The 69,015-nt window shown below is 42.7% G+C and overlaps 1 protein-coding gene across 1 annotated transcript; it reads right to left on the bottom strand.

The window, feature by feature from the left end:
* Window positions 1-5,722: 5,722 nt before the first annotated feature.
* Window positions 5,723-45,933, bottom strand: LOC126335065 (mucin-4-like). Its single transcript, XM_049997947.1, has 6 exons — window positions 45,559-45,933; window positions 38,730-39,067; window positions 28,757-29,724; window positions 21,207-21,475; window positions 10,456-10,785; window positions 5,723-6,791 (listed from the first exon to the last, which is right to left on the bottom strand). Exons 1-6 carry the CDS (start codon window positions 45,778-45,780, stop codon window positions 6,630-6,632), a joined length of 2,289 nt encoding a protein of 762 aa, XP_049853904.1. The 5' UTR covers window positions 45,781-45,933; the 3' UTR covers window positions 5,723-6,629.
* Between the last annotated feature and the right edge of the window lie 23,082 nt (window positions 45,934-69,015).

Below are 69,015 nucleotides of genomic sequence, written 5' to 3' on the forward strand. Positions count from 1 at the left end.
AGCAATAGTTTTGAGGTTATTTTTGTACACCTTACCTTTAATATAGCCCCACAAAAAGGAGTTACATGTGTTCAGATCTGGTGAATGTGGCAGGCAATAAAAACCCATGCCACTGACATCTGGGTACCACTGAGTCAGAATATGGTCTCCAAAGTGCTCTTCCAGGACATCAAACACTCTCCTGCTTCGAGGAGTCGAGCTGTCTTGCATGAACCACATCTTGTAGAAATAAGGGTCACTTTCGACAATGGGGATTAAACCAGCTTCCAAAAGCTTTCACAAACCATTCGATAGGCACTATGCCATGTAGGAACATCACACCAATTGTTCCGTGACAGGGCATTTCACACCACACAGTCACCCGCAAGTAGTAAAACAAGGACATCAGCACATTTTGTTAGTGCGGGCTGCCTACATTAGGGGGCAGGTATGCACTCAGGGGCAAACCTATTGTTCTCCTTTGATTGACAAGTCCTTAACCTATTGTTCTGCTATAAGGATCCTTCCTTTTGATTGACAGGTCCTTACCCTTTTGTTCCCCTGCAACTTCCCCTCTCCATACACCTCCCCCTCAAGCCTCAGAAAACCTTTGCAACTCGCTGTTGCAGGTACACTTTCAGGGCTGAGTTCTTGGAATAACCTCTCACTCTTATCAATTTGATTGACTACTTAATTAAATTGATCAATTGTTTACCTCTCCCCCTCTACTATACCCACTTCCTTATCACTCTCCCTCTCAGAAATTGGTATGAAAAAGCCTCTGTTGGTCATTGGGAGGGAATTTGATTTAGTGTATAGAATATTGTTTAAACAATTTAGACAATGTATAGAATATTGTTTTGTTATTTATGGCAGTGTATGGAATATAGTTTATTTATGTAGTTAAGGAATTTGTCTGGAAATCGATTGCTGTGTATGGAATATTGTTCAGACAATTTAGATGATGTGTGGAATATTGTTCATTTAAACAATTTAGGTGATTCATGGCATTTAATGAAATATAGTCTATTTATTTATTAAAAGGGTTTTTCAGGAAATCTATCACTACCTCAGCCTCCCCTCAGCCCCCTCCCCTCATTTACCTGGAAATTGGCGGCTCTGTGGTGGAGAGTAAGTATCTCATGAAGGGGAAATTAAAGGGTATATTGCTTTTTTTTTATCAAAAAAATCCGTTTTTGGGGGCTTGGATTTCACTTGCTCATAATTCTCCGCTGTTTGGAAAGATGCAGGTCCTGTGAGAAGTAATTACATCGATCACATTTCTTTTTTATTTCCATTGCAGAAGGAACACCACCATGAAATAATCACATAATTACAAAGTTAAAAATCTGTCGATCGTGAATCATTAACTACCTGCCACCCCCTGTCCACTGGACCACACAGAACGCTACTACACACGTCCGCAGGAGACGGGGGGCACCGGCGGCCCGGCGAAATCACGATGCGGCTGTCAGCTGCCAAGACATAAACAAGTGTCAGATTGGGTCCTGCAAGCATTAGGTAGTGGCATGCCTTTCGTACTTGACACTTGAGAAATTCCTGTCTAAATGTGTGTTCACCTACGCACCGTTGCTGGTACGATGATGCATGTCCTTTGTACCTTACAGTCCAGCTAAATGTTTGCATAGCGGATCACTCTCAGCGAACAGTTCCAATGCACACACACTCCCATGCCAGACAGATGAATACAGGGTCGTGAGCTATTGCTCCAAGGCAACTGCCGATGGCAACCAGACGGTAAAGTTGCGTGTATTTTCGTGTATACGGTTATAGTTCTTCGAGTGTTATACTGACATCAAATGTCAATGTAAGTAAGAGCTAAGTCACCCTCTGGGGGCGCGCTCTGAAGTGTACTGTTGCTGGCGTGATACCTCTCCACCTGTGAATACTGATGTCATAGGTCGCGCTACAGAAATCTGTTCCAAAGCTTCCCAGAACAGCACAGGGTACACTGTTCCTTCCAATCCTAATGGGACATGTGAGCTGCATCTAGCCATGCGTGCATGCACGTTCACCCACCCAGCATGGCTGATACATTGCCACGAAATGTTCGGGTAGTGACTCAATTTAAAAGGGTCTAAATTTTATACAATCGTCACATGGCTATCTATGTAAGTAAGAGCCAAGCCGACCTCTCGCAAAATGTAAAGTTTTGCAGATGTAGTTAACGATCGCTTTTTTAGGAGCCTTCGTGATGTCTCAGCTTGTCTGCATGGAAATTCTCGTACTAACAAGACCTGTTCACGAAAATAGCTCAGAGTACCACCGAATGCATTCTTCCTGAATATCGACGTCCTGCTTTCAACATATATCTCAGAAATGGTAAACTTTCTCCCCACTAAAACCCCTCATGTCTGTGCAAGCTTACAAAAATACTATTCATCAAAAGCATTCTTCTTGTTTGGAAAGAGAGCACTGTCTGAGCACTGTCTAAGCACAGAAAATCAGAACAATTATGCAAACAAGCATTGTCCTACACAAGAGAAAAATGGGTGGAATCTTTGGTGTCCACAGCTATTGGTTTGGAGATGTCCTAATGCCACAGTGGCAGATGAGTTACAACATTCCCACCAGAGATGGATGGTCTGTTTGAACTTGTCTTTGAACACTTGCTTTCTCTGAACTTTCCATACATACCTTGCCTCCATCTTGTTCGAATCAGTTTGCAGATGCTCCAACATCCCAGCACAAAGGGTGTCATGTGAATGAATGCAGCATTATCATTGGATCCAAATTACTGATGGTGCCATTGTGGAAACACTGTACCCATTTCTTTCTGCAGACAAGACTTTCAGAGGCAAAACACTATTTTGTACAGATCACAATATTGCACTGACTATTAACCCTGAAAAGTTGACTACAGATCGTCAAATACAGAAAGACACTCAGTTACACTGCTCTGCCACTGAGGACAGAAGCTTGAATATTTGAGCATGAAACCGATCTCCAACCCCACAATATACCACTGCGTACCATGTCAATGTAGTAAATATACAGTTCGTATTCTGCGCCAAACAAAATCGCTCCTTTTGTGTCGTGCATATAGCTAGCGACCGCCAGACACTTGTACATACCATTTACGCGATACTTCTCGATATCAAGCACATAGCAACGTCGCTTGTTTAGCAGTACCACTCACACAACATAATTCCAAAGACAGACTGGAGATTATTTCTCTAGAAATCCGAAACTTTAGCGAGGTGGAGCGTGCTGTAAACCACTGAGTAACTAGAAACTTATCCCATCTGCAAAGACCTTTATGTGAAAACTCAAAGAGGAAAGTGATATTTCAACTATCGAATACCGATATTGGTGATTTAACAGATTCCTAATATTCCCTATAATGTACAACTAAGGTGTTTCTCACGTCTAGAGAACCAGCATACGTGTCTTCCATCTGTCTTTCACCTGCTAGATGCGCACACCACAATCGATGTTCTCTCAACTAAATAAAGACTGAAAATGTGAAGGGAGGGAGGGAGGGAGTAATTGTCCAGCGCAAAGACACAGGTCCCTATTGAATCTTCTCAGATTTCGACGCGATCACGAAAGCTATACAACACATACTAAGCGTTAATTCGCTATTCGGCAGTCTAGAGGACGAAACAGTTAAGTCAGCTACATTCCTGCATCCCAACAGGCCTCTCCATTCAGACAGCTCCTACCGTTATCCGGAAACGTGAATCATTCCCGCCACAGATCACCGCCGGCGTGCCACGCACCCCTAGACAGAATTATCCTGGGAAACCAGACACACACATTTGATCGCTATACCTACAAGTAACTGTTATGATCGCTGTCTCAATTGGATGACATTCAACAATGTACGAATTTCTATTCAGTGCAGTAGCTTGCTAAGTCTAACAAATAATGTTACAGTGCAGATATTGTGAAGTTTGTTTTGTAAGAACCAAATGGAAACTTGTTTGACGTGAGAAAAAAGTTATGCGAATGAAACTAACATGCATTTTTGCGTCAAAATATCGACGTTTTGTAGGCGAGCTGACATGCATGTAAAATAGAAATGAAATGTGAGATTGTAATATCTGCATTCTATGAACAAGTGCACCGAGAAATCATTTCCCTAAGAAGATGCAGAAGGGATGTGTGTACATTTTTGTTCTTGTGTACTTTCTGGAAGTTTTACATCTTTGAATATCTACACATTATGTCTGGCTATAAAGCCGTTAAAACAAAGCTTTCAAGATATTATGCAAAGACCTGCACAAATTTTGAAGAAGTTTATTCCGAATTAAAAAAGTTAATATCAGCTTTGACTGCATTTTGATTTGCCTGTGTATAAAATTATATAGAATTGTTCTTCATACAGTTTGAGTTCTGATATTACCCTTACTCCATTTTCATATATATGTCTGCTACCCCTTTAAATACCTTACACAGTATCACTATTGCAAAAAATGAGACTGCGCAATACACATCGTTTTGTTAGTTTTTATGGCTTTTTGTGCATACATTTAGATTGTTTAGTTTTGGAGAGTTGGCAACGCTGGTAAGAACGGATGGTGACTCGTGGCAGATGAATTCAAGTCTACCGTCTCTATGGCCGTTGTTAAGTAACTGTTTAAACAGTGATAACCGTTTTCATCTCTGTTTACCATGGACAATAATAAACGTGTCACCGTTTCTCGTTCGAAATTACTACTCGACACATTACTCTTAAAACAATGACGAGATTAATAGCATGTGGATGCTATACGTGTATAATTTTGATTGTGAACAGTGTGGACAGTGTAGTGCATCTGGGGACTGTCAGGTTGAATTGGAAACGCAGTGATGCTTTTTCTCGCCATGAACTGATATTCAGAACGTTAATACTGAATGTACGGTGTGGCGAAATCCCAAGTGATTGATGTGAGCGTATCGTGAAATGTTCAGAGTCGCGGACGAAATAGAAACCGTAAATTCAAAACTGACTTAATGCTTAATAAGTATTATGACTTTGGGATTCGTCACGTGTTAACTGAATGAAGTGTGTCCTCGCTACGTCGCCGCTTGTAGATACGCTGAGGGGACTCTACGAACAACGCGTGCTCCTCCTGCATTCTCAACTAGCAGCTACGATCAGCTTGACCATGGTAATTAGTGGACTGCACGCTCATAGAACCTGCCGACAGCACCGATTAAGTCACATACATGTATACCACAAGAAGTTCAATCTACGCGAAATTTGACAAAAGCGTTTCAAAATCTCTTACAGTCACTATCTTCCAAGTAAATGATACTTTACTGTGAACGGCATTCTCCACTATCTTTCCGAATTAAAAATTAAAATCAATTTCGTTCATTGCATTAATTTACAGATGTTTATTTGAACGTATGGTATCTTCCTATAGTGTTTTCACCATTATTAGCAGAGATAGCTAGTCCTCGTTCATTATTTCTCCATTTCGTCACCGGACATTTGTGGTTTTTCTGCATTTACATGTTACCTTGTCTTACTGCCAATTTTCATGTAATTACTGCCTTAAGTAGAAAAGATGCGTGCGTTGTGCAGTGTTAAGCTAGCAGATACCAATAAATCATTACAGGTCCATGCACGAGCTTTCACACATTTTAACAGTCTCATTCTAGAAATTTAAGTGCCTTATGTATTCTGTTTAGTTGATTACGTAATATTAAGAAAATTCCAACAATTAAGTATTTTTACTTGCGAGGTTGACAAATTTATGGGACAAAGTAATACAAAGCAAAATAACACAAATTACAATTTCGGAATGAGACGATTTATTGTCTTAAAACACATGCTTATACAGAGCCACAAGGTAAATACTCTGTAGTTTTTAGATGGAATGTAGTTTAATCGCCTCATTTAAGCGCTCTTGCCAAGGCACGTACGTCTAAATGCATGCACACAATTTTTCACAACTGGTCTTTACCCGTCCTGTGTCTTCTGCACCAAAGAGTCCCAAACATTCACTGCAGAACAGGGTTCCTATATATCATTTTGATCAGTAAAAGTAAAATTCCATAAGGATTATTTACATGTGCTGTAACGGCTCTTAAGTACAAAAATAATTATGTCACTGATTACACGACAAATCTCATTAGTTTTCTATTTTTCAGTAATTACATTGCAACTGAAATACTTATGGCTGTGTCATAGAAAATGAATTTGAAATTGCTTTATATTCTGTGATATAATAAAACTGGGTTTTCTAAATATCGCAAGAAGTGAACAATGCTAATTTACAAAGCGAAAGTAATGTATGTTAACTTCAGTTCTTGGCACAAAGTCCTGGAACATGCCTTTGCGTTCGCATTTTAAAACAGTTGAATTGTGGTTTTTGGACCACGTACTGAGATTTTTGTGGTTCGCAGATCCTTTGTGCACCAAATATCCTGGTATCTTTGTGTAGCGACAGTAGATTTATCGCACTTCATGTTGAATTTAGTAAAAGTGCTCTGTGTTGTCTGACATACAAATGACTACATGCAGTGGGGCGGTAATGCTAAAAACTTTTTGTACTTGAATGTAAATAAAATACTATGCTTAATTATAAATGTTGCGTCGCGTGATAAAAATTCGTAAAAAATGGTGCAGTGTTAGAGAAGAGTAGAAGACGTATCGTGACGTGGCTGGCGGCGGTCGTGCTCGTGGCCGTGGTCTGCTACTGGCGGCGCGGGATGCAGATGAAGCAGGAGCAGAGCACTCGGAAGAACCGACCACACGAGTGTTCGCTGGCGTCCCGCCTATCCCGCCGAGGTGGAGGGGAGAAGGCCGGTTGCAGGTGCAGACCTCCAGCTAGGTCCAAGCCTGAACCGCCTCCAAACTTCACATTGGACAAAAAGAAAAGTATCATGGATTTCAGTTCAGTGTTCCACAAAACTGTTGAAAGATGATGCCCTTATACAGCAGCGTTTGGGAGAAACATTTTTGATACCTAGATACTTTATAACAGTACTCTAAACAGGGCATCTCCAAGAAAGAAGGAATTCTACATCTCACAACTGGTCACTAATTAGTGAAGAATCTGCATCTACTTTGACACTACAAACCACATTTTCAGTGTGGAACAGACAGTAGAGTACTTATGTTAGCACAATCGCTACCCCGCCAAATCTCTCCTCCCCCCGCCAAATCTCTCCTCCCCCCGCCTCGGTATATTTTTACAATTTTGTTTTTGTGATATGTAACTGAAGTCGATCCAAACAATTACTGCACCTTTCATGCGACGCCGAGTGTCAAAGCTTCGGATTGTTTCTCGCCACAGACAAAATTATTTTTACAACAGTCTTAACAGTCCATTCGATACAGTAATCCCAGATTAATAATCTGCTATATTCGTCTTATTGATGTGTGTTAATAGGGACCGTAAAATACTACGAGTAACTAGTATTTCAGCAGCGAATGGGTAATATTTCCCGGTACTTTCGGCTACCGACGTGCTGTAGTACTACCCAGTCACTGCTGGAGTATCTGCTACTCTTCAGGTTGTGCTGCCCCTCGTAACCCATCGGTGAAACCAATATCGCACTACAGTAACTTTGGCACCTAAAATTCCGTTTTAAGAATCGTTTTAGTTTGCAACAGGAAAGAAATCTACGGTTTCCTTAACACTGTGCGTCTCCTGAGAGACGTTTTGGCTAGTTCCAGCTACACATTGCAAATATTTTCCTAACACCAGAGTAAATAAGTGATTACAGTCAGGAGGTATCCCGTAGATGAACTGCAAAAATCACAAATGTACATGATTTGGTGATCTAATTTGTAGGACCGAATATTCATCAGTTGAAATGGCGTGGGCAAAAAGATATTAAGAAATTACAATTACATGTTGTGCTCCGAATCCCGTCATCAATTTGTAACGTAAAGTTTGTCTGGGAACTAACTACCGTAGCCTGTAAATCAAATACGATAAAATTATTAGGAAAATTTAAAACATCACACTTTACATTACTTCTCTACAAATCACCGTCCAGATTCAAGTGTTATTCATATCTTCTAACGAGTTGACATTCACTCTGCGTGAATCGTTTCAGTGTAGCGAGCCTGAACATTTTCTTCGCTGAAATCAAATGGCTCGAAGTCTTGTCACTTTTACAAGTGCATAAGGAGGTGGAAATAAGTTAAGCCAAATCTACAGGTCAGATGTTCAGTGAGGTCCCAGTTTAACTGAGGCAACAGTTCCTTTTTTTGGCGTCAGAGTGTGGCAGAATATTATCTTATATACCACCTGTACTTTGCAAACCTCGTTAGTTTCGAACTACGCTACAGTTTTCTTATTGTCTCATTTAGTCCAGTGCATTTCATTCTTATCACTTGTGGCACCGCTAACCACAGACCTTTGTCAACGTTACTTATGCTGCTGTTTCCATGTATCCAGTGGCAGAACCTTTGATTGCTGTAAGAACCAAAGTTTATATCAGACCTGGAAGAATAGGCAGATAGACTAATACTTCAGGCGATTTCTCATGAATGGTAGATAAATAGGCGCACACACACTAATTATATATATATATATATATATATATATATATATATATATATATATATATATATATATATATATATATATATTTGTCCTTTAAGACTCAAACAACCGCAGTGGCTGCTTCATACCGAGAGCTGCACCAAGAAACATCTCTTGTTGGTTGTAGAAGTTAGCATCACACCACATTTTTCAGCCATCTGCTGAATGTACTGCATATCCAAGTTACCAGCTTGCCACGGGGAGATGGGAGAAGTGAGTCCCATTCGCGGTTGCTGAGTGGTCACAGAGAGCAGAGGACAGTTGCTACACTGTGTATCCAGCTTTCAAACAGAGCATACTTCTCTTGGGAGGCAGACCGTCTGGCTCTGCACTCTAAGGCAGGACAGCAGCAGAATTTTACGTTAACTGCCACCTCTCCTATTCGACTGCACTATCCTGCAACTTCCTCCCCAGAGCAAGCCACATGTAGCCCATATAATCAATATACGTTTTATTATTGCAAAATCGTCTACTACTTTATTATTATAATTACATTATTTTTATTATTACTATATTATTTTTTATTGTTACTATGATTAGAAACAGTCTTTCTGGACTTCCACTGAGTCCTGATTGCTCTACATCATGTACGGATCCATTCAAGTTATCAGTGCACTTAATCCATGTACCACACTATACTTCAAAATTTATCATACTTTACATAAAAAATGCAAGCAAAAGTCTTTTAGCATAAAAAATCATAACCTTCCCAGCAGACAATTTTAGTTTGTTGTGCCAAACGCTATAGCTCTCTATAATAAAACAACTGTTTATAAAGTGTGTAGTTACATCGTAACGAGAAACAAGTTTCATAGACACAGTAATCTAAGTTTCGCAGTATTCAGTTTTTGGAACCCAGCGAGCGCGAAACTCAGTGGAAACATTCTAAGGCATATGTCAGAATTCGTCAGATATTCGAAGTATCTTTATATGCCTCGTTTGATCAAGTCGTACTATATCATTGCTGACTACAGATGGTAGGCCACTTCTGTTTCGACGAGGGTTAATCCTCCTTTCGTTTCTTGATACGCTTCATCTTCACTCATCACATTCAGTTCATACACGTAAGGTATGAAATTTGTTGCCAGAAACTATTTTAGAATGGACCTCATCTGGCGGTATTTATAATTTCTAGGAAAAAATACAGGAGAACAAGAAGCTATGTGCAGAATGAAATTTTCACTCTGCCACCGAGTGTGCGCTGATATGAAACTTCCTGACTGATTAAAACTGTGTGTCGGACTGGTAGTGATTCGGGACATTTGCCTTTCGCGGGAAAGTTCTCTACCTACTCAGGTACCCAAGCACGATTCACGACCCGTCCCCAACAGATCCCGAGTTCAAGCCTCGGCTCGGCACACAGTTTTAATCTGCCAGGAAGTTTCAAGAAGCTGTGACTTTCTGGCTGTCGTCTCAAAAAGTTCTGTGAGAGTCAGTGTAGTAAATGTAAACTAAAGATGGAGAGGGGGAGGAAAGGTACGAAATCACTGCTGTCAGCTGCATCAGGACATTTCGCGAAATCAGTAGTCACGACTGAAAACTTGTACTAGAACAGGATTCAAACGCGGGATCTCCTGCTTACTAGGCAGGTGCGTTAACCACAGCTGCATCCAGGAGAACACTATCTCAACTGCGCGCATTATCTCAGCACGCCTCCCGGCCGCCCCACGCTCCCACCGAGCGCCACCTATCCGCTGACCATGTCCATTTCTTCCATGTTCGCTTTCAGATCCCCACAGGAGGTCGGACGTATTTGTGCATGAGCCCAGTTAGGCCAATCAAATTATATGAACATGTCCAAAAGAACAGCACCACACGTCCATATAGTCATTGTAGCGCCTGCTCCACTATCTACTTCCCATGTGACTGGATACGGATAGCCCACTGATCAAGTGTTCAGTACCCCTGTGTAAGAGATCCACGAGCGAGTTACGACTGGTGCTGCTGCCGCCGCCGACAGTACCTGTGTAGCGACGCAGGGTCGCCGGCCAGACCAAGCGGAGTCCCCGAGCGCGGCGACGTACTGCGCCCTGCGCTCCATCTGGCGCTGGGCCTCGCGCAGCTCCACGTCCACGTGGCTCAGCGTGTCCCGGAAGCGGCTCAGCAGCGCCTCCTTGGCGTCTAGCGCGGCCGCGGGCACCGCCTCCGTCTCCGGCCGGCCCCTCACCTCCAGCCAGAGGCGGTTGGCGTGGCGCAGCAGCGCGCTGCGGAAGATGCCGTGTTGGCGCTGCACCTCCTCCAGTACCTCGCGCGCCGTCGAGTACGGCGTGATCGGCCGCCGACCCACTGACGGCTGCCGGCATAAAGGAAGAAACGCTCTAGTTATTGGAATAGTCTACGTACGTGTGCTGTGCAAATGCCATATGCAAGGCGCAAAAAGTAAAGTGTGTGAAATCTTATGGGACTCAACTGCTAAGATTATCAGTCCCTAAGCTTACACATTACTAAACTTAAATTATCCTAAGGACACACACACACACACACACACACACACACACACACACACACACACACACACACGGACTAACTTCCGACACACACACACACACACGGACTAACTTCCGCCGGGACCAACCGCACAATCCATGACTGCAGCGCCTAAGACCTCTCGCCTAATTCCGCGCGGCGAAAGGTGCACAAAGCCACTATGACGTCTGATTAAGAGTGCACAAAGATTTCCACTCTTCGCCATAAAGAAACAGTCTGTGCACGTGTTGTCTACTTAAGGGACACAGTGTTAGTTTGACAGCATTGGAACGCTTATTGACAAGATAGGCAGAACGATTAGGCAATATTCCTTCAGAATTAATACAGTTATTAGGTGATGCGGCTAACAAAATATCGTTCTCTTCAGTGTATAGTGTGGATCCACATATTCCTGAAGACAGCAAGTACAGGAAGATGATCAGTAGACCGTGCATCCAAGTTATGACCACAATGACATACAAAAGGATGGAACACTAAATTTAAATTGATTGAGAGGGATTATGGGACGAAACTACGATGTCTTCAGTCCGGCGATACCGAAGTTAGTCACGGGAGGGTAGTAAAATTATAAAATAATGAAGATTAAACACTCATTGAAAGGTACAGAAGTTGAGACCAAATCTAAAAACTAGAAAAAAGGGGGCAGTCTTTCCATGGGGTGCTAGACCTAGAACACTGGGGAAGAGGTCCCAGCCACAACCGTCCTGCCCCTGCGCGAATACTAAAGTAGAACGTTATACCTGGAAATAAGCACGTCCACGGAGGAAACCGAGGACTAGCTCAACCATCCTCGAACCGCCTGCTAATATTAAATTTAAGCAATCGGGAAACTATACTTAGCACAAAGGGTGAAATGAAGGGCACAAAATGTGGGCTACCACCAGTCTCGCCCCACAGCCACATCGTTGTGGTGGGTCGTTACATAGGACACAATGGGTGAGCCTGGTATGACCAATGCATAGATGGCATGAAACAGTGGACTCCTGCCTAGAGAAGTGGAAGAAAGATCGTCAAACTGCAGTAGACTCTTTCGTTGAGCGGAGTTTATTAAAATGAGCAGTAGCACACCAGATGTCATTCAATTTTTGGGCAAAGAGAGATCGGACGTAGATCCGCAAATTCACAGATGGATTCATAAAAGGAAATTGGGGTAAGTATTTGCTTCTCTAGCCGAACTGTCAGCTAGTTCATTCCCTGGGATGCCCAAATGACTTGCCACCCAGAGAAAGGATACATAACAGAAAGCATAGCCAAGGGCAGAGAAATAGTAGAGACTGAAGGGTGACGAGAAGAGCATCGGTCGATAGCCTGCAGGCTGCTCATGGACTCGGAACAAATTTAAACACACTGTAGGGAAGCCTGAGAAACAAAAACGAGGGCTGTGAATGGCTAAAAGCTCTGCTGTAAACACACTGCATGATCCCAGTAATAAATTATGTTCTAAGCCAGTAGGAGACATGAAAGTGTATACCACCTTATCGATTGTCTTAGAACCATTAGTGTAAAAGATGGTAGCACACTGGAAACCTACAAGGATGGCACATACAAGACACCAGAAAACCCATAGGGGCGCCAGAGATCTTAGGACCCTGGAAGGGTCTTTGATGCAAGAGGGGTAAGGGAGGAAAGAGACAGGATGCAAGCAAGTGCATGGAGAGATCATAACAGAGGGAGTGAGACATGCCAACCGGCAATCCCACCATGGGCAGGTGTCAGAAAGGAGACATCACTCGTTGGGAGAGAGCACAGGGTTCACCGGACGCTCAAGGAATTGACAAATGGTGACTGCGTGAGAAACCAGGAGTTTGCTTCGCCCTGCACCCCCAAGATGTTTGGGCCAGTGGGTCGAGAGCATTAAGCTTCCACATCCATGTAGTATTTACGTGGCGAATATGGAGCAGCCATGACAGCTTGTTATCAAAATAAAGGCTCAAGAAACGGAACTGTACTACAACATCGAGGAGCTGTTCGCTTAAAAGTTCTGGATCGGAGTGTACTGTGGGTCGACGACAAAAATTCTTAACTCGTGTTTTGGAGGGAGAAAACGAAGTCCTCTGAGGCGGCCCACGCAGAGGCTTATCAGATGGAGCCTTAGAGTGGTCCTGGACGACGACTGTAACGTACTTGGTCCACCATGGCACTGGTCAACGACGGGGGGGGGGGGGGGGGGGGGACATGTGGATAGGGTGACACAGCAGTGCCCGCAGGATGAAGAATAGTGGCTGGGACGCCTTTCCCGACTGCATCAATGGAATAGAAATGGAGATGTGCACAACAGACATACAGGAACGGCCAAACTTTCAGGAAACGTTCCTCACACACAAATAAAGAAAAGATGTTATGTGGACATGTGTCCGGAAACAATTTCCATGTTAGAGCTCATTTTAGTTTCGTCAGTATGTACTTTACTTCCTCGATTCACTGCCAGTTGGCCCAGTTGAAGGAAGGTAAGGTTGACTTCGGTGCTTGTGCTGACATGCTATTCATTGCTCTACAGTACTAGCATCAAGTACATCAGTACGTAGCATCAACAGGTTAGTGTTCATCACAAATGTGGTTTTGCAGTCAATGCAATGTTTACAAATGTGGAGTTGGCAGACGCCCATTTGATGTATGGATTAGCACGGCGCAATAGCTGTGGCGCGGTACGTTTGTATCTAGACAAATTTCCAGAACGAAGGTGACCCGACAGGAAGACGTTCGAAGCAATTGATCGGCGTCTTAGGGAGCACGGAACATTCCAGCCTATGACACGCGACTGGGGAAGACCTAGAACGATAAGGACACCTGCAATGGACGAGGCAATTCTTCGTGCAGTTGACGATAACCCTACTGTCAGCGTCACAGAAGTTGGTGCTGTACAAGGTAACATAGACCACGCCACTGTATGGAGAGTGCTACGGGAGAACCAGTTGTTTCCGTACTGTGTACAGCGTGTGCAGGCACTATTAGCAGCTGATTGGCCTCCACGGGTACACGTCTGCGAATGGTTTGTGGGACGGCGTATGGAATTTATTGTTATTGAAATGTTCCTATGATTTATTTAGTGCTGTTTGCCGTTCTCAGCACTGGCGCTTTAACTACAATATTGGCAACGAGAAAGTGATTAGCAAAACGAAGCCTGTAATTAGAATTCCTAGTGCCCACTTCAAATGAGAAATACACTTACAGCTACAGCTTATATCTCTGAGGAATTAGGAGATTGTCTGGGATTCATAATCAAAACCTATTCTTTCTAAAATGTTCACTATATTCTGAAAGGCACAAACCAAAAAGAATCCACACAATCCAACTATCAGAGCAGTTCAGAGTCTAATATGCTGATGGAACTATAAACGTTCAAATTAAATGTCCAAGTGAATGCTCGCCATAATTTGATGATAATGTTTATCAAATGCCACGCTAAATAATGGTAGAAAGTCTGTCCCGCGGCGGCACGTGAAAATACGACATACGCAAACTGAAGATAGATCATTAAAGTCATCCCAGAATTAACACTTCACTCGAAAAAGATTTCATGGTTATGGGTATCCCGAGTAACTTATTACGGCATCCGAGGCTGTTTATAGCAATGACACCGACGCGACGCTACTCCCGGCACAGATGGTGCGCTAATCAGCGTCTGGAGAGAACTGGGGGGCCTCCTTTCCTCGCGCAGCGTTCTTATATATAAAGCCGCGGTGCGGACGGCTAAGGGAACGCCTATTAAATTCGCTGTCCCGACTATCCGCTGGGCTAGTAATGCACCACTTTAAGTTATTAAATAAATCATTGCTTCCATTGCCGATGGCCAATGAAGCTCTCAGTTTAAATGTGCAATCAGCACACAGGTAAGTAGTCATAATAAAAGTCTGGCGTGACTAAGTCCAATATTTTGGGCGAGAGAATTACACTACACGCAGTAGACAAGCTCTGAACTTGCCCTTTGGAGATACGCTATTGCTACAGCTTTATAGTTCTGTTGAAACTTCTCACATCTTTATGATTGTAGCGTATCTCCCTTCTACTTAAATTTAAACATCCTAGCCTTATTTATTCGCCTACTTTATCTTGCTTCCTTAATTTTTAAGACAAAAAGCAGAATATCATAAATTTCAACTAAAATTTTAATTTATGAGATCCAGAATACTGTTTCTACTAAATTATGCAAAAGGAATCTAAATATAAATTTTTAAGTTTCTAGCTCTTTTCTGTTGCTTCAATGATTTTTACATAAAAACGACCAAATTTCGAAAGTGGTTAAAATTATTGAACTGATATTTAAGACAATGATATAGCATTACTCCTGACATGCTAGCAATGTTTCAGGTTATCTACTTGATTTCTAAAGTATTGCGCAACATTTATGACGTCAGAGCTACTTACAGCTGACTGGCTGGCACACAATGAAAGACTGATGTAAATTTTATACGGCGTGAGTAGGCTGCTTCCCTACAGGTTCATCAAACAATGTTCAATCCTCATTTCAGTGCAAATTTTCTCTTTACGGATGAGGCTTCATTCCAACGTGATCAAATTGTAAATTTTCACAATCAACATGTGTGGGCTGACGAGAATCCGCACGCAATTGTGCAATCACGTCTTCAACACAGATTTTCTGTGAACGTTTGGGCAGGCATTGTTGGTGATGTCTTGATTGGGTCCCATGTTCTTCCACCTACGCTAAATGGAGTACGTTATGATTTCATACGGGATACTCTACCTGTGCTGCTAGAACATGTGCCTTTACAAGTACGACACAACGTGTTGTTCATGCACGATGGAGCTCCTGCACATTTCAGTCTAAGTGTTCGTACGTTTCTCAACAACAGATTCGGTGACCGAGGGATTGGTAGAGGCGGACCAATTCCATGGCCTCCACGCTCTCCTGACCTCAACCCTCTTGACTTTCATTTATGGGGGCATTTGAAAGCTCTTGTCTACGAAACCCCGGTACCAAATGTAGAGATTCTTCGTGCTAGTATTGTGGATGGCTGTGATACAATACGCCATTCTCCAGGGCTGCATCAGCTCATCAGGGATTCCATGCGACGGAGGGTGGATGCATGTATCCTCGCTAACGGAAGACATTTTTTTCCTGTAACAATGTGTTTGAAGTCACGCTGGTACGTTCTGTTGCTGTGTGTTTCCATTCCACGATTAATGTGATTTGAAGAGAAATAAGAAAATGAGCTCTAACATGGAAAGTAAGCGTTTCCAGACACATGCCCACATAACATGTTTTCTTTCTTTGAGTGTGAGGAATGTTTCCTGAAAGTGTGGCCGTACTTTTGGTAACACCCTGTAGAAGGGCTAATTGGCCCTGCAGAATGCCCATCGTAGGGGCTGTCTGCCTGGCAGCAACAGGAGAATAATCACCAAAAGTGGTCACTGTCACAGAGTTCATCATGGGCTGATAAATGTAGGGAACCCACGAGAGCAGAGTAGGAGATCGTGATACCGACAGCAGTGAGGATGCCGTAAGTGGCACTGAAGTGAGAAGGGGAACCATAATTGAGGAGACACTAACCAAGGTCTATAATAAGTTGGTGAAATAGGAGACCCTACTCGAAGTGACACTCCCTCACACTGGGTGGTGGGGGTTGAAGTCCCCAAGGAGGAGAAACGGCAGTTGCTGGATTAAAGCAGACTGTGCAAAATAATTAAGTTACCGACCTAGAGGGAGGTAGACATTGCAAATGGTGATTGCCAGACTCATTTGCACTAACCACTATTGCTCCCAGGTTGGTATATAGAGGAATCCAGTCACTGATAACGTCAGAGTAAATTAACGTGCAGGCCCCACCTTCGGGCCGGCACATTTCCGTCATAATGCCCGATAACCACAAAATGTTGGAGAGTGGGCATCACTGAAATGTGTTTTTGAACACAGAGGAGGAGACAAGTTGCCTTTCTGTAGGTGACGACAGTATCTGTTGCAATTCCACACGATGATCGTGGGGTGAGAGTCAAAGTTAGATGGTTCTGAGCACTATTGGACTTCTGAGGTCATCAGTCCCCTAGACTTAGAACTACTTAGAACTACTTAAATCTTACTAACGTAATGACATCAGAAACATCCATGCCCGAGGCAGGATTCGAACCTGCGACCATAGCAGTCTCGCGGTTCCAGACTAGCGACTAGATCTTCACGGCCACTCTGGCCGGCGCTCCAAGTTCGACATAAAGAAGCCAAGAAGGATCGTGTCACTGTCAGTAACTGTCACCACCGATGATGGGGTGACAGTCATAAATACGATGTCAGATGCAGGTTGCAAGGAGGGGAGATCTCTGGTGATCTTATCTTCGTATTACTACTTAGGTGGATGGGGACAGGATTGAGTGCAGGCGTCTTCAATATCTGGAAGTGAAAGAGTGGTGACTTTGGGGCACACAGATGGTGTCTCGTGGCCGATCGGTGGTAGGATTCATCTGGAATCCGAGATGTCAGGGACAGGGGTGCTGGGGAGTGAGTGATCATCAGCATGTGCCGAAGAAGGGGGGGGGGGGGGGGGCACTTCTTTGACTGGGAAGGGCAAGCGGCTCCAGGATGGGAGGTGGTGGGAAATGCTGGGGAAGGGAGATGGGGTAAGTTTCTAGGCCAGGCAATCTGGTGAGCGAGGGCATGGGCTGTCAGAAAAAGTGACACACACACACACACACACACACACACACACACACACACACACACACACACACACACACACACACACACAGGTGCTTCCCTCATGGAGATGGAGTGAGTGTCCAGTCACTACACAGAGGGTCCACTGTAGAGTGGGGAGACATGCCAAAAACGCAATCACCAAAAGCATGACATAGGTGAAGGGACATACGGCTTATATGGCTTCATGTCACATCTGTAGCACATAACCTAGACTCTCTGGGAGGGTACCTCTTTGGAGCCAGAATGAAGGAACCAGTATCTGCGCCGTTGTCTTTGTGACTTCTGCACATGTCTGACAAAACGAACACAACGCCATACCACTCCATAATAGCCTTGAGTTCATCAGTTTGCAGGCTGAAAAATCACTCCCTGGACCATATTCAGAGATCGATGAGGAGTAAGACACACTGGGAGATTGCCAAGACGATCACAGGCACGGAGAGCTGCGGATTGGGTGGCAAAAGAAGCTTTGATGAACAGGGAGCCCGGCCACATCTTAGACCCTGCTTCACCAAACTTCTCGATATTTTCCACAGAAAAATGGCTTTCTGGCGATGAATACGTTCCCATCTGTCAAGGTACAGACGAGGCAGCGGAGAAAGTATTTCATCCAAAGATGACAGATGGTGTAGCCAAGGAAGAGAAGGTTGCCAAGTTATATAAAGCAGCTTTCAATGAATCTTCATTCGAAGACAGCTGTTTGAGAATGTCAAGATTTTTGCAGCTTAATGCGCTTCATGCGCCAAGCATCCGTCCTGATGGCACCCACTCTGACCAGGAGCATGCGACATGGGTGCCACCCAGCCACAGAAAGGCCCATATGGCACGGTTGCCACTAGGAGGAGTTCCGACGCTCCAAGGAGACAAGTAACCATTCCTTGGTGTAAATGGGGAGGGAACAGCTCAGTTATCAGTTGTGTGATCCCTATGGTGACAGGGGGCTCAATCATGGGTACGTAACAGCTCCACCAAATGGACTGGCTACAAGTGCTGGTGACCTAGCAGGGTGGAAGGACGGCTACAGCAGCGAAGGGAGAGGGGAAGGAAGGAGAGGGGGGGGGGCGAGGAATCCAAACCGTAGATGCTAGGAATGGCGTTCATCCCACATGGCTCACACTAAGAACAGAAAATTCCGAAGGGAAGGTCAAACCTCAAGCGGGGATCTAAACGCCAAAAAGGATGAAAGAGTAGGCAGAAGGAACAAATTTGCTAACAATACAGGAAACCAGGTGGATAGGCAGGTCCACATAAATCAGGACACCGAGAGGTGAAGTAGGGGCCAACGGGAAAGGAGCGAAGGCAGGGAGGGATGACAGAATGAAGGAAATGCAGCCAGGGAAGGACGAATTGGCCGCAATAACGCGGGGTCACGTGTGGGCCACGCATCAACTCACGAAAGAACCATGAGCCACCTGGGGGAAATAAATTGTATTGGATGACGATTCATTTGGTTTTAGGGAAGGTAGGGCAGCTCTGACGTTGCACTTAGTAATGAAGGAAAGGTTTAAGAACAATCAAAACACCTTCACACCATTTCTCGACGTAGAAAAGGCGTTCCGCAACGGAAAATGGTGAAATATTTGAAACATGCGGAAGAAATAGGTATGAATTGTAGAGAGGGACAGGTAGTCGTAATAAACAGTTTGCGACGAGCAACGATGAGAATGAAAGCGCAAGACAGAAGCTCCAACTTTAAATGGTTTAGTGCAATGATACCGATTCTCCTACCTACTGTTTTCAGTCTAAGAACTAGTGAAACAAATAGAGATCTGATAATGGGATTAAAATTCACTGAAAGGTTATCATTGAAAACATTTGCGGATTATATTACTACATTCTATCACAGTAAGGGAGAATTGCAAGATCTGTTTAATGGATTTATTCTATTCAGCACAGAGTATGGGATTTATGGTGAACTAAAAAGATTGAAGTACTGAGAATCAACTGAAATGAGGTTAATGGCAGATCTATCAATATCGAACGATATAGCACACTAAGGGAGAAATTCTGTCACCTTGGAACGACATCAGCACTTTACGGACGAAAAAAAGGCTGATGTGGCAAGCAGCCTAGCACAGAAATAGTATTCCTCGCAAAGAAACGTCTTCTCGTATCAAACATAGCCCTTACTCTGTTTAGTTAGTTTTGGGGTTTGAAGGGGCTAAACATCGAGGTCATCAGTCCCCAGTTCCAAACAGACATATTTGTAAAAGCCCCATACAGTAGAAATGTAACCTCTGCACCCAGAGGGAGGAAACACCAAGGGGTACAGAGCTAAAATGAACACCACAGGAACACAAAATAGAGGATATTTGAAAGGAGCAGAGCAAATAGGTGACTAGAGTTGAATAGACTACAGCGGTTGATGGATCAGGTAAAAGGTCAACCACTCAACTACAAACGAAGAACCTCCAGCTGTAAAGAGTTGATAGAGGTACCAACACAACTTGTTAGCATAAAAGACACTATTTTGGTATCCACGTCACAAAAGTCGCTGGAGTGGGTGTAGCCTGATAAATCGTGCGAGAGCGCCCACACTAGAGTGAAAGCCCAGCCGCACGGATAAAACGTAAAATTGAGTCAGCTATAGAGGCATCGTCACTGAGAATTAAAGTGCAGCTGGTAAAGTAAAGGACTGCCGCAAGGGGGCAGTCTATCAGAAGATGGACCACTGTCAGCCCTGCACCACAGCGACATTTCGGCGGGTTCTCACGGCGAAGGAGATAGCTGTGGGTCAACCGCGTATGTCCAATTCGGAAACGGCAGAGAACAACTGAGTCCCTATGCGTGCCCCTCCAGGATGAGTTCCATTCGGCCGTGGACGACTTTACCATGCGGAGCTTATTTGGCGTGTTCAAAACAGACCATTCAGAGCTCCAGACATCGCGGACCTTGCTATGTAGGCCTGACGGGAGGTCTCTTTCCACGAGACCAAGCTCCAGAGGTGGCGAAGTGGTGGCCTGCTTGGCCAACCGATCGACACATTCGTCTCCTGTAATGCCGATGTGCCCCAGGGGTCCACAAAAACGTCGCTGAACGACCACACTCGGCGAGGACAAAAAACAGCCTTACTCTCAAAGAAATTTCTGAGAATGTGTACTTAATCTGTGTAAAAACTGGAAAATAGATTCATGCCATTTGAACAAATGTCTGTCACTATTAATCATCTCTGCTGTTGAGATACGTTGCCACAAAATGCTGGAAATAATTTTTGGGTGTAAATGCTTCACCAAATCTGCCTTTATTGATAGAAGAGGGGCTGCGAGTGAATTACTTTGGGAAGATGAGTGTGCTCACTTTCTCCCTTAGGATTTCCTACTAGTGTGTTCTGTCAGACCATTTTCTATGTTGGAAAAAATAGAGTTGAAATGTCCTGTCAAGAGAGACTGCTTACCATCTTAAAGATTTGAAGAGCCATAAATGTTCATCAAGACAAATCTTTAAACCACATTGTTCATTTGTCGAAACTCATTTACCGAAGAAACTATTTCAGATATACGTTAGTCGTTATAAGTGTAGACACGACCGGCCAGGAACATGTGGGAGCCGCTAGTCTAAACTGCGGCAGCTGGCGCACTTACCGGTTTTATAGCAGAAACGGCAGAGCTTTCAGTTCCGTCGCCGTCTCCACTGCCATTGCGATTGCCGTTGCCGTTGCCGTTGCCGGTGCCGTTGCCCTGTCCACTGTGGGTGCCCTCCGTGACGTCAGCCACAGCAGGTGCCTCCGCCGCTCGTACTCTGAGCCCCACTCCAGCCGCTACGCTGTCTGCAGGGCTGTCAGGGGCAGAGGCCGGCACGGACGGGCGCGCAGCCCGCACCACTTGCAGCAGGGTCGACATCACGCCACGGACTGAAACACAGGTGAGAACTTACTAAACCAAGATGTAACCAGAGGACCTTGTTGACAGGCCGTAGTTGGACTACGCTCAGTGCATGGACATCAAAAAATTCTGAAAACGCTAAAATAAAGTTTGAAGGTTGTAAGCACTATTACATACAGAACAGTTCCACGTAACGTTGTCACTCTTAAGTGAGCACGTCGCACGTCAATCTTTTATCATGCTATCGGTGCTTTGATTCTCATTAGAGGCAATTTAACATTTATTTGAATTCAATGTATCTTTCCTAATTGGAATGGTAATAAAATATTCATGTGATTCCTAAATCTCTAATTAAAATATCATCCTCTATTTTAATTGCTAATTGCATGGGACAGCGAATATTAATAATAATAAATTTTAGTAATGTATGCTGTAAGCAAGGAAAAGGTTTGAGAACATTTAAAACGAATACAGAATGACAGGATACGCATGATATAGAATCTGTACGAAGATACCCACATTACAATCAAAACCCCCGGAAGAACGGTAAGCTTTGACATGAAATGTGGGTTATTGCAAGGTGCCGTTCTGTCTTCTCTTTTCATTACTGTAACGAAGGAGACAGAGGAAAGTACACCAAACTATTGAGGGTGAAAAAAAGTAAAATCCATGTTTGCTTATGGCAGACGTCTGGAAAGACCAAAGGAGACCAAGAACGCTTAAACGTGTGGCCTTAAGGTGCCGATGTATTTTGTCTTTACCCAGGAGAAAAAGTGAAGTGTTAGTCAAGGAAAGTTATTGGCAATCAGTGGCGCATGTCACAATGGGCATAGGCTGGACAGACAGCTTCAGATGACTCATTTCAAGCATCTTGGCAGCGTTCTCTCCGATACAGGCACTATAGACATAATTAAATCAAGTATTAACTTCTATCGGATGGTTGAAGACATAATACTGAATAAGGAAATATCACAGAAATGTGTCATCTACGAAACCTATTAGATGCCTATTTTGACTTGCTTGTGAAACATGGACCATGGGAAGTAAAAGACATCAGCAGAATTCGGGCAGCTGCCTCGAGTTTTGTTCATAGTACGGTAGGAAACACGTGAAGGGATACAATACGAATTGAGGAAATCCGAAAACAAGTTAAAGTTTTAAGACTACAATGCAAAATAACCGGAGCAGGGACTGAGGTCGTACGGATACATGCGACTCGTGGACGTTGACAGGCTATCAAGACTACTGACGGATTTGATACTCAGACAAAAGCCTTACACGAGGGTATGGTATAATCTGACATCGAGCAGACAGGACATACAGAGGACAACATCTGTGAGGGAGGGACGTTTAAGAACGTAACTCGTGAAGAAGCTTCATGTAAGATGGAACGACGTGGGCTTGATGAGTAATATATCTGTTTTTAATATGTCTGTAGGGTAGTAAACTCAAGAATCCAAAAAATGGTTTCATTTAATATTCTACGTTTCCCACTTTTAACCAAATTTTATTTCATTACAATCACTCGTCTTGTCATGCAAGTAGCGATTAAAAATGAAAATGACATTGATTACAAAATTATGGTGCATGTAAATGTTTGGTACATTTATATGTAATAAATACTGATTTAAAAGGAAAATTTTTTCTTTATGGAGGTAGATATTTTTCAGCGATTTCGTGATTAGGAGGTTACATCGCTTCACAATCAGCAGGTCATCTCACTGGTGAAATTTTTTGTACGTAACGGCATTCGGAAAACTTCAGTGTCCATTTTTCCGTGTGTTTTTGGCAACTGTGTCTTCCTGATTTAGGAAACTAATGCCCGTGAACTGACCAAGTCGCTTGTATGAAGAAAATACGAGCGGGCCTAATCTGCCTTTAAGAGTCTCATTCTAACCACACTCCCTCTACAGCCACAAACTGTTATCCCACAAAAATTGGCTTGTTTCGGGTAAAACTTCCGGACCGTAGTCCATACACAGATCTTTTGTAGCTTCTCGTACCCATCTGAGTATCACATTTAGAGACAGAACTGACGAATGCAAGGAAGGTTTGAGGGCTCTGAACTTCTAGAGAAGATCATTCGTCACCTCATCCCGAATGTACGGTTATTTCTTACCGGTGATTTTTTCGATTAACAGTACCACATTATTACTTTTTTCGTACAAAATAGCCATTCGTATTTCATTTATCACTCGTTCTGCTAAAATTTTCACAGTGTTTATTGTCTTTGTACAAGCGCTGTCTTAGCGAGAACTAGTCCCACGAACTTATTTCATGTTCTCTACACGGGCACGCATGCCCGCTACAACCAACTTTCAAGTTTCCATAATGAAACAGTTACTCATGTTCGGCTAAGATGACGTTAACACTAGTTTATGTTGTTCTCGTACCTGTTTTCCTATACCTACAAAGCCCTCCTTGTTAACGTTGGGCGACCGCTTTTATTTCTTGAAAGCCTCTTCAAATTATTGAATTTGTTTAGAAATTCGTTTGTTCCATTGTAGAACATCCGTCGATAAAGCTCCACATCACCCAGTTACGAAGGGTAAGTTTCCATCTCGTCCTTCCGAAAGTAATATAGCGTGCAAGTGATACTGTAGAACAAAGTAACCTTTGGCGACAAACTGAAAAAGAATATCCACTAGAATCTGTGTGTCCCCACAAACCACAGCTCCGAACTTGCGTCACCGAAGAGCCTACCTACGTGCACGTCATTTCTTCAGATCATCGAAAGTGTTGCCAACATTGCTCTGAGAAAACACTTAAGAAAAGACAGAAATATAAGGGCACAATTTATATATAACTATAATCTGGTCTATTCCCACAACTTAGATATGCGATGCGTTCTGTACCCTCATCGTCATGTACTAACGAACAAGGGTATTTATGGTAAAATATAAAATCAGAGATTTAAACAATACATTTTTTAATATATAAGGTGTTTTCTGTTCTGAGAGAACAATCTCAAAAACTGCACGTCTGATTAAAAAACTGGAACCTCGCTCACTAATTGCGTGCACCTCGTCCCTCATTTCCTAAATAGTTTCCTTCATAACTGCACTGCGTTATTTATTAGAGGGCAAGCTATATGATAAACTGAAGTGGCTTACATTTAGGAATAAAGAGGTAGGAATGTCTTATGCTGAAGCCCTTTATGCTCAACCTTTTCTAAACAGGGTACAATCGCGCGTTTCTTTTTGTCTGGTTAATGAACAGTTCTCCACCGAGAAAAGTTTACAACCACAAAAAAGGTACCACTGAGGGACAGAATGAACTGCATTTAATCGTAATTCCCACACTAGCATTCCTCAATTAAGAGGTGAATCGGTAATTAGACTACCGTTGCCGAATTTGAAATTTAGAAAATAATATCCGTTTCATATTTCCTGTCGTGGCAGTGATTTCCAGAATCGAGTAACATTTTTCCAAGGCCAGGGGTCGCAAATCAAAATGCAGTTCAGCAGTTACAGATAACCCAATTCCTCTGCTCGTGTATTTTCTGGTTAGTAGACTTTCACAAATCAAGTAATCGACGTAACAGCCAAGCGAAGTGGTACAGTAGTTAGCTCCTCACATTTTGTAGGACAATGGTTCAAACCTGCTTCCAGCCATACAGATTTAGGTTTCCTCTCCTTCCCTGACACCAGCTGAGCTAGTCCATCTCTGACAGCAACCCACAGCAACCGTCATTCCACACAACATGCGGTATTGGACTGGTTACGTGAAGTTGAAAAATCGGTGTTCAAGGTGTGGAATAATTGGTGACAAACTCACTATCTATTCTTTATCGATGGCATCTTAAATGGTAATAAATATCTAACTTTCTATGAGGGCAATATACCAGTACTGCAGGCAGATCTTCACTTGGACTCACGACAGGTAGTGTTGTTCCAACATGGTTGTTCAGAATATTCTGTAGCAGTGTGAGAAGCAGAATACACGTACAATTGTGAGTGGATCTAATGAGGTGGTCCAGTGTCTTAGCCTGGAAGATTGCTGGTTGTTTCTTTGCCTTGCTTTTGATAATGGAATTACTTTCAGAGTGAAGTTTGTATTGAAGTGCCAACAATGCGCGATTACATGATTCAATATAACACCAACTCTTGTCAGCAGACTGCATTGGAAACTTCTCAGATGTGTCCAATTGTGTCAGTTCGGAGATAAGTGAATGGAAGTGAACGTCAACGTTTTTACTGTCAATTCTCACGAAGAAACACCCCACAGGTGAGATGTGAGAACACCTCAAGCTTTCTCACAATTACTGAACACATGTATTCCCTTTTTTCTCCAGTCCGTTTTTCTCGAGATAGTATATTTTGGAACTCAGTTGTGTTATTTGTCTATTGCAGCTCCATATATTGTGTAATGGCAGTAGTGCTACATTCAAAACGTACGTATTTATTCCCACAAAATCCTAATCTCCAATAACAATAGGATATTCCATTTAAGATTTCAATTTTACTCCCCACTCCACCTCAGGGGTGGGGCACAGGTGTCAATAATAATGTCACAGTCCAGCACTTTTCAATATATTGAACCCGTTTTCCCATATTAATCCGATGCATGGTTTTGATATTTCGTCTCCAATATAAAAAAAACACATTTTGTGATATACCCTCTATCAGTATGGTTTAAATTTCCACTCAAAACGTTCGTAGTTTTGTGAAAGATTTTCACGGTTCCATTTACTGCGGTGGTTTAAACGCACTTCGAGACATGCTGGAGATAGATTAATAAATATTTTATCAAATTAAACCTATATAAAGACACGATTTTGCCTCCCAGAACCCAGCACCTAGCCTTCAATAGCGCCAAGGAGCGTAGATGCGATGACTAGTGCCACATCACAAGTCAAGAAAGCGGTTTCTATCACAGTAAGCTAATCGGCACAAGAATAAGGACTAAGAAAGCAATTAGTTATGAGGTTCAGACAACATATGCTAGTACACTAGGTCTGGAAATGTTAATGACCTACCAGAAACTTACTGTCGTTTGACCTCCTTGCACACTGGCTCTTGTGTAAGTGATCTGTCTTCTGCCATTATGGCAGACAGGGGCTTTCGTCGAAGACAAATTTTCGCTCCACACTTCTTGGCTACATCTGTGATAAGAGTCAAGTCTAAGGCTAGTGCCAATAGATTCTGCCATCATGCAGATCCACGGGTAAATTTTGTCAGTACTGGAAGATAAACATATAAAGCAGAAAACTGCAAAGGGTTTTTACATCTAATAAGACCACTCTTAAATACATGTCTGCTAAGCATTACATGCGTATAACATCAGTTGCAAGAAGAATGAAAAAATGGAGGTTCTCAATTGACGTCTAAGCTTGGTTAATACAAAAAAATCAGGACACGTTCATGTAATGCGAAAACAGTAGATGGCAATCTAGACTTGTCTCAGTCGGCAATTATTTTTAGTTTGTAGAGATATCACATAAAAATTTAAGACATTTAAGTCTTACAAAAATCCTTTATACAGCTATGTTCGTTTAATTGTCTGTGGAGTGCACTGTAAAAGCAGCTAAAGGATAGCTATTATCCAAATAATTGTAGTTTCTCTCAAAAGCTATATAAAATCTAAATTTATAGCTTCTAAACGTACGTAGATTTACTCAGTATGTATTTGAAATTTTGAAAAAGTCTCTGAATACCAAAGGAGACGAAATATTCAAACCTATCATTTCGCCGAAAACTCACTAACGGTAGCCTGAGAACGTCAACAAGAACCACTCGTCAAACACACTGCATCCACCACCCATTTAGTTCGTCACTGCTTTAACGACTGGATTAAATTTCCAATTTTATCAATGGCATGCACATTTAACGTTTTTACAGAGGAAGCGATACCATACGTCGTGCACAGGTGATTAATTAACACTGCAGCGCAGACGATATTTAAAAACTTGAGAAAGTGATACAAGATGTTTCAACTTCTATACGTCGCCACCTGGATATCTGCAATGAAGGTTATCCGCGTAACGTCCTTGCCACCTAAACAAGTAGTATCATTGGATAGCATACAAGAGTATTGCGTGACGTGTTTTAAAGATGGGTAACAAGCTTGTGATCGATGGTTAAAACTCGTCATGATTTAATAACCATGTTTGTTATGAAATCTCCAATATTGGAGTGAGATTTTTAGTTATATGATGCGCTTGTGTACGACACATTGTTTGGAACTCGACATGCAAAAATTCTCCATCATGTAACCTTTGGGTCTTAGCATCCAGAAGAAATATGCCACGACCAATGGAGGTTCAACTAAAATTACAGTTCGAGTAACGTTCTAATTAAATCGTCTACCTGACTACACACGGTTTGCAGCAGTTTGCTGGAAATAATTGTACGGTAGGTATAAAAAAGCAGCCTTCAAAGTGGAAAGTAGCTTCAGAGCCTCCCATTAACAGTTCCTGTTCACTGCCATCGATTTATTGGACTCTTCGCCAAAAAAGAAGCTACAAGTCGCGTCATCTTCCGATGACGCTCAGTTGCTTGCCCAATAAAACTGATGCCCTGTAATGCAGTGTACTGCTTGTTTGTAAGTAATAATTAAGAACTCACTCTTGCACTCTATACCTGTTCTCGTCCTCCATGTCAAACTTCTTGGTATATCTAGTGTACGTCCCTCAGCATTGTATGCAACATCATTACTGTAATAAATTTATTCCCCAAGCGAGCCTGAAGCTAATAATAATAGCGTTCCTCACATCTCCCAAGGAATCAATTTCGTATGTTAGAAAGCTCACTGAAACATACAAATATGATGTTGCCAGCTTCAAGCTGCTCCTGGTTTTAATATTTTCAACAACAAAATATTTATCCAATTTTTACAAGATACTATTCAGTTTTAACAGTCTACTACTGTTAGAAGAAAAGTGTGAAGGTTTGCATTCATATCCCCCACCAGTTCACATTCTCCATGGAGAGCTGTGGATGACAAACACATTACATATGGCACTTTATCATATTTCAGAATATGCTTAAGTGCCACATGTAATCTTGTACAATGTCGGTGTTGGCTCGATTTCAGTGGAGTTATAAATACGTTTTTCCAGTGTAAGCCATAACCATAAGACAACCTAATAATAATAAAGTAAATTAACTTACGTATGAGAAATGTACATGGCCTGACAAATCTCCAGCATTATTTTGACGATAAATCTGACGAGTATTCGTTGGTGCTGGAGTAACTCCATCTTCAGAAAAAGTAAGTAATCAAGTCTTTCCAACACAATCTTGATTCAGCAGAGAACCAACGTAAGGATAGATGTTAACATTCTACACAATAGTAATTTGAAAACTTACCCCAAGTACGCGTCGGCCCAGCTTCATGAGGAATGAGAGTTGGCTCCGCTCCTCCTGCACTGGCTCTCATGGGCATGGGTGCTGTTACTGGCTCGGCTCCTTCCCCTATGACCCCGACAGACATGGGCAGTGACACTGGTTCATCTCCTTCACCAACAGCCTCAAAGGTTATGGGAAGTGGCACTGATTTTGCTCTTTCCCCTCTGACTTTAACGTGCGTGGGTACAGGCACTGTCTCTTCCTGATGCGCACTGGCCCCAATGCACACAGGTGATAGCGCTGGCTTGGCTTCATCCTCAATGGCACCACTGGGTGCAGGTGCTGACACCACCTCAGCTCCTTCCCCACTGGCACCAATGTGCGCTGTCACTGACTTGGTACCTTCCCCAATGGGCTTGGGTGCTGGCACTGCCTCTGCTCCTTCCTGACTTGCACCAATGGGCACAGGCTCTAGCTCAGTTCCTTCCCCATTGGTCCCAACATGTACAGATGCTTCTTTACTAACAGGTTGACTGGCGGTGGCTGAAACTAATTGGACTCCATCACTAACGACCAAAGCTGGGGTGTGGTGGTCTGTGGTTCTAGGTGGATCACTGCCTTTTGACTCTACTGGTGACTGCTCGTCTTGACTTATGCCTTTAGTTTCATACCATGCCTGTGCTCCTTCACCTTTGCTGTTATTAGCACTGGCTGGTGTATTTCCAGAAGCATCAACAAATGCAGTCTCATATGACAGTTGACTTGATTCACTACCAGAGTCAGTGATTGGTGATGGTGGTGGTGGTTGGGTTACTGTGCTACTTGAGAATTTACCACTTGTTGCTGCTGGTGGCTGTGCTTCAACACCAGTGGCCTGTTCTGTCGATTCTATATCCTCCTCCAACTTTTTATAAGATTTCCACTGTGGAGGTTTCCTCATCTTAACAATTGTTTTGGTTTTCTTTTCCTCTCCTCTTCGCTCATTGTCCCTGTAAACAAAGTAATCTATGGGCTAACAGCTCAGTTTTATATTTGACGACATTTCGTAAAATGTGAAGCTATAATATAGCTGAAGACAACTGCTTATAATGAAATGCTTTAAACGTGACTACTTTCGGTAGGATGTACAAAGTTGTAAAAATAAAAACGTCTTGGATAGATGAATACTTAAAATATGAAATTAAGTTATCAGTTAATTGGTGAAGAAAGTTTACACCAAAACGTACTCTGTCATGTGGCCTCCACTTCCAATAAGATCTCTCTACCTCAATAGGTCCAATATTTGCATTGGAGCTCCAGTTATTTTGGGGCAACTCAAAGGCCTTAACCACATCTCATACCTGGTTTAGAATCCTCTGACGACAGACCTAAGCAAAGCAAAGTTGTCCTCAGCTCCAATCCTAAGATTGGTTCAAACACTTGTGTGCTTTTACTAGGCAAAGTCTTGCTCAAGGTAATGTGCTGTTGCCTTCCTCTGTTCTTCGAACTGACTTACCCAGCCAGTTACAAGCGTACCTACTGTCTAACATGGTCTGCAAATAGCACACAAGGCTTTTCAAATTAAATCGTTTTCAGAGGTGAAAGAGCTATATAGAAGGAAATGTACTTGTAAACAACACAGGTGGCCATTAAAATTTCAACATTGGGAAATAAGTTAGATAACGAACTTTCACTTCACATGCCAATCACTGTAGTAAGAAGAAAAAGGATGTAGCGCACATGATTTGGTACATGTTGTTGTTGTGGTCTTCAGTCCTGAGACTGGTTTGATGCAGCTCTCCATGCTACTCTATCCTGTGCAAGCTGCTTCATCTCCCAGTACCTACTGCAACCTACATCCTTCTGAATCTGCTTAGTGTACTCATCTCTCGGTCTCCCTCTACGATTTTTACCCTCCACAGTGCCCTCCAATGCTAAATTTGTGATCCCTTGATGCCTCAAAACATGTCCTACCAACCGATCCCTTCTTCTAGTCGAGTTGTGCCACAAACTTCTCTTCTCCCCAATCCTATTCAATACCTCCTCATTAGTTACGTGATCTATCCACCTTATCTTCAGTATTCTTCTGTAGCACCACATTTCGAAAGCTTCTATTCTCTTCTTGTCCAAACTAGTTATCGTCCATGTTTCACTTCCATACATGGCTACACTCCAAACAAATATTTTCAGAAATGACTTCCTGACACTTAAATCTATATTCGATGTTAACAAATTTCTCTTCTTCAGAAACGCTTTCCTTGCCATTGCCAGTCTACATTTTATATCCTCTCTACTTCGACCATCATCAGTTATTTTACTTCCTAAATAGCAAAACTCCTTTACTACTTTAAGTGTCTCATTTCCTAATCTAATTCCCTCAGCATCACCCGATTTAATTGGACTACATTCCATTATCCTCGTTTTGCTTTTGTTGATGTTCATCTTATATCCTCCTTTCAAGACACTGTCCATTCCGTTCAACTGCTCTTCCAAGTCCTTTGCCGTCTCTGACAGAATTACAATGTCATCGGCGAACCTCAAAGTTTTTACTTCGTCTCCATGAATTTTAATACCTACTCCAAATTTTTCTTTTGTTTCCTTTACTGCTTGCTCAATATACAGATTGAATAACATCGGGGAGAGGCTACAACCCTGTCTCACTCCTTTCCCAACCACTGCTTCCCTTTCATGCCCCTCGACTCTTATGACTGCCATCTGGTTTCTGTACAAATTGTAAATAGCCTTTCGCTCCCTGTATTTTACCCCTGCCACCTTTAGAATTTGAAAAAGAGTATTCCAGTCAACATTGTCAAAAGCTTTCTCTAAGTCTACAAATGCTAGAAACGTAGGTTTGCCTTTTCTTAATCTTTCTTCTAAGATAAGTCGTAAGGTCAGTATTGCCTCACGTGTTCCAACATTTCGACGGAATCCAAACTGATCCTCCCCGAGGTCCGCATCTACCAGTTTTTCCATTCGTCTGTAAAGAATTCGCGTTAGTATTTTGCAGCTGTGACTTATTAAACTGATAGTTCGGTAATTTTCACATCTGTCAGCACCCGCTTTCTTTGGGATTGGAATTATTATATTCTTCTTGAAGTCTGAGGGTATTTCGCCTGTCTCATAAATCTTGCTCACCAGCAGGTAGAGTTTTGTCATGACTGGCTCTCCCAAGGCAGTCAGTAGTTCTAATGGAATGTTGTCTACTCCGGGGGCCTTGTTTCGACTCAGGTCTTTGGTACATACAGAGTACAAAATTCAACACAAATCCTGTCGCCTATAGTAGCAAAAATGGCGTTGGCGTTGACGTAACTTTGAAGGCATTGTGATGTGTTAGTTGAGCACTTGGCATACCCGAAGATGCTAGAAGATTGGAACACGATGACCTTTACAATGAACTGAGTGCCTCTATAAGATAATGAGGAATGTAAAAGCAAAGTCACAAGTGATAACAGAATATTTGAATTGAACATGGATCCCCAACTGAAGAGAGGTGCCACAAATCAGAAATATTGATAGGTGTATCCATAACGTTACTAAATGCAACTACAGGTCATTACAACAATGATTAACTGCTAGATGCATTAACGTGTTTCTAGTTACTGAACAGACAATGTAATTACAAAATGCGAAAAGAATGCAGAAACATACAAAAAAAACGTTGGTACAGGTTGGTTGATTTTTTGTAATTGTGTTCATGAAAATCCGCAATGATTGCTAAGTAACTTTATAGCCTAAGGAAAAAGACTCAGGAAAGTACCAACTAGCACCAGTTCTCCCACCTAAGTGCATATGGAGTGCAGATAGCTGGCTGTAAGAATTCAGAAAAACGAAACTGACTTTAAGGAAAAATTCTCCGTCCCATAATGGTGATGTATATGTGGCTCAATGTTACCACTCAGCTGCTACTCAGGGAGCAGAGGACAGTTGCAATAGTGGCCAAGAATTCAGTCCTGGTACCTGGTCTGTTCTCCAGCGAAGCCATCTCCCTCTGCACTGCTAAGGTATACCTTATTGTAACGCCCCAATATAGTGTATCTAGCAGGCACTAAAAATTAGTCAATTCTACCCGGCACCTCCCAGAAGCCGAACCACCTTTGTCAATAACTAGTAGGCTGACAGCTAGGGACAAATGCTGAGCAAGCTGCGACAAACATTGAAGCCACCACAACACAGGGGAACAACTGAGCACACAGTTCTAAAAGTGAAGCACAATGACATCATGGAAGCCGAGAGAGAATGTCGTACTTGGAAAGCAGAATGTCCGAAGAAAGACTAGCTATAACACAACAATAAGTGCAAGTGTTGAACCAGCAGGAAAGATCCTCAGAGAGTTTGCTGATGTCACTAGGAGATCTGATAGCGAGGAAAAAACTGGACACATGAGACTTTCACTCTGCAGCGAAGTGTGCGCTGATATGAAACTTCCTGGCAGATTAAAACTGTGTTTCGGGCCGAGACTTGAACTCAGGACCTTTACCTTTCGCGGGCAAGTGCTCCACCAACTGAGCTACCCAAGCACGAGTCACGCCCAGTCCTCACAGCTTTACTTCTGCCAGTACCTCGTCGAGTCTCGGTCCGGCACACAGTTTTAATCTGCAGGAATTTACATATGAGCGCACACACTGCTGCAGAGTGAAAATCTCATTCTGGAAACATCCCCCAGGCTGTGGCTAAGCCATGTCTCCGCAATATCCTTTCTTTCAGGAGTACTAGTTCTGCAAGGTTCGCAAGAAAGCTTCTGTAAAGTTTGGAAGGTAGGAGACGGGTAGCACTGGTCTATAGATTGTAAGCTGCTCAGGTAGTCAGAACAGAGAAGAAACGACTCACCAGAACGAACGGATGTACTGAAGTGCACAAGGTGTGGCCACAAGCTCTATGGAGAATGTACTGCAGCCAACTGGCAAGGGGATGGTGGCCTCTGTGGACAGAGGAAGAAAACATTACCATCATCTCTAGAGCCGTCGGTGTAAACAACTTCAGAGCCCTGGAACACGTCAAGAATCGAGAGGAAGTGGCAGTAGAGAGCGGCGGGGTTAACAGAATCCTTAGGGCCTTGCGAAAGGTCCAGACGAAGCTTCGGCTGAAGTGTACACCATGGAGCTGTACGTGAATGGACCTGAAGTAGAGGTGGTAAAGGGAAGGACCCCAGTTTGAAGAGAAGGGATCGCACACAAACCGCAGTCGTGAGCCCTGACCTGGGACGCCAATTGAGAGATGAACTGACGCTGGTGGAAAAAAGACTATAATTCGGATGCTCAGGGGAACTACGAATATGTGAAACATAACTGGCCAGCAGTTGTGCACGTCGGATCCGCAATGGAGGGACACTGGCCTCCACCAGGACACTGGTCACTGGACTCAAAGCTCCCGTCGCTAGGCGAACGCCATAGTGGTGAACTGGGTAGAGTAAACCCAACACTGAGGGCGCCACCGATCCGTAAACCAGACACTCAGTCAAGGTGGGACTGAGCAAGGGCTTTGTAGAGCTGCAGAGCGTAGAGCTATTTGCACCCCAGTTGGTGTTGCTCAGGCAGCGGAGAGCATTGAGCTGCTGCCAGCACTCCCACTTAAGCTGACGAATGTGAGGTAGCCAAATCAATCAGGAGTCGAAAACCAGTTATAAGAATCTATTTTCCTCCACTGCAGTGAGTGGATCGTCCTGAAGGTAAAGTTCAAGTCCCAGATGAACGGTAAGACGCCGACAGAAGTGCATGAGACACGTCTTTACAGCTGAAAACTGGAAGCTGTGAGATAGAGCCCATGACTGCATCCTGTGAATGGATCCCTGCAGGCCACGCACAGAAACAGCAGTACTGGAGGAGCAATACGAAATGCACAAGTCATCCACATGCAGATGAATGGAGACCGACGGTCCTACAGCTGCTGATAGGCTGTAACTGACCACTAAAAATGGAGATACACTCAATATAGAGCCATGCAGAACGCCATTTCCTGAATACAGGAGGAATTATGGGAGGCACGAACTTATACATGGAAGGTATGGAGCGACAGTAAGTTTTGCATAAAAATTCGGATTGGGTCCTGGAGACCCCACTCATACAATGTGGCAAGGATATGATGTCTCCAGGTAATGTTGTATGCTTTACATAAGTCAAAAAAGACGGCAACCAGGTGTTGGCGTCTGGAAAACGTTATTCCGATGGTAGACTCGAGAGACTTAAGATTATCAGTGGTAGAGCCACCCTGGCGAAAGCCACCCTCACAAGGAGCCAGTAGGCCACGTGACTCCAGGACCCCAACCAAACCGCCGACACACTATACGTTCCAGAAGCTTACAGAGAACGGTGAGCCTGATATGCCGATACCTATCCACATCAATCGGATTTATACCGGGATTTGGCACCGGAATTATGGTACTCTCCCACCATTACGATGGAAAGACGCCATCGCACCAGATCCGGTTGAAGATGAGGAGATATCGGTTGTAGCCAGACGAGAGACGTTTAGTCATCCGACGGTGGATCCAATCTGGCCCAGGTGTTGTGTCAGGGCAATGTGCAAGGGCGCTGAGGTGGTCTTACTCTGTAAATGGGGCGTTATGGCGTCACTGTGGCGTGTAGTGAATAAGAGGACTTCCCATATTCCGTTTGAGGGTGCGAAAGATTTGTGGATAGATCTCTGACACAGAAGCTCTAGCATAGTGCTTAGCTAAGAGCTCAGCAATTGCATTTGCATCGGTAGTGTGCACGCCACCGTTGTTAACGCCAGGGACACCTGATGGTGTCTGGTACCCAGAAAGACTTCTGATCTTCGTCCAAAAATGGTAAGTGAGGTATGGCACCCAATGGTCGACATGTACCACTCCTAACACACTTGCTTATATCATTTCAAAAGCAGGCAAATGCAGACAAGGGGCAGCTTAAAGGCTATTAAGTGCTCTAGGCAAGTGTGCCGCTTATGTTTCGGTAGAGCTCGTCTACTCTCTAATTGCATCAGCGACTTACGGCGACCACCGAGGGACACTGTTTCTCTGGGAGCACCCTAGAGAACGAGGGATCACGTTTCTGCAGCAGAAGAGATTGTTGTCGTGACCTGCTCAATCACAACATCCTTGGCACCACGTGGGGGAGATTCAACAATGACACCAGAGGTGAAGGCTACCCAGTCTGCCTTGTTTGAAGTCTATCTAGGCAGGCGTCCGAGTGTATGACGCAGTGGGAGTAACAAGAAAATGGGGAAGTGGTCACCATCTCACAGGTCGTCATGTGCTCTCCACTGGATAGATGGGAGAAGTCCTGCACTGCAAATTAATAAATCAATGGCCGAGTAACTTCCCTGAGCCATACTGATGTGTGTGACAGTACCAGTATTTAAGAGGTGGAGGTGGAGTTGGGACAGTAAATTTTCGACATCTTTGCCACAGCTATAAGCATGATGCTACCCCAGAAGGGTTTATGAGCGTTGAAATCTTCCAAAAGTAGGAAAGGTTTAGGGAGTTGCTCAATCAGTGCAGCCAATAAGTTCAGGAGTACCGCACCATCTGGAGGGAGGTATACATTGCAGACAGTTATCTCCTGTGTTGTCTGTATCCTGACGCCCACAGCTTCAAGAAGATTTTCAAGGGGCACAGGCTCACTGAATATCGAGTTCAGGACATAAACGCAAACTCCACCTGACACTATTACATTCGCTACAGTTCTTGTAATATCTCCTGTAGCGACAAAGGGCAGGGGTCTGCATTGCCAGGAACCAAGTTTCCTGTAAGGCAATGCAGGGAAGGCATGAAAGACTATGAGGCAGTTTACACCTCAGGATCACCTGCTACCACCGAATTATTTCCTGTCAGAGTCTGGCGAGATCTAGGTCCTCAGCAGATGCCAGAATCTTCACCTCATCCTCAGATGCAGAGCTTGTAGGCAGCTGTGGTGAGTGTGTGTGTGTGTGTGTGTGTGTGTGTGTGTGTGTGTGTGTGTGTGTGTGTGTGTCTGTCACACCACACTTGCTTTGGTCTTGGGGTCTTCTTTCTGGATTTCTCTAGCTGGGAAGCCCTTGCTGATTCAGTCTCCAGGACTGAAGATCATTAAGCCCTATGACCAGCTGCTTTTGGACACTTCAGCCACTGGCGGGTGTCATTTTTCCCCACTAGCACAAACCAGGGAAGGGAGTGACCCAAGGGACCCCTTACTAGTGAGAGGGGCCGAAGAGAACTTACACTTCTCCAGCTGAGAAGTGGGGACTGGTGTCCCTGATGGTTGGGGGGACAGTACTCCCGAGTTAGGTTGTGCAGGAGCAACAAGGAGGAAAGTGCCGCCGTCTCATAGTGGCAGCACAAGAGGGGGTGATAGCCACAGGATGTGGGCACTGAAATTTCCTCTTGGCCTCAGTGTAGGTCAGTCGGTTTAAGGTCTTATTTCTTTATTTTCCTTCCTCACTGTAAAATCCTAGAGTCTGGTGAGCAAGGGGAATGATCCTCTCCACAGTTGACACAGATGGGAGGTGGGGCGCATTGAGTATTTGGATGTGATAAACGTCCACAATCTCGACATATGACGCTGGAAGTACAGTGGGAAGACTTATGGCCAAACTTGCAGCACTTACAGCACTGCATTGGGGGAGGGATATATGGCTGAACATCACAGCCTCAGACCATCACCTTGACCTTCTAGGGGAATGTGTCACCCTCTAAGGGAAAGATCAAGGCACCAGTGGCATCCTGATTATAACTCTGACCCCGCTGGACGCGAAGGAAATGAACTCCCCACTGCTCTAAATTGGCACCCGTCTCTTCGTCAGAGTGGAAAAGGAGTTTCATGTGGAACATAATACCCTGGACCATATTTAAGCTCTTATGAGGTAAAGGGAAGAACCCCAGCTTGTGAGAAGCGAGTAATGCCTGTGACTGGGCAGGAGATGCCGTTTATATCAAGAGTGACCCTGAGCGCATTTTGGACAAGCTCTCCATCTCTCTGAACTTGTCCTAAATGCTCTACAAGAAACTTAGACTTCATTGAGACAAAGGAGTCTCCATCAGCTTTCGTACATATGAGGTACCAGGGTGAATAAAGTTTACTGCCATCCTTGCCCTGGCGTTCCTCCCATGGTGTGGCCAGTGAGGGGAGCGATTTAGGATCATACTTCCTTGCATTGTACTGAGACTTAGAGCACTTAGGGGCTGTTGGCCTTTGAGCACCAGCAAGTGATGACATGGTTCATTTCATCATGTGTAATCCACCCGGATGCCACCCACTCTCACCAGGGGTTCTCCCCAGGGGCGCCACCCAGCTGTAGCAAAGGCCACCTGGCAGGATGTCCATTGTCAGGAGTCCCGATGCCTCAGGGTGATAGGCGTCTATTCCTTGAAATATGTTAATGGTGCAGGCATCAGCACAGTGATCCCTCTGTAGGCAGGGGGCTACAACTGACAGGGTACATGGAGGCCCCCAGGACACTGGACTGGCTACCGTGCTGGATACGAGTTGCAAAGAATTCCATCATCATCAGCACAGAAAACTACACTGCATAGTGGATGGAGGGGAACGCAGCTACGACAGTGTCCTCCCTCAAGAAATGGAGGATGAGAACAGCAATTCCACGACGAGAAAGTGGGCTAAAGATCTCTATGCACATTGGACGTTATGCACCATATAAGGCACCCTTCCCCAGTTGTCTCGCTCTTAAGGAAAATGTTGAAAAATGGAGGTCAAATCGTACAGGGGACTATCACATTAAGGCCAAAAGGTGTGAGACTTAGTCTCTTATGACAGGCAGGAATACTTCAGGCCTATTCTAACCCCCAGGCCTGTGATGGGGAAGTTCTGGGAAGAAAACAATCTGAAGGGGATACCTGTGGTCCTAAAGAGATCTAATACAAGAAGAACATGCCAAACTGTAGGTTATCTGATAACTGGGTAGGTAATCATTCTGAAGCTTTGAGGATGGTGGTGCTGAAGCACCTCCGATGAGAGCACGTCTAGAAAGGGCACTTTATGTTCAAACCAATCTTTGGAATGACTGTCTACTGGAGTAGATGTAGAGACCAGACGCGGTTGGTTACCCGAGCTGCGAGTAGGGGTGCGGGTCGAGGCTGACCCAGCGCGCCACGTGCTGCAGGCTGCGCTGCAGCTCGCCCAGCACGCCGTCCGCCGCCGGTCTGCGGGTTGCCGGGCGCCGCCTGGCCGCTGCCGCCGCCGCTCTCGCTGCCGCCGCTGCCGGTGCAGAGAGAGGCACAGCGGCGCCGGCGTTGAGCACCGTGGCCAGCAGCACCTGGCTGTCCTCGATGCGGTCTGTGTCCACGAACGTCGGCATCAGGTACGCCATCAGCTGGTTCCGGAAGTCCGTCGACAGCTTCGAGATCTCGTGGTGCGTCAACAGGTGTGCGGCATCTAGCTTCACCTGGAACGGGCCCGTTTATGGTGTGTAAGCAGTGTGTACGTACTCCAGGACGAGCGTTGTACTCTGCAATGGAATGAGTGCCGTTTTGGATCTTCCTGCCAGAGTAAAGCTGGGTGGAAGACCAGGACTAATTAGGGTTTTAAAACTGAGCACACTAGTGCAGCGTGTAAAATTTGTTCTGGAAAATATTTTCTTCTGTGGCTAAGCCTTCCTCCACTATATTTTCTCTTCCAGGGGTGCCACACCCGCAGGTATCCAAGAGATCACCTATAATGGTTCGGACTTACGTATGTGTGATGTCAATAGCGATGGCGACATACAATTAAGTAGAAGAAAAGGTTAACGAACTGTGTTATTGAGAAATTTTCAATATTAATTTTACCCAAGTTAAAAATGGGATTAAAATTCACAGTCAAAAGATATTAATGATCAAAGTAACTGACCCCATTCATAGACTCAGTGACGGCGAAGAATTACAGCCCTCTAGCGGAATGAACTCTAAATGACTACAATATATGCATGCTGAGTAACTAGTAAATACGAAAGGAGAAGTAGCAAAAATTAAATTACAGGCATAGGTATCACATTAAAGACTTTGACAAAGAGTGCATTTCTGGCCAAAACAAGTCTGCTGTTTTGAAAGACATTAAGAGGAAGGGATTTCTGAGAATTTATATTTGAGGCATCTCATTGTATAATAGTGGGCAAACAGGTGGAGTCGAAACGTTTGAGATGTGTTAATGCGGAAGGATATTAAATTGGGTGGACTACAAGAAGGATAACAGAAGTGATCCACAAAACTACCGTCCATTATCCTTGACAATTTGTTCTAGAATACCAGAACATATGAGCTTAAACATAGTAGGTATCTGTAACGGAATGACCTTCATGCCAACCAGAAGCATTCCGGAAACCTCTATCATATTAAACCGAGCTAACTTTTTTCACATGACGTAATGAAAGTCATGAATCAAAGCTTGATGGGATACTTATGCATTTCCAAAAAGCATTTTGTTCAGTCCACTTTCTGGGGAGGACAACCACAGCTCAGACACGTTATGAATAACAATCCTCAACCATTCGAAATGTCATTAAAAATTTTACAATTAAAAACTCAATCGTGTTATTTCCAAAACATGTTTAGCTGTTCGCAACTGCGGATTTCACGTCAGCATCTTCATCGATAGATGAAGTAACTTATGGTGTACTCCAGGAGGAGTCTGTTGGCACCCTGTATGTTCAAGTGTATTAGTGACATTGCAGACAAGGATAACTTCAGATTTATAGCAGATTACGCAACTATCTATAACTAATAACTGTCTGAAAGAAGCTGCACAAATTGTCACGTCTAAGTGTTTTTGGAACAAAAAAAAAATTCTGATCTTCACCGTTTATAACAATGTATGTATTTACATATACTTGAACAAAATATTTGTATATGTGAAAAATCTATGACGGTATCAGAAACCTGATTGTTACATGGACAGCAAGTAAAAATAAAATATTTCAAAGTGGTGTGAAGATTGGTAACTTGCTGTAACTCTTCATATGTGTAAAATTGTGCATTTCACAACACGAAAAAACCTTCTCCTACGAATACAATACCACTGAGTCAAAAATTGAATCTTAATTTATATGAACAGCTGTGTGCAACAATTTGTAGAGATATAAAAAGGAATGTTGACGTCGGTGAAATATGTGGCAGACTTCGGTTCGCTTGTAGAATACCAGTCAAACGCTAACAGTCTAAACAGTCTAAACAGTCTTCAGAGAAACTGCTAAAGAAACTTATTTCTAGAATGTGGCGTGAGTGGAACCTGTAACAAATGGGACTGTGGATTTTTAAAGGATACAAAGAAAGGCAGCAGAAATGGTCACGATAGAGAGTCACGAAGATGCTGAAGGAAATGAACTGGCTGATCCTTAGGGCTACACACAAGATGTTCCGTAAAGACCTACTGAGAAATTTGCAGAACCACTTTAAGTATTGAATCTAGAAATACATTGCAATGCCCTACATATCGTTGCCTAGTGATCACGAATAATGGGCTAATAACAGCGCACACAGAGGCAATGAAGCAGTCCTTTCCGATCTGCATACGTGAATGGAATGGGAAGGAACCCTAATAACTGGCACAATGGGCGTCCCTCCGCCATGTAATTCACAGTGGTTTGCAGAGTACGGAGATAGATAAACGCAATAACTGGTGGGGTCAGCCAGATCCAACAGGGCTGAGGCTGCAGCGGGAGGAGATCTACCTACCTACCTACCTACCTACCTACCTACCTACCTACCTACCTACCCCCCCTCTCTCTCTCCCCTTCTCTCTCTCTCTCTCCCCCCTTCTCTCCTCCTCCTCCTCCCTGCACCCGCCCAGGGGCTGGAAGACCACACTATCTCATCTGCAGGTAACATTATACAATGCCACACAAGAAATAACTTGTTCAAATATGTCCGCTGCTTTAACTTCAGTGTCTAAATTTGAAGGTAACAAGCCAGCTAGCTTCAGTATTTGCTATCAGGGTAACAGAAGGTCACTTTACTAAAATGAGCGCCACTGAAAGAGGCACTACAGCAGCTATTATGTAGAGCGGCTTGTGTAAAAATGTATTAATGGACCTCTTTAATGTCGAGATGCATAGTCTCTAAAGAATTTCAGGCTCATGGTAAACTTCTGCATTAAGACATCTATGCAGTTTTTAAGTCTTGTCATGCACAGCTTGTTGCCGTGGCTACTGAATACCACTCCCTAGTCCATGACAAATTTGTTGCAGTATAGTCAACTATACTTTCAGTTTTAGGCCATCCTTTTTGTGGCCTTCTTACCAAGTTTATTTTTGACTTGGTTTCCCGGGATTCCGACGTGTCTGTGCGTCCAGAAAAAATTGGCCATGAGGAGTTTCGGAGCTCAGAGAGAAGTTCTCCAATTGATAACACGATAGCGTTGGAGGTAGCTGTGAATTATGGCTTTTAGGCTATTCCAAGTGCAGTAACTAGAAGTGAAGGCGTAGTACATAGCACACGCGATCAGACGCCGACACCATGCGTGAACTTTAGGGATTGTAAAGCAAAATTATCAACTTGCGGGAAGGAATGTGTCAGTCAGGCCGTCTGTCAACTCATCGCCTTCAGCCATACCATATGGATTTCTCCTATCTTAAAGTATTCCGAAACATTACGTCAACGTTTATTAACGATAGTACTATCATAAAAAATTTGTGACCGAGGATTTCATAACAGAGGAGGTAACATTAGAATCATCGCCAGATCTAAAAGTAACTTGAGATGTGGCCAAGCGTAATGTTAGGGCGTAACATTATTTGTTAACGGCATGACAGTCATTTAGAGGACAGTTGTCTATAGAGAAAAACTAAGGAAAGATTCAAATATTTACTCACATAGGGATAAGATTGAGTGCTGTAAAAGTTACCAACATCTTGTTTATATTCGAAAAAGGAGAATTGTTCGCAAAACAATATATGTTACAACATAAGTCAACTGCAGTCAGTCAGCTTATAAAAATACTTGAGTGTAAATTTATGGAGATATAAAATGGAATGATCACATAGCCTTAGTCGTTGCTACAGCAGGTGGTAGATTTCGGTTCGTTATACTGAGAAAATGTAAAGGATATTACGTAAACGCTGGTGCGACATATATTAAATATTGTTTAACTACATGGGGACACAACCAAACAATATTTAACTTACACGAGAGCGTCAGGAAAATGTTGACACCTGGTCTGCAATAGGCTAGAAGAAAGATTAATTCAAAAAAAGTCTGTTAGAACACTTTCAAAAAGCAGTGCTATACGAGTAAACTACGAAAATACTACAGCCTGCTACGTATCGCTTTTACAGTGATCACGATTACGCGATCAGTTTAATTAGTCTGCGCAGAGGCATTTCAGAAGTTCTACCCATGCTTCACACGGGGACCAAACTGGTAGAGAACATACGTGATCCAATTTAAGTACACAGATGTTGATAGTCACTTTAAATCAGAATAGATAAAACGAGAAGAGTTAATATTTAATTAACAACCAAATTAGCAATTCTATTGTATAGCCTTCCAAAATTATTAATTCTGGGCAATAGTCAATCAGCTTCATCTTTATATCTTTCGTATACTTTTTCCGAAGGTACGACTAAAATCCACTAAAATGAATTTGATGATAGCCTCAGGTTGAAACCAGTTACTTTGGAAGATCAGGCAATTGCGAGGGTAGAAACTAGTGGTGGTTCAATGTTTAAGCTGTGTAGCTCCTAGACAGCAGACCAACTTGTACGACTGCGCAGTGACGTAGAGCACGTAGTTTTACTATAAGGAATTTAACAGTTTCCTGAGAGTAGCAATACGTTTGACACAAGTACAATCAGGAATTTACTATCACAACCAGCCATATACACTACGTTTTAGAAACGAGACATTCTGACGATTTCACATGCGTCTGAACAGAAATTCGGTAAACAGGTTTAGAAATTCAGTAGACAGGTTCATGTAAATCGCAACGTGTCTAGGGCGGACGCTTTGTTTACACGTTCCCGTCTTCGGGGTGACATCTGACTGCCAGCAATCGTATGGCTACAGGATTTCCGCTAACAAGTAAACGCGACTGTAGACTATTTCGATACTAGCTAATGGTTATTAACTTGTATGAACGATGGCGCTCGCAATCTTAATTCTAAACTGGCAGTATCATCCTGATACTACTTGTAAAATCGTTACGCCGAATTCCTTTTATCTGCGAGCCGATACAGTCTCTCCAAAGATGCGAGGCACTATTAGACAAGTCGCAACTCAGATTTTCTATTCGTATGGAAAGCAACATTCACTACTTCACCAGACGTTTCGTTGATAATCTTTAGAGTCCATTTTACTCTTCCTGGCATGTTCACGACAGTAATGTTATTGCTAAGAGGTTCGCTTCTCCACTTATCACGGACAAAAGAAATTCCAACTCTCAAATGACTGGCTAAGAAACCTTTTCTGAAAGTGAAAGTAATTACGAAATTCCGACAATTCGCTGTGTTTCGCCAATAGCCATCGTGAAAGATATTACTTATAGAGCAGAAACAACTATCTGACTATCAAGACTTTCAGCAATGTGTAACAACAGAAGTTAATCACTTCAACTACTGCGATTTTTTTTCGTAGACATTCTTGTTGATACCAAGTGTATGAGGAACTTAATGTATCAATTTTGGGAGGGCAAATAGTGAGGTTCCATGAGAAAAAACTACGGAATGTGCCAACTAGCAACAGAACTATCGCTTTTGATAGCAACAAACCTCGGACCACGCTACACAACAGTGTCATCATAACAAATAGTTTCATCGGTGGTGTCACAAAAGAACGACAGTACTACGAATTTCACTATAGCTATCCATCGCCTTTGAATCGACATGGCACTCATTCGGACACTATATTGTCTTGTGTGATGACAATAGCTAGCCTTTAAATAGAGGACATTTTTAAAATATATTTCGTCCTATTAGAGATTTAGAACATTCTATTCATCAGATGACTACAGTGCATTTACAACGCGAATTATTTGCAAATGTTTAATGTTTACAGTGCCATGATATGTCCTTCGGCGAAGAACAATTTTAATTCAAAATAGCAACGAAAATAGTGGACAAATTCAGGTTAAAAAAAAAGCAGTAAACGTATGACTCATGTACTTCAATAAGAATGTCCAGTTACTTCCGAAAACATTTCTCGTGCAGTGCGAAATATGACTTTCGTGGAATTATCTATATTACGTGTTTTTATACATTTAGTATTTTGTTTTCAGCTGGAGTTTATAGGCGATTCTCACTTCCATTTCTAATATATTTCAATTACTTTTCCACTCGAGGACTTCGTGGCGCAGTAAACGTTCAACCAGATGGCAAACAGTTTGTCTTAAGTGCGGTGTAGCCATATACGATTAACAAAACGATTGATCTGGTGACTGTAGGAAAAGAAACTTCTTAGAGCTGTAACTGGACACTAATGAGAATACCGCGTGCAAGGAACCACCACGACACTCAGATTATGGCTACCACAGAAAAAATAGCTTCCGCGAGGTCGTTTGAATAGCATTTCTTCAGAAAACGAGCCTAATTACTTAAACTTCAATATTCAGCCATTGTTCTCGTCTTGACATTAAAAGCCCTTGCAAACGTGCCAATCGTCGGACAGACCAATTTCGTGATCAGCCTACATATGTCCTGACCGACTTCACTCAGCAAGTACAGCACTGGAGCGATAAGAAACAGATTGCCGTCGGGTAGTTGGCAAGACAGCGCTAAGTACGGCACAATTTGCTGGTTGAAATATTGGCGGGAGTCGGGTGAAGTGATGGTGGTGGCGAGAGGTGGTCAGCTGCCTGTTGACAAGAAAAGTTGGTCGGTCGATTGACCAACGAGCCTAAACACGTCCAGTTCGTCGGTCGGTCGGTGCGGAAGCTTACTTCAGGAGAGACGTCAACACGCCACTAACGTACCTTGAAGGTCTTGACGGTCTCGATGAACAGGTAGACCCTGTTGGCGGCCCTTCCGATGGAGGCCACCAGCGACACGTAGTACGTGCTGCTGAACCTGGCCAAGACTTCCTCCAGTTCTCTTTCCCGACCCCTGCCCTCCTCTGACGCTTGGCCAGGGCCTAAGTGCTCGCCAGGGCACGCCCAGGCGTTGGAAGGGCCAGCACCGACGTGCAGTTGACTCATGGTGTTCCCGTCTCGTGGATGACCGGCGGAGGACTGCCAATTGTCCACGCTACTCCTCGGCCTTCCGCCGTCCGCTTCAGGGGGCGCCACTCGATGGTTAAGCGCCGCGAGAAAAGTGGCGGACGGTTCGACTGCGCGTATTTGCAGCCAAAACTAACTGCAAGCGCCTATCTCCAGCAGCAATGCTGACGACACCGCCTACTTATGTAGCTATCAAACCCTGCGACTCTCCCATGTCCCACTCAAATGCTAATCTCCTGTCGAATGGTACAATGCGTGGAAACTGAAAGTAAATCCAGAGAAAATTCAAGCCAAAATTTTTGTTCGCACCACTCGGCGTTTCCGCCAAGATTTCCAGGTCTCCTTTTACGACCAGGCCATCCCTCCAACAAAGTAAAGCATTTAGGACTAATCCTCGATATGAGACTAACAAGGACTGCACAACGCAAAGCCCGAAACTGACTAAAGCTGTTGATACTACTAACAGGGCACATCTGGGGCCTACATCCTCTGGAAATTCCATCAGTAAATGAGATACCAAAAGTAGTAGATGAGTTTTGCTACACAGGATAAAATTCCGTCCTTACAGGTCTCGGTAGGCACAACGGTACCTGCCGAAGGGACGGTGCTTAACTTCGATGACCTGAACAGAACCGGTGGCACTGCTGTTGCGTTTTGCTGTCTGTGTACCAAAATAAAATGATGATAGCCGAAGTAGAAAGTATACGAAATGCATACCGGCAATAGGAAGAAAAGCTTTTCTGAAGAATAGAAATTTTTTATCATCGACTATAACTTATTTTCACCTGCAAATCCCTCATCTGCTCCTTCCTAACATGAACCAGCTTTGCCTTGCTCTCCGCCTCTCCTAAGTTCTATAACGTCCTTGTCATCGGCTCGATTCAGATAAAAGACAAGAAAGCTCTGGTGTTAAATTCCATTGTAATCGCTATATTGATAGCTGATAAGCCCTAAAATATTCAAATTACCTTTCGTAACACAAGGGTAGAGAGCATTCGCGATTGCTAAAATTTGGGACTCCCACGGAAGCTATAACTCTTTCAATGAATAAACTTGGTGTCACTTCCACGTAAATATGTTCACACACAAGAGAAGTGATACTGATCATTACACTTCAAATCAAGCACGCAAAATGATTAATTCCCCCCCAGTTAAGTCCAACTACTAATCAAAATTCGAGTAATGCTGTAACACCGACCTAATATACACTGATGGAAAAAAATCGCAACACCAAAAAATAATTAATGTAGAGTAATGAAATTTCGTGCACACATTTCTATAGGTAACATATTTAAGTAATTAACAATGCAAAATCATTTATTAATGAAAGAGCGAGAATCGTCATTGCAAATGTGAAATGCTGATACATTAACAACCGTCATACCCACCAGAATGTTGAACGCAAGCATGCAAACGTACGGACGTGGCGTTACAGGTGCGGTACGTCAGTTTGTGGGATGGAGTTCCTTGTGTGTTGCACTTGGGCGGTCAAGACAGGGTCGTTTAGGGCTGTTCGTGGATGATGCTGGGATTGTCGTCCGATGGTGTGCTCTATAGGAGACAGATCTGATAATCGAGAAGGCCAAGACAATATGTCGACAGTCCGTAAAGCACGTTGAGTTACAGCAGCGATATGAATGCGAGAGTTATCCTGTTGGAATACACTCCCTGGAATGTTGTTCATGAACGGCAGCACAAAAGGTCCCATGACCAGACTGACGTACAGTTTAACAGTCAGGGTACGTGAGATAACAACGAGAGTGCTCCTCCTGTCGTATGAAATCGCACCCCAGACCATGATTCCAGGTTTAAGTCCAGCAGGCCCTGAACTGGCCCCCTCCTAACCAACACACGGCCATCACTGCCATCTCGTCAAGACGAGCTTTCATCAGAAAACACACCAGACCTCCACCCCGCCCTCGCTTGACACCACTGAAGTCGCAAATGGCTGTGGTTTGGGTTCTGTGAAATGCACGCTGCAGAGGGTCTGGCTCAGATGTGTCCTTGAAGTAACCGATTTGTAACAGTACGTTGTGTCACTTTGGTGCGCCAACTGATGCTCAAATTGCTCCTGCAGATGCAGTACCATGCGTCAGAGCCATACGCCGCACACAGTGGTCTTCTCTCCCAGCACTGCCACTGACATCGAAATAAGTATCCAAGGAATAGAAAAGCAACTGGAATCACTCAACAGAGGAAAGTCCACTGGACCTGACGGGATAACAATTCGATTCTTCACAGAGTACGCGAAAGAACTTGCCCCCTTCTAACAGCCGTGTACCGCAAGTCTCTAGAGGAACGGAAAGTTACAAATGATTGGAAAAGAGCACAGGTAGTCCCAGTTTTCAAGAAGGGTCGTCGAGCAGATGCGCAAAACTATGGTCCTATATCTCTGACATCGATCTGTTGTAAAATTTTAGAACATGCTTTTTGCTCGCGTATCATGTCATTTCTGGAAACCCAGAATCTACTCTGTAGGAATCAACATGGATTCCGGAAACGGCGATCGTGTGAGACCCAACTCGCTTTATTTGTTCATGAGACCCAGAAAATATTAGATACAGGCTGCCAGGTAGACGCCATTTTCCTAGACTCTCGGAAGGCGTTCGATACAGTTCCGCACTGTCACCTGATAAACAAAGTAAGAGCCTACGGAATGTCAGACCAGCTGTGTGGCTGGATTAAAGAGTTTTTGGCAAACAGAACACAGCATGTTTTATCAATGGAGAGACGTCTACAGACGTTAGGGTAACCTTTGGCGTGCCACAGCGGAGTGTTATGGGACCATTCCTTTTCACAATATATATAAACGACCTAGTAGATAGTGTCGGAAGTTCCATGCGGCTTTTCACGGATGATGCTGTAGTATACAGAGAAGTTGCAGCATTAGAAAATTGCAGCGAAATGCAGGAAGATCTGCAGCGCATAGGCACTTGGTGCAGGGAGTGGCAACTGACCCTTAGCCTAGACAAATGTAATGTATTGCGAATACATAGAAAGGAGGATCCTTTATTGTATGATTATATGGTAGCGGAACAAACACTGGTAGCAGTTACTTCTGTAAAATATCTGGAAGTATGCGTACGGAACGATTTGAAGCGGAATGACCCTATAAAATTAATTGTTGGTAAGGCAGGTGCCAGGTTGAGATTCATTGGGAGAGTCCTTAGAAAATGTAGTCCATCAACAAAGGAGGTGGCTTACAAAACACTCGATCGACCTATACTTGAGTATTACTCATCAGTGTGAGATCCGTACCAGGTCGGGTTGACGGAGGAGATAGAGGAGATCCAAAGAAGAGCGGCGCGTTTCGTCAGGGGTTATTTGGTAACCGCGATAGTGTTACGGAGATGTTTAGCAAACTCAAGTGGCAGACTCTGCAAGAGAGGCGCTCTGCATCGCGGTATAGCTTGCTCGCCAGGTTTCGAGAGGGTGCGTTTCTGGATGAGGTATCGAATATATTGCTTCGCCCTAGTTATACCTCCCGAGGAGATCACGAATGTAAAATTAGAGAGATTCGAGCGCGCACGGAGGCTTCCCGGCAGTAGTTCTTCCCGCGAACCACACGCAACTGGAACAGGAAAGTGCCCTCCGCCACACACCGTTGGGCGGTTTGCGGAATATAAATGTAGATCTAGATGTAGATGTCCGAAGCTCGGTCTTGTTGCGGCCGTACAATCTCGTGACCATTGCTGCCAGCAGTCATATACAAAGGCTGCATTCCTGCCTAATATTTCTGCAATATCGTTGAAGGAACGACGGGCATCTCCTAGCCCTATTCAACGACTTCGTTCAAGCTCAGTGAGATGCTGATGATGGTGTTAAAGGCAGTTTTGACTAACATCAACTCACCACATCCAATCTCAAAGCTAACTAACGCTTACAGCGTATATTTAAAGCAAACATCCTTCAGATGTAGAAACACGCCTATCAACTCCCTCTTGGTGCTGTATTTTTTCCCGTCAGTGTATTATTCTGCTTCTCTTAAAGATGTAGCGCCGTTGATTCACTGGCTGGCCTAGATGAATTTTCATTCCATCTCAAATTAGTATCAAGCAAATCTGGTCTGTCGCAAACTAGCTTTCAACATGCTATACAATGCAAGATTTCGTAGAAGTGGTTTATTACGATGTTACAATCGTATTTTGTGCTCCAGTGATCGCAGTTGGGGCCGCCCCACTGCCGTATCGCTGTGGCGGAGCCCGGTGACAGGGCCCGTCTACTGACAATCCACCGGTCGCATCATTGACAGCGTAGCTCCAGCAAGTTACAGTATTTTGAAACATTCTTCGTACTCGTGAGTATCTAAGAAAGTCCCCTATACCTGTAGCCCGTTAATCTCTCAGCTTTGCTTCATACCAAAGTCCTGGTAATTAAACCACGTACTCGCGAATAAGGAACCAAACGCTGTCAGATTCCAGCCCCTCCCCCCCCCCCCCCCCCCACCACCACCACAAGATGCGAGGGAACCAAAATAACAACAAGCAAAAAAAAGTAACAGCCAGTTACCCATGAACTTCTCTAAGAACTAGAAAACCTTAATATTACAACTGGTTACGGTGAGATAAATGTAGTAACAGATCTTGGATAATATTTCAAAGCTGAAGACTAAAAACCCAGAAATCCATTACTACACAGCTATAGGAAAATGTATAAATGTCAATATATATAACGACTTAATGTAATTACGATGATGATTATGGACTTCTTAAAAAGATAAGCAACGATAAACAATTCATTCTACTTTATTGTTGATATGTTTATTTCAAAGATGACTTTGCACATAGAGATCGATATAAGATAGTATTTTCTTTGATACTTGTTGTTAGAGGTAAATCGTTGTCTTCAAGCAGTTCGTAGTAAGAATTTGAAGTGCGAGGATGGAGCACCATTTATGTGTGTTGTGTTAGCACGGTGGTTGACATTAATTTGTATTGTGAAATGAAATTACTGAGAATATATCTATTGAACAACAGAAAGTCCGCAAGCGTTCATATTATTTAACAAAATTAAGCCGAGCATCCTCTAGACCAGTATAAAAGAGTTGTATTTGAGAATGGGCTACGAACCTACAACAGTGAAGAAGGACAGTAAAGGATGATTATTATGAAAACTTGATTAAAATTCTACCGTTGCTACTTGTCTCTGCAGTGCGTCACTATTTCATGGTGTCAAGCGCTGTGAAAATGTGACCAGTCACCCAAATTTGAACTTCCTTCAAAATTAATAAGTCAGCTTAGTGCTACAAGAGGGTGGTGACGGTCAGAATATGCTGGCGTCGTTCTTGATTTTCTGGATATGGAATATGAGTACTGTGCTGGGCTATTTTTCTTGTTTCAGATTGAAAGTATGTATATTGTGAAAATTTTATGTGAACGAGTGGCCAAATATGAACCACAGCTACGAAACAGCAACAATAAAAGCAGAAGGAGCTCGCAATCAAGAAGAAGAATAGGATGAAAAATAAAAAGTGAGGTGAACAATTAACAACGTCGTCATCCAACAAAAAAGTTAATTCCTGCAAATGTTTTCTTTATTTTTCTTCTTTTAGTGGTGAAGTGTTTCCTTGAATAATCAGCAACAATGACAGTCATTGAACAAGAATTTGAAATAGTGGAGAGTAACACAGACATGGGAGACTTAACGATCGTTCTGAAACCAGAACAAGAGAGCCTTAGTGATGAAACAGTACAGCAGAAAAAAACGCTACTAAATAATGTAAATTAGTAAAATGCGATAATAGCAATGAAACAAGCAGCATGTTGGCATCGTTAATAAAAACGGGTAATGACTAGTTTGCAAAAATTAATGAGTAACTGGAAAGTCACACACAAAAAAGTAAGGACCAGTTTGCAAACATTAATGAGCAACTTGAAAATCATAAACAAGAAAGTAATGGTCAGCTCACAGAATTCTGTCATTCCAAAGGACCACTATGTAAGTGTATCATTAAAATTACAGCTCAAATAAACGATATAAATAAAAAATTGATAGATTAGATGTTAGAGTAGAGCCTGTTGAGTCCAAAATGAAAGAAATTCAATTTAAATTTAACACTGAAGTCAAAAATGTTAAAGATGAAATCACCAAATACAGAAAAAACAAAATTGCTGTCGAAAAAGTACATGAGGAAAGAAGTATTGTTGACAATAATGTAAATAGTCGAATTTCGACTTTGTAAACTAATGTTTATACCAAACAGGCACTTGTTGAATGCGGTATTGTTGAACAGGTGAAAACAGTAGACAACAAATTCACAGGAAATGTATTATTAAGTAACAACAAAACCAGCAACCTAGAAAGTAGTGTTTCTGTCCGGCACAAAAAGTTGAAGAATTGTCCAATTATGTAGGTAATAGAAATCTTATTAACAATGTTAGCACTTTGTTTTGCAACATTCCAATGGAAAAAATTTCATGTGAAGGTTATTTGTATATTGCAGATTTTCTGCAGCATTGCAGAGATAATTTTGAATCTTACACGACTGATATTAAGAAAATCAAGATTGATAAGAAGTTTCTAGAAGGTGAAGCTAATCAGTGTGCTAATGATGACACAACCTATGCAGATTCTGAGAAGGGATTTGTAGATAGGTTTTGGTCAGAGACTGAGCAAGCTAGAATAAAAAGTGAATTTTGTGAATGGACCAAATTACAGGGAAGGACATATTAGCATGAAACAGTTTTGCAAAAATCAACTTAAAAATTAGCTCATTTGAGCAAAAACTTTGATGAACTTACACAGATTGATGCCTTAAAAGCAAGGCTCCCGACTGAGGTACAATGGGACCTAGTCTATGGGTCAGATGACACAATAGACCAGTTATTGAAATATGTAGATAAATTAGACAAAGTCTTAGGGAAAACAGGGAAATACAACCACAACAGGGAGACACATTTCGAAAGGAGTGGTAAGCAAAACTGGCGCTGTAATAATCACAAGAGGAGGGAACATAGTAACCACAATGATAACATTAATCATCAGAAGGAACAGAATGGAGTAAATAGCAGAAATTATTCTGGAAAGCAACATAGAAATAGTTGCAACAACAACCACAAAAATATGTATCTATTCCACAAAAAATAATGTAGAAACAAAAGTTTTCTACCATATGTAAAGAACTATGTAGTTACAGTTTTCTATAAATTTCTGCCCAAACAACTTAAATATGGTAACTTATTATTTTTGCTTATGCTATGTTAGTTAAATGCAGGTTGTAAACAAGTCATGATTTGTATTTTATCATGTTCTTTCATAAAAGTAATTAGTTTTTACAGTGTTATTTGTCAGTGCTTAGAGTAATGTTTTAACTAACTAACCATTTGAAAAGCTGAATCTCAGTCAATTCCTGAGCTTTTATTCAGTTCCTAACGTAACTTTCTTTGCAGTATGTAATGAATTAGTGCTTGTGTCATTTCCACGTAATTTGCTTAAAAAGTCCCGGGAATCTGAAAAATCACCATTACAGCATTACAGTATTTCGTTTTGCTGTCTAGAATTATTTATCTTCTAATGAAAGTCTGATATTTCTTGTGTACTAGTTTTGGGAATGTGTATAGAAAAGCATCACACCATTTCTCACAAAATAGCTCCAATTTATTGTGTTGAAGGCAGTTCACTTGTGTTAGTATGATAGATATTTTTTTTTGATGCCTAGCGTTATTTTTGTTCGTGTATTGAATTTTCAAGTTGCCCCATTGAATCAGTGTACTTTCTGTAGAGGCGAAAGAAAAACTGAGATATGACAGTGACAAATAGTTAATGGACAGCACTTTAAAAGAAATTTCAGTGTTGTTGACATTTTTGGCATAACTTACGTCCTACCGACTCATCCGTGTACCTAAGTATTGAGCATCGTTTTCGAATCCATCATCTCCCAACACACATCTAAACCAACGTCTTCCCCTCTCTATCAATCAATGTGCCTTCCACTCTAACACTTCCACTGACGAGGTGCTCCTGTGCCTTACCCACTTCCTAGTCCACGAATTCAGTAATCGAAATTCCGCCGTCTGTGTCCCTTCACCTTGACAAAGCATTTGACCATGTATGGCACTGTGGACCCTTTCAACCCTCCAGTTTTATGTACATCCAATAAATTATGTCTGTTTTAATGTATCTTTCAGTCCAACGCCCATCCTGTGCAAACATGATCATCACTAATTCTACATATACATTTACATGTATTCTCCATAAACCACGTTTCTGGGTATACCAGTGTCACTTTCCACTTTTCATGTTCCAGTCGCGTATGGTTCGTGGTGAGAACGATTGCTTGCCTGTGGCCTCGAATCTCTAATTTTACCTTCATGGTCTTTTCGCTAGATGTATGTAGGAGGAAGCATTATATTTGTTGATTCTCCCAGGAACGTAAACGGCCTGAATTTTAGCGTTAGATCATGTCGTGATTCAGACGTAAACTCTCGTCACTTCAGCCTCTGGAGTCGACTTACCTTCTCCATGAAGTTTTCTGGCTGACTGAATGACCTGGAACGAAACATGCTGCTCTTCTTTAGATCTAATATAGTTCCTCTATTAATCGTATTTGGTGTGGATTCCGGATTGACGAACAATATTCGAGTACTGGTCGAGGATTCTTTCGATGAATCTCAGTGAGGCATGTGCCTTACTCGCGATAAATGTTTTGTGGTTGTTACACTTTAAATCGCTCCGTCTGCAAACTTCTAGATACATTATGGAAGTAACCGCTCCCAGTGATTGTTCTGCAATCGAGTAATCAAACAGTAGAGAGTCCTTCTGTCTATGTGTTCGCAATAAGCCACATTTGTTTGTGTTGAGGGTCAACTGCCACTTCCTTTGCACCTAGCACAGATCGTCTGCAGTTCTTCCAGCATCTCTCTACAATTTTCTAGTCTTGCGACTTCTCTATACACAATAGCACCATCCGAAAAAAACCTCATGGAACTTTCCGATATTATTGCCTATTTGTATGTATTGTGAAAATTAATGGTCCTATGACACTCTCTTGGGGCACGTCCGAAGTTACTTTTATGTCTGAAGACTTCTCTCCATTCAGAATGACATATTGTATTCTCTTTGCTAGAAACTCTGAACGCCACTCAGGCAATTAGTCTGGTTTTCCGTATGCTCATATTTTGTTGATCAGACAGCAGGGTGGAACTGTTTCAAAAGCTTTACAGAAGTCAAGGAACATGATATCTACCTGGGTGGCTATGTATACTAGTTTTCTGGGTCTCATGAACGAATAGAGCGAGCTGGGTTTCACACGATTTAGAGCCCATGTTGATTCCTACAGAGAAAATTTTCAGTATCCAGAAACATCATAATATGTGAGCATAAAATACGTTGCAAAATTCTACAATAGGCTGATTTCAGATATATGGGTCTATAGCTCTGTGCATATGTTTGACGACCCTTCTTCAAAACGGGAATAATGGTCTGTGCTTTTTTCCAATCATTAGGAATGCTTCGCTCTTCTAGAGACCTTGAGAGGTGGCATGCCGCTCTCTCATTGTAACAACATTGTCAATGAGATTAACGTTCATATTTTAGGTAGTGATCTTGGTGTTCACTAATACTACATTTGGTATGTGTATTTTATGATCAGTTGGCAGAAAGTGGGTAGAAGAATCCATTTAAGAGAGACTGCTGTAAACTGAGCCTTTGTGCAAACATTGGAAAGGTCATTAAACTCTATCCATTCTCATGTTAGAAGCTGGGACGATATGGACAAAGTTGCAGGTGCATGTGTTTAGTGGAGGCAAGGCTGTTAACTCCCCTATTGCCAGGAAGTGGACAGGTTCTTCTAGCAAGTGGCAAAAACATGTTTGATAGGCACGACTGTCTGGGAAGCTTAACAGCCTTCTTTCAGAAATTGGAAATAGTTGACCTGGAAAAATTAGATCTCTCCTTAAGTGAGGGAGTATGGTCCTGTCTAGGAAGATATTTTTGCCAAAAACATAGCCATGCTTACCGTGAGAACGACGCCTCCCCAATTTAAAATCTCCTTTTTTCAGACAAGAGTGATTTGGAGTAGCTGATTGAGTCCTCCCCCCCCCCCCCCCCCTCCCGTACGGGAATCCCGTCGCTGTGTCTGGATTGGCTACCAGGCCAACAGAACAGAACAGTGAGGGGGCGATTCAATGATTAAAGGATAGTTCGACAGGTTTCGTTTTTTTCTGCTTCGGCTCCCTTACTGACGACTGGGGGAAAGTGATTGTGACTCTTTGCCTTCTTAGTCTTCTGGTCCTGTCCTGGTGGAGAGCTTCAGGTCTTTCCGTAGTGGATGAGACTTGCCTCTATCTTATGATGGACTAAGAGTCAGTTTCCAACTGTACCGACAATGGAACAGCATATCATCTCAGACATATCGTGTGTAACGAGGGTGAACTCATTTGTCCTGTGTCGGCCATCTGACGTTTGACAATTTAGCATACACCGTTGTGCCTGCGAGTAAAATTGGTTTAGCCACACCAGTGAACGAGTGGGCCTCGCACTGAAATCTACAGGGATTTCAGGGCTCTGATAGGGAAGTTTCCCACGTTCTGACAATCGGAACGCCACACCGTGTAGTTTGCAGACTTTCCTGGACGCGTCAAAACGTTACAGCTGCCGCTGAGCGCCGCTCCACGCCAACAGCGCGGAATTCTCTGCTGCCACCTGAATCAAGGTGAAAGCATAAAATACTGCTGCATCGGTGTAGGGTTGTTAGATGATATTTACAACTCGTTGTTCTCAGGTGAAATTTAATTTCTGGGATACTTGGCTGCAGTTGATTCCATATGAATTGATTTGGGCCTCACAGTGGATTCATATAAGCAAAGTCAAATTGCGCTGTAAAACGATTAATTCAGGGCAGAATTTGTATAGCTTCCACCCCTATGTATGCTTTGACAATCAAACATGATCCCGTTACTGAATTATGTTTATCATTTTTCATGCAATGTTTATTACCTCATTGAAAACATAAAAGATTAATAAACCTTGTCGCTATTTTCTAAATTTAAATACGCTACAATTCTTATTCATACTCCTTCAACTATTCACTATTTTTATTTTATGATGGTACACCAGCAACTCAAGGTCCAATCTTATTACATTAATTAATTTGGGTTCTGAAAGTGATCAAATGCTTGGGCAACTAAACTGCCACAAGTAGATTCACTAATTTCATATACAAAAAAAAAAAAATTAAGGTGGTAGCAGCCGGCCGCGGTGGTCTAGCAGTTCTAGGCGCTCAGTCCGGAACCGCGGAAGCGCTACGGTCGCAGGTTCGAATCCTGCCCCGGCATGGATGTGTGTGATGTCCTTAGGTTAGTTAGGTTTAAGTAGTTCTAAGTTCTAGGGCACTGATGACCACAGATGTTAAGTCTCATAGTGCTCAGAGCCATTTGAACCATTTGAAGGTGGTAGCACACTATTGGAAGGCTACTGAGAAGATAATACTTTTCTTTATGTAAAGATTATAACATTTAGCACCACTCAGATATATATTTATGATTAAAGCAAGTGACGGCTTGAATCTATGGCACACTGCTGGTAGAACAGGGGCGAGCTGTTTCACAAATTCTCTGTAGATTGGAAGTGGTATCCTATCAATTACAGTAGCCTTTCCTCTGTTGGGCGATTTGAGCTGCTTTTCTGTAACTTGGTCGCTTATTTCGGTATCTGTCATTTTGTCGTTCATGCAATAATTTAAAGAAGGAACTACTTATAATTTATAGGAGGAACTACTTTCTCTGTGAATCAGTTTTGGAGAAAGACGTTTAATATATCGAACATTTCCGTATCATGCTCTGTGCAATTATGGTTACAGAGCGTAGGGATAGATGACTTAGATACCTTTACTGTTTTAAATTCCTTCATTTTCCATATCCCTAGAAGGCTATTTCAAGGCTGTCCTGGTCCTTTCACTCTCGTACATTGTCTGCATTGCTCAAATGCCTAAAGCGTCTCTTGCTGTGCGCCTCATCCAACACAATGTCGACACCGCCTCTCTGCTCCTGTACCCCGCCCTCTATAAATCCCCAAGATCCCTTCCAGCTTGTCTCAAAATGTACTCTGTGGTTCCTTAAAATCAACCCTTTGACAAAAAGGGCATCTACAATCGTCCTATTAGATTAGTTGACACTCTAAAATACCTGATACTACTTCTCGACTGTAAACCAATACAGTAATCGGATTTACAAAGTATTCAACAAAACGTCCACCGTAGACTAAAACTAATAACCGCCCATACATGGGAAATGCATCTCTCCAACAAACAGCACACCCAAAAAGCCTTAATCCGACCAATCCTCTCTTACGCCAGTGTATTCGCTCCACCAAAATTCTCTCAGGATCCCGAAACGTCACGTATTCTGCCTAGCCTTCCGTATGTGGCTACCGTTCTCCGCTAGCATGCAGTATGAGCTTCTTGATTTCCTGTCTCCCCTCTGCCATATCGAACACTCAGATTTCCTACTCTTCCCGTAAACTTTACACAAGCTACCTGATCATTTCGTCCCTGATTATTAACTCCCATATTCTGCCACGTTCGTATCATTACATCCTTCCGATGCTGCACCTATACATTCTCCACATCCTACTCTAGCGATATGTAGTAACCTTCGCATATTGACTGCTAAATCTATCAGGATATCTAAACACCCTTTAAACTTTAACAGAATACTCCATCCCTTCCCCCACTTTCCGCCCTCCGTTTCCAACGCTCAGGTTCCTCCTCCGCAGCACATCCACGTCATGTCATTTCCACAATAATCTCCCTTCTTCCCTCCTCACTACTGGATACTTCTAGCGTCCCATTCCAGTAAAATGAAGTGTTTAATCGCTTAATTTTTTATAAAGACTGTTGTCAAATTACTACTTTAAGGAGTACAACAACATTTTACTTTAAATGTTCAATATTCAACCGCCTGTATTGAGAACATCTATTTCTATACATATTATAAATTGAAGTCCCTGCCTCCCCCTGTACTTTCTGACTGTATGTGAAGTCTAATCTCAGCTGCTATTGTAGGGTTCGGATAACGTTTTCATTAACAGATAGGGTTATTCATGAGGAAGGTTTGCGTATATAATTTTCTCCTCCTATGTAGTAACTGGTGTGTAATATGTGCAATGTTATCTATTCGATATTTAATTGGCGTCTGGAGTGACATCTCGTGGCACTGATTGGACCTATGAGCTGGTCAGATACAGGGGATACGTTGCATGGCAGTTAAGTAATCAGCCATCATAACTTACGAGACCAGTGGAGCTTGAGCAGAAACTGTGGCGAGCCGGGTGGTCTAGCAGTACAAAATGTGTGTGGAATCTGGAAGGTCGCAGGGTTGAATCCTTATTGGATCACTGATAGTGTGGTATTTCTTTTAACTTAATAGTCTCCACTCAATATTACGAAAATTCTCCAGAAACGACACTTGGTTCGGATTCCACTTTAAACAGTAGGTTTCCTTTCCCCAGTTGGTTATTGTGGTAGGTCAGGGACACACTAGTGATTCAAATTGCATCCAGTTGAAAGACATGTACTAAGCCATCCAGTCACACAAAACTACTGTTATCAGATTTTGTATTTCGAAGGCAAGACACTCTTGAATACAGGGGAAACAGTGCTGTTGCTGACACATTTCGTAATCTGGGTCATTATCAGAAAATTTTAATACATAAAAAAGAAATTTCTGTTGATTCGAAAGACTGGTGAAATGCGTCAGTAAAAGCATTGTTTCTCCTGCATTCAAGACTGATTTGCAGTCAGAATACTACATGTGCTTGCTACGCCAGATAGGTGTTGAAATCTAGCATATACACTCCTGGAAATTGAAATAAGAACACCGTGAATTCATTGTCCCAGGAAGGGGAAACTTTATTGACACATTCCTTGGGTCAGATACATCACATGATCACACTGACAGAACCACATGCACATAGACACAGGCAAAAGAACATGCACAATGTCGGCACTACTACAGTGTATATCCACCTTTCGCAGCAATGCAGGCTGCTATTCTCCCATGGAGACGATCGTAGAGATGCTGGATGTAGTCCTGTGGAACGGCTTGCCATGCCATTTCCACCTGGCGCCTCAGTTGGACCAGCGTTCGTGCTGGACGTGCAGACCGCGTGAGACGACGCTTCATCCAGTCCCAAACATGCTCAATGGGGGACAGATCCGGAGATCTTGCTGGCCAGGGTAGTTGACTTACACCTTCTAGAGCACGTTGGGTGGCACGGGATACATGCGGACGTGCATTGTCCTGTTGGAACAGCAAGTTCCCTTGCCGGTCTAGGAATGGTAGAACGATGGGTTCGATGACGGTTTGGATGTACTGTGCACTATTCAGTGTCCCCTCGACGATCACCAGAGGTGTACGGCCAGTGTAGGAGATCGCTCCCCACACCATGATGCCGGGTGTTGGCCCTGTGTGCCTCGGTCGTATGCACTCCTGATTGTGGCGCTCACCTGCACGGCGCCAAACACGCATACGACCATCATTGGCACCAAGGCAGAAGCGACTCTCATCGCCGAAGACGACACGTCTCCATTCGTTCCTCCATTCACGCCTGTCGCGACACCACTGGAGGCGGGCTGCACGATGTTGGGGCGTGAGCGGAAGACGGCCTAACGGTGTGCGGGACCGTAGCCCAGCTTCATGGAGACGGTTGCGAATGGTCCTCGCCGATACCCCAGGAGCAACAGTGTTCCTAATTTGCTGGGAAGTGGCGGTGCGGACCCCTACGGCACTGCGTAGGATCCTACGGTCTTGGCGTGCATCCGTGCGTCGCTGCGGTCCGGTCCCAGGTCGACGGGCACATGCACCTTCCGCCGACCACTGGCGACAACATCGATGTACTGTGGAGACCTCACGCCCCATGTGTTGAGGAATTGGGCGGTACGTCCACCCGGCCTCCCGCATGCTCACTATACGCCCTCGCTCAAAGTCCGTCAACTGCACATACGGTTCACGTCCACGTTGTCGCGGCATGCTACCAGTGTTAAAGACTGCGATGGAGCTCCATATGCCACGGCAAACTGGCTGACACTGACGGCGGCGGTGCACAAATGCTGCGCAGCTAGCGCCATTCGACGGCCAACACCGCGGTTCCTGGTGTGTCCGCTGTGCCGTGCGTGTGATCATTGCTTGTACAGCCCTCTCGCAATGTCCGGAGCAAGTATGGTGGGTCTGACACACCGGTGTCAATGTGTTCTTTTTTCCATTTCCAGGAGTGTACTTTAGACTTTTGGACACTGTTTTATTGTACATGTTTATGTGGTAATTAACTCTCACTTTCTTTTATACCGAAGACGTATTTTCTCAATATAGTGACAACTCATTAATTTATTTTTGTCTTATAGCTTGTTTTCATATATTAAACTTAACTATACCTGGTTACTCGGTGTAAATACTGGAGGTTTTGCACTGCCGGCGTATATTTGCAGACATTTCAGAAAATTGTAACATATTAGTTTCGGGAAATAATTAATTTAAGACCATATTGTGTTTTTTACAGTAGAGCCATCTAGTGGTAACAGCTATAACTACTTACTCATGGTACAACCAACGAACTGAGAACGATTATAGCAGTGAGCCATTTATTTGTGCGGTAGAATACAAAACATAGTTGACAAATTTTTCAGCTTGTCCGATATTTCAATGAATTTCGCTGCAAAGCAGGGCACTAGGGGTGGAGATGCTTCTTGTAAATTGCAGGAGTTCAGCGGGGGCAGGAGCAATATCCACTCCCCTCTCTTCAGAGGAAAACAGTTTTCAAACATGGTACTGACATTGTTCATGAATGTGTTACATTTTTCATTCATGTCATGAGCACTATAAACATCTTTCCAGTTCATATCTTTGAGCAGTTTTCTAAAACACTCAATTTTTTGGTTGATTGACTACTCTCCTGTACTCAGATTTAGCAGTCTTGATAATCTGCTTAGAATTTACATCTAAAACAAGGAGCTGCATGTCATGATCTGAAAGGCCATTTATAACAGGTTTTATGATACGATTTTGTTCCTTTGATTTGTCTATAAAAATGTTATCAATGGCTGTCCTTGAGGATTTAGTGATCCTAGTTGGAAAGTTTACAGTGTGAGTTAGATTGAAAGACAACATTACTAACTGCAGTGAATGTTTACTGGAAGATTGCATTAGAAAATCTGTATTAAAGGCACCAGCAATCAAAATTTCTTTGTTTCTTCCTGTTAAATAACCCAAAAGAGCTTCTAGATGATTTAAGAATAGATTATAATTCCCTGCGGGCCCTCGGTAAATAGTTACTATTATATAGGATCTGTTATGGAACTCTACTTCTGTTGCACATGCTTCTAGATGCTGCTCTAAACAGAATTTATTAATGTCAATGTTCTTGAATTTATGGCAGTTTTTGATAAATGTGGCAACTCCTCCTCCATCCATATCTACTCTGCAGAAGTAGGAAGCTAACTTAAATCCTGAAATGTCTAACATATCTATATCAGTGGTCACTTGATGTTCAGAGAGGCAGATTATGTCAATTTGGTTAGATGAATTCACTTCATAGATACAAATGAGTAGTTCATCAACTTTATTTCTGAGTCCCGGGATGTCCTGGTGTAATAAAGATAACTGATACTAAATACTAATGGGATTGTAACTGTTTTGGCGAAGATGAACTGGCAGGTTCTTATTACTTTCTGTTAAACATTGTTTAAATGGAGGCTGCATGATAAAATCTGACTTCTGTTCATCTGTTTTCTCAAACTGTGTCTGCCAATCTCTCTTAATACTTGTTTTCTTTCCCCCTTCCCTATCCTAAAGAAGGCATCCCTCTGATAACTGTGACCACTGGTATTTTACCACTTATGACAGTGTCCCCCCTTACGTTTTCTGCAATCAACCAAAACAGTTTTCCCTTCCCCTTCCTATTGAGGTGAAGGCCATGCCTAGTGTATTCCCACCTATCGATAGCATCCACAGGAATCAAACCACCATGGGACCCTATGTCCGTCCTAAGCAGCCACTCCAACTCCAAGTTCACCCTCCCTACGGAAGAGTTCAAATGAGGCCGATCATGGCGTCTCAACAGAGACACAAATCCCACACTCTTATGCTTCGTTGTTGATGCTATCTTCACCAGGTCACTCTCTATGGAATATTCAGAGTCTCTGTCAATGCTATTTCACGGACCACCCACTATAACCACGGCATCCTCCTTTGTGAAATCCTTGCATAAAGCACCTACATCCTCTGTTACCTGACCCAGATCTGCACTAGGCTTGAAAACGTTTGTGATCTGGTACTCTGGACCTAGATTTTCCTGCAGTAGTTGGCCAACACCTCTACCATGGGAACTACCTAACAACAGAGCTTTCTTTCTCTACAAATTTCCCTACCTTTTTCAAGTCCTTGAAAGCTTGTTGTGCCCTTTCTACAGCTTCAGCTACATGAAGCTCATCCGATTCTGACTGAGGCAACAGGTAAAATCAATTTTCGAGATAAGGAAATGCTGGTGCTTCTCCAGAGATATACAACATGCGCAATTGTCTCTTCTATAATATGATACCAGAAAAAGTACTGGTATTGACGTCAGTACCTTCTGGGCTCGTTCTTTACTTGTCACCGTACTAACGTTATACTTGTAAGACATAATAATTTACCTTTCCATTTGGGATCTGAACTAAGAGAGAGGGAGACGACTTATTAGTCTCACGCAAAGGAAGCACGTGGAGGAAACTCAGACTATAAAACATTGAGAAGAGGTTTAGTTGTTGCTGGTGGTTGTCTTCAGTGGTATTTGATACAGCTTCCACACTGGTCTCTCCAGTGTAAGTCTCTTCATCTCTGTGTAAATCCGTTTGAATGTGCCAACCCTATTTGAGTCTTGGTCTCCCCAACAACTATAACCCACGCACTTGACTCCATCGCCGAAATGACGATTCCTTAATGACTCAAAATGTGTTCCATCGACCAGTCCTTTCTTTTAGTGAAGTGGTACCCTAAATATTTCCTCAATTATATTCACAACCTCGTCATTTGTTATTTCATCTACCCACCTAGTAATTAACATTTTTCCATAGTAACACATACCAAAAGCTTTTATTCTTCTCTTGCCTGAACCAGTTTTAATCCAAGTTTCGTTTCCATATGAGGCTATACTACAGATAAATACCTGTAGAGAAGATTCCCTAATAAATTTGTATTCGATGTCAAAAACTCTTTCTCTCCTTCAGAAACGCTTTTCCTGCTATTGTCAGTCTGCATTTTGTATCCTCTCTACTCGAATCATCATCTTCTATTTTACTACTCAAATGGCAGAACATGTGTACTACTTTCAGTATCTCGTTTCCTAATCTAATTCCCTCAGCATCGTGTAAGGTTACGTGTATTAAGGCTATCTAATCGGCCGCTCAGTATTGGTAAGAGGCGAATTTGCTTGCACGTCTGAGCGCCGATGGACAACCCCAGGGCTGTCAAAGAGCTGCAGCTAGTCCAGAGCAGCGACCATTGCTGGCGAGCCCAGCTGTGGGCGCAAAGCCTTCGCCATAAATGGGAAAATCCCGCTTGGATGATGCATCGATCGCTTAGGAGGGTCAGCTATGCTCCCAGCAATGGCGAGCTTTGAGACAAACTGACAGGCGTTCTTACAGCCCTTTCAGAGTCTATAATAATTCACAGTCAGATATTAATGCAAACTTGAATACATCTGTGATCTCAGAAAAATTAGGCACATCCAATGGCATAACTGTATTTGAATATCTTTAAATCTACAGAAGTTAATATTTCACAGTGAATAAATATTTACACAATGAATCTCTGGATTACGGAAATTTAATCGCTTCATACGATTTCAACGAACGGTATCTCAGATGAAAGCAATGCACTTTAGCTGTCACCTCTGAAAGGCACGTATATCTATTTTATTTATTGATTTATTCAGTCGTTTACATCTTTTTATTTCACAAATATTTGTCAGATCATTACACCGCTAATGTATATAGCATGAATACCTCACGTATTATCTAACTTGTATAGTTATTTAATAAACAGTTTACTATTTTCCCAGTAACTATATTGGAATGTTTATTGCAAGTGCTACTAAAAAGATGTGCTAACTTAAAAGTGACCAGTCAAGCGTGTTAGGGGATACCGCAAATGGAAAAAGAACCAAAAGACGCTTCTCTTAGGAAGACATAAACAATTGTTTAAAAATATTTAACATCACTCTGTTGTCATTAATCAAAAGCACACATTTACAATAATGCTGGCTCATTTATTTATAAACTATTTATTATATTTATTGTAAATGACTTAAGTGTAATTGAATGTTTGACATTAACTTATTTAAATATTGTTGTGATATATTGGTTTCGACAAGTGAGTGGTCTACTTGAATCAGACGGCATGGTTTCGGTGGGTATGGACTTCAGCCAGTGGAAAAGCAGAGAGTAGCGGAAGACTACAGGAGTCAAGTGGACACTGGGACTTTTCAAGTGACGTGCTCAAGAGAGAAATTCTGGAGACTTTGTGGTGAGTCCTGGAGGAAGGCAAACCTATCAAGAGTAATTTGCGTGACCCAGTCGTATAGGTGATTGTTTCTGGGTGGCGAACTTTTCCCGCTTGATTTACAGAACTGAGAATAGAGTATGACTTACTATTCTTCACATCACATGTGTTAATTTGCGAATCATCAAGTTGAACTCTGAACAATTTTGAGCTAGTGAATCTTTCGTGTATTGTGACCACAAAATGGACTTAGTTTTCGCGAGTCTTTGATGAGTACTTAGTTTAGGGAGTTTGCTATCATTCTTATAATGATCTCAACGTAACTTTACTGCATTTGATAAGGGTAGTTTCTGTCTTTTAAATGATTCGCATAGGACCCCTTCCCATTTATCTGAGATGTCTTTTCTTGAATAAAGATTAATCAAAGTATATGAATGCAGAGTCTCGCGGCGATAACATTGAATAAAATGTTCTAGGTTTTCCAACCGCGTCAATTGCTTAAAGCTACACGAGCTTTCCGCCAAGCACTCATTGGCCATTAACAAGTGTTATGACTGCCAGTCGGCTGTTGGTGCGCCCTTATATACGCTAGCTGCCGGCTGTGACGTCACTGGTGCCCGTGACTTTGCCATATATGGGCATGTTTTGATTCGGCGTTCGATGTGCCCTCTTCAACCGCGGGACCGCTGGATCCTACGCAGCGCTGAGCTGCAAGCCACCGTCTCTATTCAGGGAGTTTGCGGTAATTTTTATTTTAATAGCTTCCTTAATTAAATTGTCCCAGAAGCCGTTACTGCGAGCCACGACAGAGGTATCGTCACATTTTATGTGGTGACCGTTTTCTAACGCAGATTTCTCTGGATAGCGTAGGCGATAATACCTCTCGTGTTCTTTCATGCGTTGTTCCGCAGTGCGCACTGTTTGTCCGATGTACTTCTCGCCACACTCACCAGTTATTTCGTAGACTCCAGGTGTTCTGAGACCTACTGCGTCTTTCACTGGTCTCAGTAATTGATGGATTTTCGTTGGAGGCCTGAGGATTGATTTGATCTTGTGTCTTTTCAACAGGAAATAGTTGCCCTACACAGAACCACAGAATGGCAGAAAAGCAAGTTTCTTTTCCTGCTGATATTTCCCAGAAATCACGTCTTTCACTTGATGGGCTCTGTAACCGTTATTCCTGAAAACGTTGAACTGAGTCATCTACGCAAAGTTTTCAGGAAACCCGAGAACGTTTTATTCATTAGTCAAAATAATCATCTGTCGTCTACATCAAGTGCAGACGTTAGAATAAAACCATTTTTATTAATTTTTCATTTTGCATTTCTTTGTATTTATTAACTCGCAGTTCCAGCAAATGCATAGGCTGTTTGAGTACAGGATCACAGTTACAGGTTATTTGCAGTGAATTAGTTGTGGCGTATGAAAGCAGACGTGCACAGCTACACCCTATGACTACAGCACGGTATTCTTTTTAAACAGAGCTGTGCGTAGCCGAAGTATCTAAGGTACAAGATATGTCAGGCGTAGTAGCAACTGGTTTGCTCGTATTGGATGCTATTAGGAAGAGCTACAACACCTGAGCATTGACCGTTAGGTATCGTCGCAATCGCCTCATTTGCTATGACTAAATTCAGTTACCCTTTTTTTACTGTCGTTTATTTCATCCTATTACGTCTTTTTAAAATGCTACACATTACGTTCAAATAATCCTGCAAATACCTCACATTCTCTGATAGAATTGCAATGTAATCTTCTCTGTGTACCTCTGTTTCCTTCACAGCTTGCTCAGTGTACATTCTGAACAACATTGTGGGGGTGGGGTCTTACAACAACTTGACTGAAATAGGGTATTCGTTGATAGGACACGTTATGGGACATCAAAGAATTGCCAGTTCAGCATTGAAGTGTAGTGTGGGGAAATAGCTTTATCAGTGCAGTATTCGCACTGAAGACGACGATCTTCAGAATTTAAAATTGTGTAGTGCAGTCAACTTTGTCAACGTCTTTCCCTAAATCTACAAATGCTGTAAAGTTGATTGCATTTCCTCAATCTAACTTCTAAGATAGGTCTTGGGGTCAGTATTGAGGGAGGGTTGAAACATACCACCACGAACCACCACCAGGATGGGAAAAATGGCCATTGCTTAGTTCTTACGCTGAACAGCACTGCTGCCTGCCAGGAAGTCGTTAGACTAGTTCGAATGACGTCACTATTGTCAGTGAGTGACAGAAGTAGCTTGTTTCGTTGTTAGTAAAAATTTTGTGAGAGTTATCTGATGTAAGGTAAATGATTTGTATTATTTTACTTCACTTGCCTGGAGAGTAATACTTTTCTTACAATATTAATGTTTAAACAAAGTGGCTTCCAAATCTAGTTTGTTATTTAATTCAGTTTGATACTCTCCTTTGTGAATCACCAATGCCGATATCGCTTCCGATCGGGAAAACTTGCTGCGCAACTCGCAGAGGAAAGTGGCCCATGTGTTCACCCCAATAAGAGCTATTAAAACTACGCTCAAGACAGGTTACTTACTTGTAAATACTATTATGCCGAAAGCTATTACGATTATACCCATTTGTGGAAGAAATTATTATTATTATTATTATTATTATTATTATTATTATTATTATTATTATTATTATTATTTATAACCGTCTCTTATTTAGACCTAATACAGAAGTCCGATTGAAATCGGTCAACTCCAGTCGCTTCGTATTACTTCAGATACTAGGAAGTGAAGACGACTATGCAAGACTTCAGAAAAGTGCTTGTTATTTCAGTATATTTTGTGCAATACCTTGTAATTCGTAGATTCAAAATGTGTAAGTAGTAAGCTATCAACAGATATGGTTTGCCAAAAAATTTGCTCTTTGACTACATACATACATTCCCATTTCCTAAGCAGTCCGAGGTGACGGCTTGGTGTCAGTATTGGCCCTTAAGCAAAAAAGAATTAATGACCACTGATGTGGCACATTTTATCATGTAGCCTGTGTGACGAGCCTTGTGTATATTTTGCATTTCATTAGTTAAATTTTAATGTAATATTCCTAGTATTTTGTTAAAATACTTGGTGATCCTCTCTTACGTCAGTAAATACCTCAGTAACAGATGTAGCAGCTATTGAAATGCGGAACCATCACTAATGAAAATGACCGCAGCTTCTAGTTTTAATGATTGTAAATGCCAGCTGATTTTATTCAGATTATGTTGGCCGTATTATTGAAGGATGGTTTTCAAATTTCCCCTTCAATTGTCCGTAATGAGAGATCAACGAGAAGTGTCAATTGAAATGGGTACTACACAACAATGCTCAGAAAAGCTAGAGGTGGAATTTAGTGTTAAGTGGAATGCCACACATTTTACACTTAAGTAAAATGTAAGACCTCAATTTTTTCTTTTCCTACTTCGTCAGAAAGTTCTGTCGCCCTGGAAAATAATCCTCTATAAAAGTTTAGTATTGTGGCTCTGTCTATATTAGTGTTGTACCCTACGTGCCGATTACTACTAGCGTCACGGAACAAAAACGCAGAGTTAATAGGTTATGTTGGCTCTCTTATTATCTCCGTTCTTTCCTCTGTAAACGCTGTTCGCAGATGCAAGAGAATGCTAGTGAACACCGGCGAATCGTCTGCGAATGTTTATTCTCTGGCGTTTGCTTCCATTCACTAAAGTGTCAACCGTGCTTTAGAGAAACGTATGAATGGTCACAGAAACCCGTCCTATCAAGCTTTGTCTACA

Source organism: Schistocerca gregaria, chromosome 2 (genome assembly GCF_023897955.1).
Source record: "Schistocerca gregaria isolate iqSchGreg1 chromosome 2, iqSchGreg1.2, whole genome shotgun sequence".
In the NCBI taxonomy this organism is placed as follows: domain Eukaryota; kingdom Metazoa; phylum Arthropoda; class Insecta; order Orthoptera; family Acrididae; genus Schistocerca; species Schistocerca gregaria.

What these genes read in the sequence shown, in the direction of transcription:
- LOC126335065 (XM_049997947.1), bottom strand. Translation starts at nt 45,780, where the DNA reads ATGAGTCAACTGCACGTCGGTGCTGGCCCTTCCAACGCCTGGGCGTGC. An exon ending in TGGGCCGACGCGTACTTGGG is followed by an intron (nt 21,476 to 28,756) that starts GTAAGTTTTCAA and finishes CCTGTGTTTCAG; the next exon opens with TCCGTGGCGTGATGTCGACC. An exon ending in GACCCTGCGTCGCTACACAG is followed by an intron (nt 6,792 to 10,455) that starts GTACTGTCGGCG and finishes TCCAATGTGAAG; the next exon opens with TTTGGAGGCGGTTCAGGCTT.